This window comes from Solanum verrucosum, unplaced genomic scaffold (assembly GCF_900185275.1).
Source record: "Solanum verrucosum unplaced genomic scaffold, falcon-dt-bn FXZP01000128.1, whole genome shotgun sequence".
Classification (NCBI taxonomy): Eukaryota; Viridiplantae; Streptophyta; class Magnoliopsida; order Solanales; family Solanaceae; genus Solanum; species Solanum verrucosum.
In genome coordinates this window covers 435,696-507,784 of record NW_026020327.1, presented here as the reverse complement: position 1 = coordinate 507,784, position 72,089 = coordinate 435,696, and the positions used below count along the sequence as shown (strand labels likewise).

General features: G+C 32.6%; 7 protein-coding genes across 7 annotated transcripts in view; 4 read left to right on the top strand and 3 right to left on the bottom strand.

Moving 5' to 3' along the window:
* Positions 1 to 128, top strand: part of LOC125835677 (F-box protein SKIP23-like) — a 1,293-nt gene extending 1,165 nt beyond the window's left edge. Inside the window, exon 1 of the mRNA XM_049514787.1 lies at positions 1 to 128. This exon is cut by the window's left edge and continues 1,165 nt beyond it. Within this exon, the coding sequence (XP_049370744.1) occupies positions 1 to 128 (128 nt within the window).
* Positions 129 to 17,169: 17,041 nt separating this feature from the next.
* On the top strand, positions 17,170 to 18,507 carry LOC125835675 (F-box protein SKIP23-like). The gene is made up of 2 exons (XM_049514786.1): positions 17,170 to 17,559; positions 17,719 to 18,507. The coding sequence occupies exons 1-2, from the start codon at positions 17,170 to 17,172 to the stop codon at positions 18,505 to 18,507; spliced, it is 1,179 nt and encodes a 392-aa protein (XP_049370743.1).
* Positions 18,508 to 22,589: 4,082 nt separating this feature from the next.
* On the top strand, positions 22,590 to 25,577 carry LOC125835632 (pentatricopeptide repeat-containing protein At1g71490-like). Its single transcript, XM_049514741.1, has 2 exons — positions 22,590 to 22,647; positions 23,124 to 25,577. Exon 2 carries the CDS (start codon positions 23,258 to 23,260, stop codon positions 25,469 to 25,471), a length of 2,214 nt encoding a protein of 737 aa, XP_049370698.1. The 5' UTR covers positions 22,590 to 22,647; positions 23,124 to 23,257; the 3' UTR covers positions 25,472 to 25,577.
* A 10,202-nt stretch (positions 25,578 to 35,779) lies between these two features.
* LOC125835660 (uncharacterized) lies at positions 35,780 to 36,343 on the top strand. The gene has a single exon (XM_049514773.1). The coding sequence runs from the start codon at positions 35,780 to 35,782 to the stop codon at positions 36,341 to 36,343; it is 564 nt and encodes a 187-aa protein (XP_049370730.1).
* A 1,143-nt stretch (positions 36,344 to 37,486) lies between these two features.
* LOC125835638 (uncharacterized) lies at positions 37,487 to 40,874 on the bottom strand. The gene is made up of 10 exons (XM_049514749.1): positions 40,788 to 40,874; positions 40,535 to 40,696; positions 40,237 to 40,450; positions 39,995 to 40,147; positions 39,846 to 39,908; positions 39,722 to 39,766; positions 39,296 to 39,641; positions 38,941 to 39,067; positions 37,757 to 38,292; positions 37,487 to 37,680 (listed from the first exon to the last, which is right to left on the bottom strand). Exons 1-10 carry the CDS (start codon positions 40,803 to 40,805, stop codon positions 37,503 to 37,505), a joined length of 1,842 nt encoding a protein of 613 aa, XP_049370706.1. The 5' UTR covers positions 40,806 to 40,874; the 3' UTR covers positions 37,487 to 37,502.
* Positions 40,875 to 45,958: 5,084 nt separating this feature from the next.
* LOC125835633 (leucine-rich repeat extensin-like protein 6) lies at positions 45,959 to 48,402 on the bottom strand. Its single transcript, XM_049514742.1, has 2 exons — positions 46,717 to 48,402; positions 45,959 to 46,615 (listed from the first exon to the last, which is right to left on the bottom strand). The coding sequence occupies exons 1-2, from the start codon at positions 48,359 to 48,361 to the stop codon at positions 46,149 to 46,151; spliced, it is 2,112 nt and encodes a 703-aa protein (XP_049370699.1). The 5' UTR covers positions 48,362 to 48,402; the 3' UTR covers positions 45,959 to 46,148.
* A 23,578-nt stretch (positions 48,403 to 71,980) lies between these two features.
* LOC125835674 (ATP synthase subunit alpha, mitochondrial-like) overlaps positions 71,981 to 72,089 on the bottom strand; it is a gene marked incomplete at its 3' end in the record, with an annotated part of 623 nt that continues 514 nt past the window's right edge. The window contains 1 exon segment of the mRNA XM_049514785.1: positions 71,981 to 72,089. This exon segment is cut by the window's right edge and continues 46 nt beyond it. Coding sequence (XP_049370742.1) covers positions 71,981 to 72,089 — 109 coding nt within the window.

Genomic DNA, 72,089 nt, shown 5'->3' with positions numbered 1-72,089 from the left:
CTGACGATGGTCAGGCAGCTTCTAAAAAGTTTTCTCCTCGAATGTTGCTTTATCTATTTGATACTAGACATGTGAGCTCATGTCAGGATGAGAAGAAGCTTGATCCTAGACATGTAAGGTCGTTTTAAACTTGATACTTACTTGAAAAGTGAATGTGTTTGAATTTAAGTATTCCTATCTATTATAGTTCTTTTCTAATGACCTAAAGATTTAGATTCTTTGTTTATGAAACTCAATGCCTTTCTTTTATTTTATTCACATGCACTTCAATACTCCATTTAACTAATGCATTCGTTCCTTGGTTGACTTGTTTATATTATTAAATGTTGACATCGACAGTTAACGTGCATGCTGCAGAACATTTTTAATATCCTTGATGGTGTTTGTCATGTGCCAATGAGGTTTCCAGATCAATATTGATAACCAAAAGTGTTGGATAATAGTAACGCGAACAAGAATCAGTGTATCATGTTTATGTATTATGCATAAAAAGAATCAATTGTAGCTTTTAGGAGTTGTAGGACAGCAACACTAACATGAAATATTAGCATCTCCTCCAGATGTCATTGTTCTTTTCTCTATTATTTTCAACATCTCCTTTTCAAACCTGTTTTGTATTGCTTGACTTGAGCCGAGGATCTTTCGGTAACAATCTCTTTACCTTCACAAGGTATGTATAAGGTTTGCGTACACACCACCCTCCCCAGACCCCACTTGTAAAAATTAAGTACCTAAACATACTTCCAAAAATTAAAAATAAAGTTTAATTTATATATCTTGAACTACACGTGTCCAAGAACTAGTTTATAAAATATGTGTTTTTGCCTTTGAGAAGAAGAAATTTTACTTGCTTTGTTACATTTTTGTGCATAAGGGTACTCTTGTGCAAGTGCAGCATCACATCTACTCTTTTGTGAGACAAGTGACATGCCTTGTAAAAGATGCCTCACCTCGTTGTGCTGAGATCAAAAGTGCCACATAAACTAGATGTATAGTAATCTCTGTGTATGGTCATGTCTTTTGAGTCGTTGAAAGGAAAGTGAGTTTGATAGAGCGACTTAATCTTAATCTAACTCTGTTATCTGAGAATTTGCAACTCATCTTCACCATTTGAAGTTTTTGGATGTATAATGTATTACATCCAGAAACTCTTGTGCAGGCTTGTTCTCCTCTGTTTCCCCTTGGCTCGTTTAGTATTCCTACTTCATTTGAAGTTACAATTGTGTTTGTTAAGACTCGCTCTTCAATACTTCATTTAGCTAATGTATCTGCTGCTTGATTGGCTTCTTGATAGTAATGTTGAATTCGACAGTTAACATGCTGCAGAACGTTTTTAATATCCTTGATGGTGTCTGATATGTGCTAATAAGGTTTCCTTTGACAACTTTTCAATTTTCTTCCTTTGTCAGCCTTGACTGCAGTTTTATGCAAATCGAAATCTGTGCCTCGATTCAGAAAATTTTAAATCAGTAATCTGTATAAGATGAACTTTTATGCGGTCGAGACCAAAAACAATTTAGAGTGCAAGCCATAAAAGAAAAATAGAATAGTGTGCAAATCACATAAATGAAATTTTAGGGTTGCCAAACGCAAGGACTCCAAACAGGCTCATTGTTTTTTGCTTAAAGAAGTTGTTGAAAGAATCAGCAAATGCTTCGACAGTCATATTGACAATCTCTGAATTCGTGCACTCTGCAATTCATGGCGTTCAACATTTCCTCCAAATTTAAAAATCCCCAAATTTCTGTCTCCTGTCAAACTACCAATTCCCAACAACATGACCTGCAGTTATTATGAAAAATCTCAGTTTTACTTAATACAGACTGGTTGGTGAAGATTGTAAAAACAACAGACGGAAAATTTAAGATTTTGAATCCTCTAACCAAAAGACAAATCCGGGATTTGTCTGAGTGATAATATGCCTACAAAAATGAATTTACTAGACTTTCGTGTTTCTCAAAAATCCTTTGCTTGTCTAGCAAAACATGAAATTAAATATTCCAGGTAAATTTTTGAAATTCGGAGGAAGTGTTGAACACCATGAACTGCAGACTGCACGAATGTGAAGGATGTCACTATGGCTGTTGAGGAATTTACTGATTTCTTTCGACAAGTTCTTTCGAAAGATCAGACCTTGGAACCATCTTAGTTTTCCTGCCCATTGCTTCCATGGAAAAACCCTAGCAAATGTTAAATATTCTTTCTTTTACTTGTATTGGAAATTTCAATTTTAACTCTTTCTAGCATGCCATTAGAAGGTGTTCTTATTGTGGAGCTTTGGACTCAACTCTTGTCCAGAGTTGTTGAGTTATATTTTGTGATTAGACTGTTATATCCTAGAGGGGACAAGTCAAGAGGACTACTGCTGGACCGGTGAAAAACATTTGCTGCTGTGGGCTTGAATCTCTTTAAAGAGAGCGAGATATCTGCGTCTCAGCCTGAAGAGATTTTATTTCTTCATTGTATTTTCAATTGTAATCTTGTAATTTTGTTATTTTGTAATTTTCACTAACAATTTTAAGGAGAACCAAGAATAGCTACAATTGAAAAAACCGCGGATGTCAAGATGGGAGACCTTAACAAGCCATTTCGGCTCAATGGTAACCATTTCAAGAGATGGAAGGGTGAAGTACTTTTCTACTTAAATCTTCTCAATGTTTCTTATGTGTTAACTGAGAAGAATCCTAATAAAGTTGATGATACCTCTATGGATGATGATGAACTTATTTCTCATCATGAGAAAGTGGAAAAGTACGATGGTGATTCCTATAAGTGTCAGTATTATCTTCTTTATTGTCTATCTGATAATTCTTATGATTATTATGATAGAACTTACTCTAGTGCAAAGAAAATTTGGAAAACATTGCAGAGTAAGTATGATACCAAAGATATGTGACTAGTAGTTTTTTCGTTTCCAAATGATGGACAGTAAATCAATGGTAAACCAAGATCAAGACTTTATAATGATTGTTGGAGAGCTTAGGTCCGAGGAGGTTAAAATTGGAGATAACCTTATTGGTTGTGGCATAGTAGATAAACTTCCACCTTCTTGGAAGGAATTTCAAAAAACTATGCGCCACAAACAAAAGGAAACCTCTCTTGAAACCTTGATAATGAAAATTCGCATGGAAGAAGAGGCAAGGGGTGAAGATGCACTTTCACAAACAAAAGAGAGCAACATCGCAACGAAGGTAAATTTAATTAGTTCAAATAATGCTACTCTTGAATCTCACAAAAATACTTCTTTGAAGCCTAAGAAGAAAAAATTCAAGAAAAATAATGGTAGACCTCCCAAGAAAAATAATGTTGAAAACAACCAAGCACAAAATCAACAAGTTCAAGATAAGGGACCATGCTTTGTTTGTGGCAAGAGTGGGCATATTGCTCGATTTTGCACATTTCGGAAACGTGGTCCTAACCCTCAGGCAAACGTTATCGAAAAGCCTTTTGTGGCGGTGATTACTGACATAAACATGGTTGAGAGTGTTGATGGATGGTGGGCTGATTCTGGTGCAAACCGTCATGTATGTTATGACAAAGATTGGTTTAAAAAATATACTCATTTTGAGGAGCCCAAAACCATTATGCTTGGTGATTCACATACTACTCAAGTGCTTGGAACGAGAGATGTCGAATTGTGTTTTACCTCTGGAAGGGTGTTAACTTTTAAAGATGTACTTTATACTTCTTCCATGAGAAAAAATTTGATGTCTAGTTTTCTTCTTAATAAAGCAGACTTTAAACAAATTATTGAATATGATCAATATGTAATAGTGAAGAATGGTATTTTTGTAGGGAAGGGGTATGCTTGTGATGGAATGTTTAAACTGAATGTTGAAATGAATAAAGTTTCTACTTCTGTTTATATGCTTTCTTCTACCAATTTTTGGCATGCTCGTTTGTGTCATATAAATGATCGTTATGTTGAAATCATGAGTAGTTTAGGATTAATCCCAATGGTTAAAAAGAATTTTGAAAAGTGTGAGACTTGTAGTAAAGCCAAAATCACTAAAATGCCTCATTTTCAAGTTGAAAGGAAAACTAATTTGTTAGAATTGGTTCATACTGATATTTGTGAACTTGGTGGAATTTTAACTCGTGGATTAGTAGATATTTTATCACTTTCATTGATGATTTTTCTAAGTTTACATATGTTTACTTGATGAAGAATAAAAGTGATGCTTTTGAAAATTTCAAAACTTATCTCCATGAGGTTGAAAATCAGTTTGGAAGAAAAATAAAAAGAATTAGAAGTGATAGAGGCCGTGAATATGAGTCAAATGAGTTTAATTCTTTTGTTAGATCATTGGGAATAATTCATGAAACTCCTCATCCTTATTCTCATTCATCTAATGGTGTAGCAGAAATGAAAAATAGAACTTTGGTTGAATTGACTAATACCATGCTTATTGAGTCACATGCATCTTAAAATTTTTGGGCTGAAGCTATTTTAACTGCTTGTTATGTGTTGAATTGTGTACCTTATAAAAAGTATAAACTGACACCTTTTGAATTGTGGAAAGGTCACAAGCCAAGTTTGGGATATCTAAGAGTTTGGGGTTGTCTAGCCTTTGTGAGGCTAATGGATCCCAAGATTACAAAGTTGGGTAAGAAAGTTACTACTTGTGCTTTTCTTGGTTATGCTTCAAATAGTACAGCCTATAGATTTTTTAATCTTGAAAATAATGTTATAATTGAATCAGGTGATGCTATTTTTCATGAAAATAAATTTCCTTTTGATTCTAAAAATAGTGGGGGTCAAAGGATTGAACAAAATATTTTGTCACTACCTAGTTCTTCTACTTCTACTTTGAAAAATAAAGAAATTGATGATTTTGAGTTAAGAAAAAGTAAAAGAGCTAGAGTAGAAAAATATTTTGGTCCTGATTTTTATGTGTTTAATATTGGAGATGACCCTCTTACTTTAAAAGAAGCTTTATCTTCACATGACTCCATTTTTTAGAAAGAGGCTGTAAATGATGAAATGAAATCACTAATTTCTAATAAAACTTGGAAGTTGGTTGCAAATGGTCTTAAGAAAAAAGTTGAAACATGATGGATCTATTGATAAATATAAGGCTAGACTAGTTGCAAAAGGTTTTAAACAACTAGAAGGCCTAGAATTTTTTGATACTTTTTCACCGGTAACAAGAATTACATCCATAAGAGTTTTAATTGCTATGGCTGCAATTTTTTATTTGCAAGTTCATCAAATGGATGTAAAAACTGTTTTTTTCAATAGAGACCTAAATGAAGAAATTTATATGGATCAACCCGAGTATTTTGTTGAAGCAGGCCAAGAAAGCAAAGTATGTAAACTTACTAAATCCCTATATGACTTGAAACAGGCACCAAAGCAATGGCATGAAAAGTTTGATCCTGCATGATTGAGAATGGTTTTAAAACAAATGAGTGTGATAAGTGCATATATCAGAAGTCTTGGAATAATCCACATGTGATTATTTGCCTATATGTTGATGATTTATTGATCTTTGACTCTAAAATGAATGTTATTGATGAAACTAAAAATATTCTTAGAAGCCATTTTGATATGAAAGATCTTGGTGAGGCAAATTTTATTCTTGGAGTAAAAATAACAAGAACATGTGAGGGAATTTTCCTTGACCAATCACATTATGTTGAGAAAATTTTGAAAAAATACAACTTTTTTGATTGTAAGCATATTGCTACTCCTTTTGATTCAAGTGTTCACTTATTTCTTGTTGAAGTGAAAATAGTGTAATAAATCAAAAGGAATATGCTAGCATAATCGGAAGTTTGAGATACGTGACTGATTGCACTAGGTCTGATATTGCATATATAGTAGGAGTACTTGGCAGATTTACAAGCAAGCCAGGTAATGAGCATTGGCATGCTATAACAAGATTTATGAGATATTTAATTGGAACAAAAAATTGTGGTTTGTTCTATAAAAAATATCTTGATGTATTTGAAGGCTTTTGTGATGCAGATTAGAACACATTATCAAGTGTTTCCTGTTCTGCCACTGGTTATGTCTTTAATTTAGGTGGTGGTGCTGTTTGTTGGAGATCAAAAAAGCAAACTATAATCGCTAACTCTACCATGGAGGCTGAACTAATTGCTTTAGCTTCAACTAGTGAGGAAGCTAAATTGTTAAGAGATTTATTGTTTCAAATACCTTATTTTGAAAAATCAATTCCTCATATTTTAATTCATTGTGATAGCACCGCTGCGATTGGTAGAGTTCAAAACTGTTATTACAAAGGTAAATTCAGACCTATAAGGAGGAAACACAGTAATGTAAGATCATATTTGACAAATGGTACCATTAATGTTGATTATGTCAAATCTTGTGATAATCTTACAGATCCTCTTACTAAGGCCTTAACAAGAGAAAAGGTTTGGAGCACATCGAGGGGGATGGAATTGAAGTCTATAAATCATTGACATATATGAGGAAATCCAACCTGGGGACTAGAGATCCTATAACCAGATTGAAGGGAAAAACTAATTATATGATGACTTGTTGTGAAAAAATGCACTATTTTTTTTATTCCCTCCCTATGATGTGAGTGCATTGTTTCCTGTAGTAATTTGTGAAGGTTGAGTTTACAAAACTCTTAATGAATATTTGTAGTCCGTATGGGTGGAGCACTCTCGACATATTTCACCTTGTGATGTGTAGAAGTAGGTCGCTTCCAATGAGAATTGACTTATTCTCAAAAGCACTCATGAAATTGGGATAGCACAAGGCTGTAACGTGCGTGCTTTTAAAGCTCATGTCAACACCTTGACTATTATGTGTAGGCAGTGACTTTTTATATCCCTTAAGCAGTCATAGTTCAAGTCTGAGACTACTACGACTCTGGAGTAAAAGTTACTGTTTTACTAAGTGGAGGTTCAATACAGAGCACACATGATAGTCTTCCTTCAATTGATAGACTCTCTTGATTAATATCAAAATGAGTAGGGGATTGTTGGTAATTTAGAATTTTAAATTAATAAAATTTGTCATTTGGAAAGCCTCTGTGTCAGTTAGTGGCAGTTTTCTTACATATTGTTTTAAGTAACATTCTATCCACTCATTATGTGCATTTCATTTTGGGCTTAATTGCTCATTATTTTGGAGGAAATAAAACGTTGCTGAGAACGTTGGTGGACTGATCATGGGCAGCACATTTGTTGTCCGTTGTTAACATTTGTTATCAAGCATCAATTCTTGTAATAACCCGATAGGTCATTTTTGAGAATTTTAGACTATTCGTTTAACTTGAGTTAATTAATTGATGGATAATTATAGATAAATGATTTAATTGATTGTTAATGGGCAAAAGTGATAATTTATTTATAACCCTATACCATTTAGCCTATATTTAATAAAATAAGTGAGTTAAATTTATCATTTTTAGTACATAATTAATTGAGAAAAGAAGTAAAAACGGGAAGAAGGAGCGGACAAGGGTTTTGGCATCGCAAGTTGCGAACTGCATCCAGGTGAGATTTCAAATTGGAACTCTTTAAATACGTAATGAATTGTAAATTCATGAAGCAATTAATATGTTTTCAAGGGGAGGATAAGGAGTAGCATATTGATTTTAGAAGCTATTGTTGCTTTCAATTAATGTTGCTACACGTGGGTTCTTTGAATTTGGGGGACAGGTTTTAGTGGGTAATTGTTTTAGGTAATTATTGGAATGATTATAAGGTAGTCATAAGGTGATAGTGGGGTGATTGGCTCATATTGAAAGTATTGCAAATCTTTCATATAAGTTTGAATGATGTTACTGTTATTTAATTGATATACATGTTAGTCCACAGGTTGATTTTAGTCTTTCTCCAGATTCTTTATTATTATTATTATTATTATTATTATTATTATCACTATATTTTGACAATAATTAAGTTGTAAAAGAAACAAAGTTGGATTGGTATATGCAGTGGGTTAGAGTAACAATTTGGAAAGTTGGAATTGTTTCAGATTAATTGTCAATATTTCTTTTTTTATTTTTATATAAAGATGTTAGTGGAGAACTATGACACGTGATTGGCCACTAATAGCCTTACGATAGGTTAGTTATGAGGTTTACGTGATAATGATGAGTGGAATGACAAATTTGGCTCTACAAATTGTTTTCGGTCACTACTTTGGTTCGTTTTTTTTTTTATAAATGTTTTTGTTATCACATTATGAGTTAAGTTTTGGCATATTGAGATAGGGAATTAAATATTAGATCTATTGTATCATATAAATACCATTCAAATTATGATATTGGCAAAGAATTTGAACTTAACCCTAAGCTTTGAAACTTAGGAACTTGATTATAGATCTGGGTGATCTTTTGGATCTAGGCTAAACCTATACTAATATGGGCATTGTTAGTTTCGAAATCTTATTGTGAATATGTACTTGAATAGATTGCATTGATTTGGAAGCTCAACCAAAAGGGAAGGCTCAAGTCTCGGAGTGATTGTTCGGTTATTTAAGGCAAGTGGATTTTTAAACCCTTGTTAAGTGTATGAAATTCGTGTATTTCCTTGTGATATGTGTTTGGAGGTAATGAGGTGATGGGTTGACTTGTACATATTGATTATTTTCTAATGATGAAAAAGGGGTAATAAAAGGCAACGTTTAATTGTTGATGTGTGATGTTTGAGACTGAGTTGAAAGGCTTGTTGAATCATTGTTGATGTTGTATCATGGTTGTATTGTTGTGAATTGTGTGTTGTTATGAAAGTGGTCATCTCCTCATTATTTATGTGAACATGTCATTCGCATTGGTTTTGAGACATGATTGTGATAAGTATTATGTGATAAGAGAATGTACCATTTCGAGAAACGTATTGCGCACCGCGATGGATACTATATTTCGAGGGACGTATCGCGCTCCGCAATGAATATTATATATCGAGGGACGTATCGTGCACCGCGATGGATGCATGGACAAATATGTCCCCTATGGATCCCAAACTGAGAGACAGCAAGTGTGTATCACTAGGTCAGACATACATCACTATACTTGACATTGCATTGCACATATTTATCATTAGTGAACTTGATATTGTGTTTTGCTGATCTTGTGAGTGCCTATCTGTGGAACTTTGATTGATGAATATTGAGCTTGTTGTTGCGGATATGTAATTGTTAGAGTGTTGTTGTTGCGTTGTGTACTATGTGAATTATGAACTGTTAGGTTGAGCTGATTTTAAGCAGGTTGTAGTTGTGGAGGTTGTAATTGATAAATATTGAGCTTGTTATCGAGAATATGTGATTGTTAGAATGTTGTTATTGAGATATGCGCTTGTAAATTATGAACTGTTAGGTTAGGCTGATTCTATGCAAGTTGTATTTATGGAGGTTCGGTTGGGGTGTAAGGAGTACCCGTATTCTAGCCCCTTAGCTTGTGTTTAGAGGTTTACTTGCTGAGTACCGTGTGGTTTGGTACTCACCCCTTGCTACTACATTTTTTTGTAGGTTACTAGCCCGGACCTTTGTGATATTTTCTCTTCTTCTTGTCTGAGGCTTCTTGTGGAGGTTTGTGAGGTAGCTGCTTGTCATTTCAACAGACCTTTTTAATCCTATTTATGATCTTATTCTATTCTAGAAACAAGGTCATTTGAGACTTGTGTTTTTCTTTTGAATCAATTGTAATACTTTAGAGGTTTGTACACGTGACAATCAATTTTGGGGGTATTTTTGAGTTTATTATAAAAATTTCCGCATTTTATTGTAATGGTTGAGTTTTAGGCTGACTTGTCTTGGTGGGTTAAGATGAGTGCCATCACGTCCATTTTTGGGTTGTGACAATTTCATTCTTTATTTCTCCATTATACCTTGTAACATATATAACTCCTAAGGCCATCATTTTCACTATTTAGTACCTCATTATCTTCCTATTTATTCCTAGGAAGACTTCTTCTACTATAAATAGTGGTGGTCTTCATTTGTTTGACATACAAGAAAAATATAGAGTGCATAAAGTTTGTCAAAAAGAAAGTTCTTATTAATTTGAAGGAAGGTGTTCTTATTGTGTAGCTTTGGACTCAACTGTTGTCCAGAGTTGTTGAGTTATATTTTGTGATTAGGTTGTTGTATCCTAGAGGGGACAAGTCAAGAGGACAACTGCTGGACCGGTGAAAAACATTTGCTGCAGTGGGCTTGAATCCCCTTAAAGAGAGCGAAATATTTGCGCCTCAACCTGAAAAGATTTTATTTCTTCATTGTATTTTCAATTGTAATCTTGTAATTTTGTTATTTTGTAATTTTCACTAACAATTTTAAGAACCAAGAATGGCTACAATTGAAAAAACCCAGATGTCAAGAAGGGAGACCTTAACGAGTCATTTCGGTTCAATGGTAACCATTTCAGGACATGGAAGGGTAAAATACTTTTCTACTTGAGTTTTCTCAATGTTTCTTATGTGTTAACTGAGAAGAATCCTAATAAAGTTGATGATACCTCCATGGATGATGATGAACTTATTTCTCATCATGAGAAAGTGGAAAAGTACGATGGTGATTCATATAAGTGTCGGTATTATCTTCTTCATTGTCTATTTGATAATTTTTATGATTATTATGATAGAACTTACTCTAGTGCAAAGAAAATTTGGAAAGCATTGCAGAGTAAGTATGATACCGAAGAGGCGGAAGCGAAAAAATATGCGACTAGTAGATTTTTTTATTTCCAAATGATGGACAATAAATCAGTGGTAGACCAAGCTCAAGACTTTATAATGATTGTTGAAGAACTTAGGTCCGAGGAGGTTAAAATTGGAGATAATTTTATTGTTTGTGGTATAGTCGATATACTTCCACCTTCTTGGAAGGAATTTCAAAAAACTATGCGCCACAAACAAAAGTAAACCTCTCTTAAAACCTTGATAATGAAAATCCACATGGAAGAAGAGGCAAGGGGTCAAGATGCACTTTTACAAACAGAAGAGAGCAACATCACAATGAAGGTAAATTTAATTACTTCAAATAATGCTACTCCTGAATCTCACAAAAATACTTCTTTGAAGACTAAGAAGAAAAAATTCGAGAAAAATAATAGTAGACCTCCCAAGAAAAATAATGGTGAAATAACCAAGCACAAAATCAACAAGTTCAAGATAAGGGACCATGCTTTGTTTGTCCCTTATGTATGCCACAAACATGCAAGAAAAATATAAAGTGCATAAAGTTTGTCAAAAAGAGAGTTCTTATTAATTTGAAGGAAGGTGTTCTTATTGTGTAGCTTTGGACTCAACTCTTGTCCAGAGTTGTTGAGTTATATTTTGTGATTAGGTTGTTGTATCCTGGAGGGGACAAGTCAAGAGGACTAATGCTGAACCGTTGAAAAACATTTGTTGCAGTGAGCCTGAATCTCCTTAAAGAAAGCGAGATATCCGCGTCTCAGCCTGAAGAGATTTTATTTCTTCATTGTATTTTCAATTGTAATCTTGTAATTTTGTTATTTTGTAATTTTCACTAACAAGAAGTAATATTGAAATTGGCCTAACCTATCGGTGGCCCCCTAAAGTTGGCAACAATTTTCACTTAGACACTTTAACTAGACTTTGTTTAATTTAGACACCTCATGTCAGACCTTATTTTGTCATTTTGACACTTTTTTCACTAGTACATGTTGACTCCAAGTGCGTCCATATGGATTAGATGCCTAATTATATCATGCCAACTCATTAAAAGTCTATCATATTAAAGAGAAAAAATAAGAATCAAAACATATGACAAAGTAACCAATAAATAAATGACATGTGGTCTTTTTATCAAAAAAATTAAATAAAATAGTTTGACAAATTTGAAGAAAAATGCAACACTCCCACAACTTCCCAAAAGCCATCTTCTTCATTGTATTACTCTAATTTTATTATTTTTTAGCCTTATTTTTTCTGTCATAAACCCACACCCACATAATCTACTTTATCATATTCCTCTATTTTCATTGTCTTTTCCGTCAAACCCACATCCACACAGTCATCTTCTCTGTTTTATTCCTCTTTTTTCATGATTTTTTTGCCATACTCACCCGAATTTTGACTGTTTTCTTCACTGCACCTTCCCTCACATTTCTTCATTTGATTTTGGGTTAAGAGGTGCACATGTATAACAACAATTAATGGTTCGTATTTTTAAGATTGAGTATCATTTTCTTTAATTTTGAGATATTTGTAATTTAATTAGGGCTTAAGGTTAGTGAGATTAACAATTACATAATGAATATTGGGATCTTTTTTACTCCTATTTTTGTTAACTGGAAATTTGAGTTGTTGGCAATATGTGGGCAATTGAGACTATGGATACGTTTTATTTGAAGAATTGTTTTCACCTTTTTCTTTAGGATTTTTGTGGGTGTACTTTACTTGGTTTGGGTGTTGTTGATATGGGTTCGATTTCTTGTTTCTTTTTGGATCTACCTTGCAGTGGGAAATTTAAATTGAAATTATTATAACAAAAGATTTAACCTCCATTGAAGTACTTTAAGCTTTGAGAAATAATGGGAGAGATAGTGGTTGTAAAATGGGAAAGAAGAAGAGAAAAAATAAAATAAAATAAAATAGGCTAAATAAGCCCCTTACACGTCAATAGCGAGTGTATAACACTCACTTTGCCATGTCAACGGAAAGTGTCAAAATGACACAACAGAGCCTGGCATGAGGTGTTTAAAATGAACAAAGCCTAGTTAAAGTGTCTAAGTGAAAATTGCTGCCAACTTTAGGGGGCCACCGATGAGTTAGGCCCATTGAAATTAGCCCACCTCATTAGAGCTAGCTCACACGGGTTTTGAAATTTGACAGATCAAGCCGAGCTCATCCATAATTTTGACAGGCCCTAAAATAGCTAGTCTAATCATCACTATGTGGGTTGCGTCGGCCAATCCACTTTTTTTTTTAAAAATAATTGGAGAGACTATATAATTAGACATACTCCACTACCATATATATATATACATATATATATATATTATTGTTACCTATACTTTTAAATTATTACATATTTTATCAGTAATTAAGAGTTTTCTACTATATTAAGGAAGATACATGTATTTTTGCTATCAGATACTAGGAGTGTTCAAAATCAAATCGTAACTGTTAATCCAACCGCAAAATTGGCTTATTGATATTGGGTTATCAAATAAACGGTTGGTGAACTGATAAGTATTGTATAATTAACAGCTTATTGGTGTGTGTGTGGGGGAGGGGGGTATTCAATTTCCTTATCGAATAAACCGTTAACCCGTTAAGAGTTCTCATACTTACACTTTTAACTTATGTATATTAGCATAATTTAATATTTTTCCATTGTATATTGTTAATCCTAAGACCGTGAAGCCAAAAACTTGAAAACATATTTACTCTTCTGTTATTAACTATATATATATATATATATATATATATATATATAATATAGAAGAATTTTACATTTTAATTGCATTTAAAATACGGGAAAGAAGTCATTTTTTAAAGGTGCGTTCATATAGAAAAAAAGGTAGAGTTTAGCGGATACACCGTCCAATAACCGCCCGATAAATGCTAATTTATTATCGAACCAACCAATATCTTATATGTTGGCTAGCAGATTAGTAAATTTAAAAATCGATATCCATTAGGCCAAACTGTTAAGCGAGATTATCCACCCAATCTGTCTAAGCCCTACCAGATACACTAAAAAAGGTAGGGAGACGAGCGAGATGGGGAAGGAGGCGAACGAGATTATCATGTATCTCAGTCCCCATATACATATGAGAGTGGTGAGCGAGATGAGAAGAGGCGAGGGAGGCGAGCGAGATTTTTTATGTATCTTAAATAAATGTGAATCCACTTGGATATAGTATATTAGAACAAATTCCACCTAAATTTGACCCAATGTATCCTGAGATACATGTATCTGGATGCACCAAAATCTGATAATATTCGTACTATTACAAATTAGAGTGTGTCTAAGTAATTAACTCCTAAACTATTAAAATTTCTACAAGTTTCCCAAAAAAAATTGTAATTTTTAAAATTTGAATCTAGTTTTAAAATGTTAACATAAATATCTATATGGTGTTGCTATATATATATATTTTTTAAAATTACCTAACTACACAATCTTTCTTTCCATATTCTCTAAAATTTCCTACCATTTTAAAATATTACAAAAATCCCTATTTTTCTCTCCTTCTCTAGATACATAACTCACAGTTCTCTAACCCAACAATTTTTGTTCCTAGACTAAAATCACTCCAACAGATCAGTAGTTACCTTCATCATTCTATTTTTGAATTTCAAATCTATTATTTCTCCAGTTCATCGATTTCAAGTTCCTAAAGAGGTAGAACTATTTCTTCATCATTTGTTTTCTTTCCAGTTCTTGAATTATTGTTTTTTTTTAAAAAAATAATTCTTTTTAGCTTTTTCATCCACAATTTTCTGATACATAAAGATTTTGATGATGAAAACTTTCATGAAAAATAGATATAAACAACGAAACGATGGATCTACAATGTTTATCCTGCTAAATATAAGTGTTGTTGATACATACTACTTAATGTATCATTTATATGTTTCAAGTTCTACAATATATCTTTAATCTTATTCAAATTATAGACAGTAGTAAATCAGTTGTGTGTTATGTATCTACGATCTTTAATGTTTGTTCAGTCTTATCCAACTTAGAAGGCTATGTATATGTTTATATTATCCAAAAATAATATTGATACATTAATCATAATGTTCTATAATTAGAGCAGTATGTATCAGTTTCAATAATAGGTATACGATACAGAACAATGACAATATTGACTACTTTATTATGTATCAAATTATGGTAATTATGTAACAACAAACTAACACATAGCGGCACAATTTTGTAACCATCTTATAAAATATAGCGGCACAATTTTGTATACTAGACACATTGGAAATATTCGTTCATGTTTCTTCACCTCCAAGTACAGACTAACGAAGATATTCATGATATATCTTCTCAAAATTTTTGACAAAGGATCATCGATAAACTGGGAGAAGAATTTTGAATCTCAATTTTTTTCCGATAATTTTGAATCAAAACTGAAAGGATCTTTGATGAACTGAGAGAAGAATTTCAAATCTCAATTTTTTTTGACAATTCTGAATAAAAATCGAGAGAATCTTCAAACAATTGTATAGGGATAAAGCAACACTCGTCTCTGTAATGTCTCAAATCTCTAGATTTTTCTCAACTCATTGATCTCCAAGCTACAATGGTTGATTCAACGCACCTCACTTTCTCACATTCTTGAAAGTCTCAACAAAATAGAGATATTCATGATGTATCAACTCAACTTTTCAATGATTTTGAATTGAAATTGAAAAGATTTTTGAAAATTTTGGAGAAGAAATTTGAAATTTGATTTTTTTGATGTTGTTATGCTTTGGGAGAGATTGATTAGCAGTGAAAACAACATAATTGCATGATTTATGGATTTGATATTTAATTTATGTTTTTGTTCCTTTTTAAGCGCAACAGAAAAGATTTTATTCCTTTTTTTAGCGCAACAAAAGAATTCTTCTTGTATCGAATTAATGTATCCGGATGGTGAATTAATGTATATGGATGGTACAAATTTTAAGGAATTATTGTAATTAGAAAAAGAGTAGGGATAGAATCTGGTGTTACTATTCGCTAGGTTCTAATCAAGTCTCAAATCCATAAACACAATAATCTTAGTTATACTAATTGATTATGACTTCAAGTAAAGATTTGATTGTATAGTTTCAATCTGAATTGTTGTCATTCTATGCAAATATCTTCAGTACAACTAATCAGAAAGCAATCTTGTTGGACATAAAACTTATATAAATCTAAATAACTTTTGACTTGATACCACTTGAACCAAATAAAAATGCTAATAAGTAAATTAAATTGATAATGAATAAAATACAATTAATTGTTAAATATAAATATTAACTTATTTTGTCCCAATAGATCACAACAAAACACACACGAGAAAAAATATGACAATATTTTATCTATGTCAAAATTTTAACAGGTGGTATACATGAGCCGAAAAATCAATGACATATTTAAACATTTTTCCTTAAATAACAAATACTTATATTGTTATAAGTATTTGTTAATACAAATTAAATAATACACGTTATGAGTATTCATGCAAGTTTTCTCAACTGAAATTATTGAAGGTATAGCAAAAAAAATTGTTAAAAATTTATACTACCATCTCTTGAAGACACAATTCAAATTTGGTATGCCATTGTAAGGATATAAAGACCTTAAAAACTTTATTGCACTTTGATTGCGAAGTGAGCCAGGAAAAAAAAGACAAAAATTAATAAACTTTTGGCATAGGTTCAAAGATGTATCGGATAACCTATAGAGGAATATGACTAGATTGGAGTCTCTTTTAATCCCAAAAATATATATAACTACACAATAAATTAATTGTTCATATTTAATATGAAGTATGGATAGATTCAATAAACTAATGGTCTAAAACTGAATTTTTGTTCCAAGGCACAAGCCATACATAAGGGAAAAAACGTACCCGCATCGGATGTATACACCAAACTAATGCAATTTCCACATTACCATTCATTTTCTTTTTCTCTCTTTTAGGAAGGTAATATACTAGCTAGTTTAAATTCTATCCATTTAGACGTCACAGTGCATGCAATGTGTTTTTTTTTTTGGAATTCGGAAAGAATATGCAACAACTCACAAACTACTCAAGAGATATACCGAGCAATGAGCTCAATTTAGAAGGTACATACCTAAAATTCTTTGACAATCATTATAAAATCTTGAGTTCCAACAAGATCAAAATTCAATACACACAACAACAACAACAAAAAATAAGAATAAAGCACATAAAATTCATTAATAAAAACAAAAATCAATAAAATTACTAAAAAAATCAAATTCTAAACAAAGTCCCAAATACACTAAATTACGAAACTAATTAAAAGAAGAGATAAAAGAAATGATCTAAATCATTAATTTCATAATTTATGCAAATCAACAAAAATGAAATAAGGAAAAGAAACTGATTTGGAGCATAACAAGGAACACGATATCCTATAACTAGTCCTTGATTAGTAAGAAGTATAGTTAATAATTAATTCGTTACTAATTAATTTTTTATTCGGATATTAAATATGTCATTCTTTACTGCGATTGGAAAAAAGCTTTGCTAGGGTTTTATGATGGCTCCTTGGTCTGATCTTCCTATTGAACTTGTTGAAAGAATTAGTAAATTCGTCAACAGCCATATTGATATCCTTCGCATTCGTGCAGTCTGCAGTTCATGGCGTTCAGCATTTTCTCCTAATTTCAAAATCCCCAAATCTCAGTTTCCCATCAAACTGCCTTTCCCCAACGACCTATTCTGGCCTTATAATGACATATCTCATTGTAATTTAATCGAAAGCACAGTTTATCTTTTACAACTTCCTCATCCTCCTCACACAGGCTGGTTAGTCAAGATTCTAAAAACATCACACGGAGAATTGAAGATTTTGAATCCTCTAACCAACAGAGTAATTGGTGATTTGCCTGATCAGAAATTGAATTTACTAGATATACGTGTTTCTCAAGTTTGTAAATTCTATCATGTCCATTGTGTCTTAAACTATAACTTACATTGTGTGCTCGGATTTGATTTATTTAATAAAATCTTACCTATTTGGAATGATCAAACCAATCATTTTTCTGTAATGGCAACTAGTATTTTTGATCACTTACTGTGTTTTAAGTCAGAGGATGAGAAATGGACTACCTTGAAAGATCCCACTAGTAAGATTGTCGATATTAGTGTGTATAAGGGGAATTTTTATGCTGTTGATACTTATGGAGAGACCATAATGTATGATCCCTTGTTTAACCAGACCATCGTATCTTCCACCGTCAACATATTTAACGAATGGGGCAGTAAGAAACGACTGGTGGAATCAGGTGGGGAGTTGTTTCTGGTTGATATGTTTTTAGATACTGATGTTAAGACAGAGTTGCATGGTTCTCAACCTTCATGGAAATGTCCCAAAGAAATTAAGGTTTGCCGGCTTGATGAAGAACAACATGAGTGGATTGCAGTGCATACATTGGGTGATCAAATTTTCTTTGCTGGTGACGACTGTTGTTTCTCTGTTTCTTCATCAGATTTTGGTGATCAGTGCAGAGGAAACTGCATTTACTATGTGAATGGAGGTATCATTGTGAATATGAGTAGGCGCCCGCCAAAGTACTATGACTATGACTTTGAAGATTATTTGGTATGTGGTCTTAGCGAGGAGGTGAAACTTAGATATAAAGGATTACATCGTCATCACACAGGTATCTTTAGCTTACAAGATGGTAAACTTGGTTCATTGTTATCCTTCCTTGAATATGCAGATATTTTCTGGCCACCCCCATCTTGGCTTTTTACTGACGATGATGAGGCAGCTTCTAAAGAGTTATGGCATTTTGTAATTGATGATAGACATGTAAGGTCGGTTAATGACAGGCCCTACATGAAGAAGGTTTGGTATAAAAGGTATCAATGACCTGAAGATTTAGATTCTTTGTTTATGAAACTCAATACCTTTCGTTCCTTGATTGACTTGTTTATATTAAATGTTGAATTCGCCATTTAACATGCTGCATAACGTTTTAAATATCCTTGATGGTGTTTGTCATGTGCCAATGAGTTTTCCAGATCAATATTGATGACAAAAAGTGTTGGATGATAGTAACGGGAACAAGAATCGTGTATCATGTTTATGTATTATGCATAAAAAGAAACAAATGTAGCTTTTAGGAGTTGCAACTTCCCGCAGATATATCTTTTCTATTACATTAATGTTACTCAATTTGAAGTGTTTGGAGGTATAGTGTATTACCGCTACGAATTCTTGAGCAGCTGAGAGTTGAACAAGCTTGTACCCCTCTGTCTCCCCTTAGACTCATGCATTTCAATTTTCATCAAACATTAGGATTTGTAGGACAGCAACACTAACATGAAAGATTAGCATCTCCTCCAGATGTCATTGTTCTTTTCTCTATAATTTTCAACATCTCCTTTTCAAACCTGTTTTGTATTGCTTGACTTGAGCCGAGGATCTTTCGATAACAATCTCTCTGCCTTCATAAGATATGGATAAGGTCTGCGTACACACCACCCTCTCCAGTCCCCATTTATGGGATTACACTGTGTATGTTGTTGTTGCCTCAATAAGGAAAAACAGACCATGGAACCATCTTAGTTTTCCTGCCTATTGCTTCCATGGATAAACCTTAGCAAAGCTCTACTAGACATTCTTATTTAGACTACTGATTGAGATGTAAATTTCAATGGTAACTCTTTCTGGCATGCCATTAGAATCTCTCAGCATCACTCTATTATCATCAACATTGTGACATAACAATAGAGAAAAAGTAACATTGAAATTAGCCAGCTCATTAGAACTAGCTCACATGGGTTTTGAAATTTGACGGATCAAGCCGACCTGATCCATATTATTGATGGGCCCTAAAATAGCTAGTCCAACCCATCACTATGTGGGTTGGGCCGATCCACTTTTTATAAAAAAGAAGTTTGAGAAATTATATAATTAGATATAGTCCCCTTAAATATATATGTGGGGTGATTTTTCCATATTTTTATCACTTATTAAGAGCCTTCTACCATATTGAGGAAGATACACTAGATATATGTATTTTTGCTACCAGATACACTGAAATAGGGAGAGAGACGAGCGAGATAGTTATGTATATATGAGAGTGGCGAGATGGGAGGGAGGGAAGCGAGATTTGTTATGTATCCTAGATACATGCAAATCCACTTGGATACAGTGTAATCTAGAACAAATAACACCTAATTTTAATTCCATATATCGCAAGATACATGTATCTCATAATATTGCAAACTAGAGTATCGGTAGCTTCGAAACTAGTGACAATTCTGCAAGTTTCCCATAATATTTTTAAATTTTAAATTTAATTTCTAATTTTGAAATGCTAACATAAATATCTGTTTGGTGATACTATTTGCTAGATGTTAATCAAGTCTCAAATCCATCAACACAACAATCTTAGTAATACTTATTATTGATTGTGACTTAAAGTAAATAATTAATTGTATTATTTCAATCTGAATCACTGTCATTGTATGCAAAATCTTGAATACAATCAACCAGAAAACAATTTTGTTGGACATAAAACTTTTATAAAACCGAATAATTATTGACATGACACTACTCGAATCAAATAAAAATACTAAATAAACAAATTTAGCAGTTAATAAATAATAATACAATTAGTTGTTAAATAGAAATATTAACTTAATGTTGTTCGAACAGATCACAACAAACCATCCACAAGAAAAAAGATGACAATATTTCATCTATTAAAATGAGCTTAAGTATTGTAAGTTTGAATTCCTCTTATTAAGGGCAACAGACTTGTTTCGATCGGACCAAAAAACTTATTCATTAAAAAAAAGAGAAGTATTGAAAACACTTCTAAATTTGGCGTAAATTATTAATTCCATCTCCAAATTATTGATAGACTTAAAAACACCTCTCTACTTGACTAATTTGACTTAAATACACCTCCAATTTGTCACATGATTTTGTAAATAGTCTCAAACTCTTGTATATGAGTGTGAGGATCTTAATTTAAAGTCGAGAGAAGTGTTGAAAACATCTTCTGAAACTAACAACCTCATGTTTATTTTATTTTTTAAAATATCATTTATTACTTGTTATTTTCTTATTGGATGAAATAAAAATTCCACCCAACATATTTTTTTTCCTATAATTTTTTCACCCGAAATAATACACCCGCATTATAATCCATTTTAAGAAATAAATAAATCACGTAATCATAATTCTTATAATAAATATTTATAATGAACAATAGAACTAGTTGAAGCATGTTTAAGAAATAATTTTGGATTAAATTAAAGAATGTAAAAAAAATATAAATTGAACTAATTCATGACTCATTGAGACTAATACTGTAATTGAACCAATCGCTTGTCTTCGTGTATTTACACCATAGTAAACAATTTAACAATAAATTATAGTATTCATTTAACAAGTCTTTTACGTCTTTTGATTTTTTAATTTGTTTTTTTTTTAAAAAAAAAATATGGGTCGTATTGCCGATATATTAATTTGGTTTGGCTAAATTATAAGGAAAAAATCTAACAGAAGTGAATTTTTTTAACTAGTCAATATTCCTAACATAATTATTAAAAACATCTCTAGTTTAAAATAATTGAACATTAGTTTATTTTAATTTTTAATTAGTAAATACACAATTTTTTTTGAAAATTAAAATTTAATTCATAACATTTTAAAACAAAAAAAAATTTGAACAATTTTTTTCATCTATAACAACCAAATTTAAACATCAAATGATGTTTAGAAATTGGGGGTGAAATTAATATTTTTTCACGTTTTTGAATAAAATCTCAAGACTCCAATTGGCCGACCCGACTCTTTCAGAGTATTTCAGTGTTTTCGTCCTCCATTAATGGCGGTGACCAGCAACTCTCTGGGATTACCAATCACCCATTGAGGTATGCATCAAAAAGTGTCCGTCTTTGTTTTCTTTTTGTGTTTTAGTTTATGCTGTTGAGGTATCTGTGCCATAACAATGTGTTTTCATGGTTCCTCAGAGGCAAATTGGGGTTAGTCTTTATATTTTCGATCTCAATTGACTCTATCTTCTATGTCCGCTGATTTTTTGTATCTCTGAGATATTCATTTTATGCATAGGTTGAACTTTAGAGGCATAACATTGTAGGTCTTACTACCGTTCTATAAGTCTTGCCTTTTTTCCATGAGGCATAACATTGTAGGTCTTACTACCGTTCTATTAGTCTTGCCTTTTTTCCATATTCAAACTTGTTCCATGGTTTATCAATTAACACAACTAGTCTATAAATAGCATAAACATTGGACCTTATCCTAACTTTTTAATAAATATCTTATGTAATTGTACTTGAAAGGGGAAATTTGTTTTGCTTTCGTAACTGGAAAAAGCATCAAACATTATGAAATTGTGGCTATAATGAGGAGGAAAATGTGCTCTAGGAATTTCTTTTAAAAAGATTTTTCAATATTATGGTTTCTCTGTTATACTTCAAATGATTTTGTTATTGAAATATGTCTCTTGTTGTTGTTTTTGCACTCCCATTGCTCATACTGATTACAAGTTTGATGCTGTTTCGAACTTTTGTGCCAACTGGTGTTGCGCCAGTTAACTCATGAGGGATTTTATCGGTCGTAAAGAACAAATGACTGATGTTTCTTTAGATAGAGGGGGGAGGGGGATAGATAGTGTTTGGACGTTAGGGAAGAAAATGATGTTATTTTAGAGGGGGGTGGGGGGTGTAGTTAGTGTTTGGATCTTAGTCAGGAAAATGAAGTTATTATAGAAATAGTGTTTGCTAGTATATATTAGAAGTGAGAATGTGGAGGAGCTTATAGTAAAGTAAAGTAATGTGTATAGATATTAAAATGTATCAAATTTATTTTATATTGCAAGTGTATATTCTTTTCTTTCCCTTTTTCCCTTCCTCTTCACTTCTATTGACCACTGAACCCTTTTTGCTTAACTTGTTCAAGCAACAAAGTCCAAGGCTGATATTAGGGTGGAGTGGGCACAAATTCTTACCGGAGATACGTACATTTTTGGTTCGTTCTCTTTTTAAACTATCTAAATCTTATCTGCAGTATCAAGAGTAATACTAACCGTATTCGCTTTCAAATTTGTTAGTTCAGTTGGAGAAATGTAGTTGCCACTTGCCAACGTAATGGTAAACCTTCAAATAGGATTTCAAAGCAGTGACTTTGAAATTTGTTAGCTTTTCAGTCAATTGGTGTTTTGCTGAATTTTATTATTTGCTTCAGTTCGTTTGATGACCATTCTGGTATCTGATTTCAATTTGTTTATCCTATTTCGACTTGCATGAAGTTTGAGAAAGTAAAAAATACTTTTGAATTTTGTGGTCTTAAAGTAAAAGATTAGTAGAATGTCCTTTAATCTTGTGTTAGAAAGGTTAATGATTATTTTCCTGTTTTGTTTACATTTTATTTTTAATTAAACGCACAGGGTATTAAGGATTTCTTTCCATTATTGTATCTCTTATACAGTATAATTCTTATTGCAGGGGTGGATCGGCTAAAAATCAATCTTTTTAAGCTGTTACAGACTGTTTGTTGGTGTTGCAAATGTGTGGGAAATGCAGACGATATCCATCCACAACTTTGTAATTACTAATTATAGTTTTACCATTTTTAGTTTATGCCCTCCCGCTTCAGTGCACAACCAAGAAACCTTCCTCTGTCCCAAATTGAGAAGTTCATACCTAAGAAGTGGAGGAGTGTTAGAGAATCAGACCCCCAAAACTGTTGCCAGACCTTGCTGTATAGTTCTCATGAACGTATTTCAGGGACTTGTAAAGCAGGTAATGAACCTATGGTGGATTGCCTCCTGACAACCTTGAAGGACTTTGCAGGCCAAGGTCACATACGCAAAGCCTTTAGAACTTTTTCTCTAATTCGGACTAATGTCTCCTCTCAAACCCCTTGTGATCTTGTCATACAGTCATTGTCGTCTCTTTTATTGTGTTGTACTAATTGTAAGTCACTCTCCGAAGGGAAACAAATTCATGCCCACATTATTAATTTGGGCGTTGCACATAGTTGGAATTTGGTGCCAAAGATAATTACATTCTATACGACCTTTGGTTTACTTGATGATGCTCATGTAATTGCCGAAACTTCAAATATTTTGCACCCTCTCCCATGGAATCTCCTTATTTCTTCTTATGTTAGAAGGGGGCAGAATGAAGAGGCATTCTCTGCCTATAGGCAGATGGTGAATGGAGGTGTAAGACCCGATGATTTCACTTATCCATCTGTTCTAAAGGCCTGTGGTGAACAGTTAAATCTTGTTTTTGGCAGGGATATTCACAAATCTATAGATGCTAGTTTCCTAGAGGGTAACTTGTTTGTCCAGAATGCTTTAGTTTCCATGTATGCGAAATGTGGAGAACTGGATGTTGCACATGATATATTTGAAAGGATGGCAATTAAGGATGCAGTTTCTTGGAATTCGATGATCTCTGGTTATGCTTCCAAAGGTACGTGGAGTAAAGCTTTTGAGCTTTTTGATAAAATGAGGGCGGCTGGTGCTGAAATGGATATTATTACTTGGAACACCATAGCTGGAGGTTGCTTGAAGACAGGTAACTTTATTGGGGCTCTTAAATTGTTCTCTCAAATGAGAACTTGTGGAATTCAGCTAGAACCTGTGGCAACACTTATTGGTTTGGGTGCATGTTCCCACTCTGGTTTGTTAAAAATTGGAAAAGAAATTCATGGTTTAGTGATTCGAAGTCACCTTGATGATTTTGATAATGTAAGAAACGCTTTAATCAACATGTATGCCAGATGCAAGGCACTTAAGCAGGCGCTTATTTTGTTTCAGTGTGTTGACTCTAAAACTGTAATTACCTGGAATACAGTCATATCTGGCTTTGCACATTGGGATAGGTCTGAGGAAACCTCCTTTCTTTTTCGAGAAATGCTGCTTTCTGGTGTTGAGCCAAATTATATCACTATAGCAAGCATTCTCCCCCTGTGTGCTAGGGTGGCAAATTTACAACATGGTAAAGAATTTCACTGCCATCTTACAAGGCGTGAAGGGTTTGAAGAACATTTGCTCTTGTGGAATTCACTTGTGGATATGTATGCAAGATCTGGAAAGGTAGTTGTAGCTAGAAATCTATTTAATTTGATGAGCAAGAAAGATGCAATTACCTACACATCGCTGATAGCTGGATATGGTATTCAAGGTGAAGGAAGAGAAGCAATTAAACTATTTAATGAGATGATAAGACTCCATATAAAACCAGACCATGTGACCATGGTTGCTGCTTTGTCAGCCTGTAGTCATTCAGGCCTTGTGATGCAGGGCCAGAAACTATTTGAAAAGATGCAAAGTATTCATGGTTTAAGTCCTCATCTAGAGCACTTCTCTTGCATGGTTGACCTCTTTGGTAGGGCTGGTCTACTTAGAAAGGCAGAGGAAATTATCATAAAGATGCCTTATGAACCAACACCTGAAATGTGGGCAACTCTCCTTGGAGCATGTAAGATTCATAGGAATACTGAAATAGGAGAATGGGCAGCTGAGAAGCTGCTGGAGCTGAGGCCTGTTAATCCTGGATACTACGTGTTGATTGCTAATATGTATGCGGATGCTGGGCGTTGGAACAAACTGGCAAAAGTGAGGACCGTGATGCGGGATTTCGGTGTAAGAAAATCTCCAGGATGTGCTTGGGTCGATACGGGTTCTGGCTTTTCTCCCTTTTTGGTTGCAGATACCTCCAGTGGCCAAACCAATGAAATTTATTGTCTACTGGGAGGGCTGAATAGGCAAATGAAAGACACTGGTCATTTGTCTACAGAGGATTCGTCTTCTGAAGAAGAACTTTGTGAAGGACTTCTTTAGGAAACGAAAGGTGAAACTTTGATCCTGTCCTTTGACTATTTCCAAAAGAACTTTGCTCATCTTTCCTGTTGCAAGGTATATCCTATTGCTCATGCAGAATACGTGCCAGTTTGATCAAACATTCTTCTTTTTCTGCCATGGTTGAGGTAAATGACTGTTTTATGCATAACGGCACTTTCTTTTAACCATCTGCAAAGAAAACTTAGCTAATACTTTGACTTGTGATTCTTTCAATGCCATAGTTGTCTTTTCACCCCCCCCCCCCCCCCCGGCCTGAAGCTCGCATGACTTTCTTGATCTTTTTGACCACTGATGATGTTTTCTCTTTAAAGGTTGCAGATTTTGGAGAGTAAGGGAACACTTGGAGAATTTATGTCAATCTTCAAGGTAGTGGACAGACTTTTTAAACAGAATATTGATGACATTAATTGTTCAAGTCTTAAGTGTATTTTCTCATTCGTTTTGTAGGCTTGTGATCTCAGTTAGAATGACGAGGGTTCTTTCCCTGCAGCATATGCTTTCATTCACAAGATAAATCCCTTGGTGCAGACTCATTCTGTTCCAAATAATACTACTATTCATTTTTATAGGTGTGTTCATCTTTTCTTGATGTATTCTCTTAAATCCCTTGGTGGAGACTTATTCTATTCCAATTATTTCCTTTTGATGTACTCCATGAAGTATTTTTATCAAGGACTGCCATTTATAGATCCTGAGAGGAGGACTTCTCACTTTTGTTTTAAGATGGACGTAGAATTTACAATTAATAAGATTCTACATAAAGTTATAAAAGTACTACCCCTTTTGTTGGGTCAAGCTTTAATTTTTATTGAAAATTTGGAACATCACATTTCGTAACTTTTCTGAGAAAACATACATGCTATAGATAGTATTTAAATTATATCATGGCATTTTATAAGAACAAATTAAATAGCAGAATTTTAGAAGTGGGCTTTAAAATGCTTGTCACACAATCTACTACTTGATCTACCCATTCTACAGTTCATGCTTCATCAACAGTTATTCAATCAGATTCTGATACAAGCGTGCTTTATATTCCTGGAGAAAAATTAGAAGGGGTAGAGGAAAACGTAGAGAAGGTGACATCAATTTCTGCTTTATAATTTTGAATGGAATAATTTCTGCAATTTTTTGCTGTTGTAACTTTCTTGATATTGTCGGGTTACTTTGTTGTGATCTGGATGTATCTTGTGATTGATGAAATGCTGACCTTTTTCTGCTGAAAACTTCTATATTTTCTGTTGTCTAAATGCTCTCCATCCATTGTTCCTTCAAGCGTGGATTATTTATCGTTTTAACTGCAAATGACAGTACAGTTACCCATTATAGGAAGAAAATTCAATAATAGGTAACAAGAAGAATTCAACAATTGCCAATGTAAGGGGGAGGAGATTAGATACACATTAAATGTTATCCTTGAAAAATGAACCAAAGAACTTGAGAGTTTTGAGACCTTAGACTTCTGCACTCTGTGAAATTTCATTAGCCAGCAGCATAGTACTGATGGCTTGCAATTTCGTATGGAGATCCACTTATACGGTATGGTAGAGTTCAGAAAAGAAACGAGTTCAAGTAAAGCTTCTGATTTTGGTCAATCAATTACCACAGGACAAAAGAGCAGAACGTTAAAGTCTAGAAATATAAGTTAGACTTCAGTCCGTCAGTCTTTTAGTCGATAACCTTTCAACCCCTTCTCCACTGAGGTTAGAAATGGTGAGGGTGGAGGTTCTACCCCCAAAATTTTACTCAAGGTGTAACTAAAATGCATGGGTGGCAACGATGTGATTAATCACTTACTCTGCTGCATAACAGTCTAGCAGATGCACTTCTTTTTTATGCTATGTGGATCATTCATTTGCCTTTGATGTTTTCATGTCAGTGGGTAGTAAGGGTGTCAGTACTTCATGCAGATTCTTAAAAGTACACTGAAAATTATCAAATCGGTGTTGTCCGTAATGGATACTTGTGCAGATCAGTACACGAGACGTTCCCATTAAACAAATCCATGTAACATAGCTAATCTTTTTCCCATTTGGTTTGAAGATGACCCTCATACTGTGTGAGTAATCGGTAGTTTGGAGATAAGATTTTGTTATGTGTATGCTTCATTTACCTGCTTCTACAACTAATGTCTTAGATCAAGTGCATGTTGCCAAAGGGTAGCGATTCTTAATTTTTTTCCTCTTCTCTTTCTTTCTATTGGACTCCAGTGAAAGAAAAATATAACTTTGGTAAAATAACCATATAAAAGATCAGAACATTATGACATTGTCAAAAAGAATATTAGAACATTATGTGACCAATCATGGAGAGTATGTTCAAAGAGAGGTGGAGCTGTGGAACATTGATTTGCAATACATAAAGACTCTTCTTCGGACTCTAACTTCTCGGTTATAACTTATAATGTTGTCCTCACTTTTATATTAACGCTTGTGTATAATAGGATGTACTGAAAACTAAGGGGTCGTTTGGTGTGAGGGATAAAAATAAATAGTCCTGGGATAAAAAAAATATTCCAGGGATAAAATTTGGTGTCTTGTTTGGTTTCCAAGTTTGGGATAAGTTATCCCACCATTTATACCATAGTGATGGGATAAGTTATCCCATATATATGGTGGGATAACTTATCCCAAGATAGCTAATCCCAGGATAATTAATCTTGGATAACTTGTTCCTAACCAAATGATCCCTAAGAGAACTAATGTGCAGCAGAGTCTTCACTAGCGCTTTTGAATTCAATCTGCATGGATCCTAGGTTTTAATAGTCAGTGCACATCTTAAATCCATATTCTACCCTGCTACCACACTACTGTTTCAGTCTTTCAAATCCCCCCCCCCCCGCCCCCCAGTTTCTACTGTTCAATGTTGTGTCAACTGCAAGCATATTCTAAGAAAAAGGAGAGAATAAGTGATTCTGAAGTACTTCCCCCGTTCACTTTTACTTGTCTCGTCTCGCTCTCTAAAGTATTTTTTCATCATATTAATATGTGAAGGAGTGCAACTTATAGTATGTTTCATATAGTTTCAATGACAACATACCTGTAATCCGACAAAGTGGGGATTGGGAGAGTACAGTGTATGCAGACCGTACCCCTACCTTGGTGGTAGAGTGGTTGTTTTGGATAGATCCTTGGCTCAAGGAAATATAGTTCTAAGCAGTACGTAGAAAATGTTTCCTATAGTTCTATATCAGAAAAAAGGAAATGTTTCCTATAGTTTTATATCAGAAAAAAGGTAATGTTTCCTATAGTTTTAGAATATCTAAATTTTAAATATTAAATTTATCTAATTCAGTTTAGCTCTAAAGATAAGTCAAATTGACTCTCGTGAAGCGAAACGTGACTAGTAAAAGTAACGGAGGGAGTACATTATTTTTCTGAAAGTTTTCCTGCTCCTTTAAGCTTTGATATTTGTCTTGATAAAATATAAGCTTCTAAAGGTATTAATACCCTGAAATAGTAGTACTTTACCATTCTCAAAAAATAAAATACCCTGAAATAGTAGTAAATGATTAAATTGACTTGTTTCTCCATAAACAGGGTTCTCATGTGTGATGATTTCATTCCAGGGGTACTTTGCAAGCTGAGCTGAGGTTATTGTGCATCTTGTCAAAGCTATAGGTGCGTCATTAGTTACTATTTGTGTTCCTTCTCGTCAATGTAGTCTATTTATCTTCCTTTCTCTATCATGTTAGTGCTAATCAGGATGAGATAAAGCAGCCAATAAATGAGATTCTCACTACTCTTGTATAAAATTTCGAGGCTTTCTCTAATGTAATTAGAAATGAGATTCTCAATTTACTGTAACAAGCGGAGAACAGTTCATTTTCTTGCCTGAGTAGAGCATAATTGTTGCAAATTCATGAAAGGTGATATAGGCACATGACTTGCACCTCATGCTCCTAGTTATTTTATATTTTAAGTGTATATTCTTTTCCTTTTCCCCTTTTGTATTTATGGTGATGTCGTTCCTTTTAAGCACCGTAGCCTAAATGATGAATTCCATGTATAGGGGAAACATGAGCAAATGAACTTAAATAACAAAGTGGAGGCAAGTGGTTAGGGTGTGTGTACAAACTCTTACTGGTGATAAGGTACATTTGGGTTTGTGCATTTTAAGTTGCCTAAATCTTCTCTGCAGTAGCAAGAGACAAGAGTAACCTGGTTATTGTTTTGCTTTCAGATTCGTCAGGTACGTTGGAAAACGCCATTGTGAAGTGTGAATGCAATGACTGGAGAACACAAGTGCTTTCATAGTGGTATAATTTGTTACTTTATCTGTCAATTGGCGTTTTGCTTAGTTTTCTTATTTGTTTCAGTTTGTTTGATGTTAATACTTAATAATATCTTATAGATGATTCCAAAACAAAAATGACTGTTCTTTTTTCTATCTATAATCTCTGAAAGGAAAAAAATGTACTTTGTGTGCCATGAGAGCACATTTCCTTTCTAAATGATACTTATTTAATAACATTAACGGCTTCTGACTGTTTGCTTATTGTAATTTGCAAATCATTCTTGGTATGCTGGAGATGTTGCTTTTACTTCCTTACGAGGATTGGTTTTTCTCTCGATACAAGACAATACAAGCTGTCTTAGTAATTGTCAAAAATTTCTAGTACAATATGCTGGTTTGGTACACGAATCCAAAACTGTGATCAGCTTATTTAGCCATCATGGACGACTGAGGGAATAAAAGAAAGGTTGAGAACAATATTTGTTCCTAGCCTATCAATCTTTTGGGCACTGTACGAAATATTTGAAATACAGGAAAGAAATATCATTCAGGTAAGATTTCCAAAGGGATTGCACATGGATGGTGAGTCACTTTGTCTTTCACGATTGATGGTAAATCCTCCCTTTGGTCAGATCTGGAGGAGACCAAATAATCAATTAATAATATGCCTTCTATTTCCAAAAGATCTTATCATCTCCTCGTGGTGGTCTATTTGACACTGTTGTCTTTCCTCTCATGCCAGAGAAACAAGTCCTCCATGTCATGAACTTTGTTCAAAGCTACACTTAAGGGCATCCGATCCCTTGGTGATGAGTTTAGAACATAAAAGACCAACTTTCAAGATTGAGACTAGGCATTCCTCTATTGTATTGCTTTCGTTTAGCTGGGATATATTAGCCTCATTTGGTAGTATTTCCTTTTCTTCTGGTTCTTTTTCCTTATGTAATTCATGTGCCATGACATGTTTAGGCAAAGGGCATTGCACTATAATTGTGAATATTTAGACCGTCTTTGAAGATCACATCAATTGGTCTTGTGTCTGTCAACACTTCAAGCAACATGATACCGTAGCTATAAACATCTCCAAGCTTTTCCAACCTCCCGATCCGTACTCTACAAGATAAGAACAAACTGTTAGGTCACACAGGTCATGTCAATAAGATTTTAAGGTGAATATGGCAGCTCTTATGCTGTTTAGTATGTAAAGTTATATGGTTCAGGGGTCAGAAAGATGAATATATGGGGAAAAGATGATATTTGGATTATATGAATATATATTATAAGTACCTGCTGGAATACTGGGATATATCCTATGGAACCTTTTAGCGCGTCAAAACTTTGATTACTCCAGGTAGTATTTGTTGATTTAGTGAGAGTCTTTGCCAATCCAAAGTCACCAAGATGGACCGTCATAACTTCATCAAGGAGAATGTTGCTTGGTTTTAAAATCTCCGTGAATAACCTCTCTGTTGTAGGCTTAGTACTTTGACTGCTATAGAGATATTCCCCTTGGTATACCGAACCAAAGTTCCTCTACCAACCAGGTTATCCTCAGCAAATTACCATAATAGAAAAACTAGAAGGGGAACTGTTATTGCTACTATTGCTCCTGAATCGATCTTTTCGTTTGGTGAGGGATTTCTATGTTTACTGCATGCAGGTAAATCAAAGATGGACTGACCTCTACATAGTTTATGATTCCTTGAAACCGAAACTGCACTTGCATTTGAAAAGAGTTGTGGAATTCTTCCCCCAAACTAGTTATTGCTGATACCCAAGTGCTCTAATCTGATAATTTGTTATGTGAGGTTTGTCAACCTTCCAACTTCTAATGGGAAAGAACCACTCAACAAGTTACACGTCAATTGTAAAGAAATTGAAAGAGAAGATGTACCTGCAACTACTTTTGGTATGTTGCCAACAAGATTGTTTCCAGTAAGGTTTAGCACAACTACTAGACCGGTACACATTCAAGATCTGCAGGTATGTTTCCTTCTAGTCTATTGTTCTGCATGTATACAGTTGTCAGCATTGTCAAGTTACTAAAACAGGACGTACGTGATCTTCCCTGAAAACTTATTTCCATCTAACTGCAGTCCTTGTAGGCGTTGTAGCTTGCTTATAGACTCGTTAACGTTACCCCTGAAGTTGTTATTATCGAGTGATAATCTTGTAAAATTTTCAAGGTTCCCCAGTCCAGCAAGAACAGTGCCATGTATCATATTAAAACCTAGTTCAAGTACATTAAGTTCCTCTGAAAAATTTGTAGTTGCTCAACAGAGACAAAAAAACACTAGGTCATTCTTCCCATCTATCAAAGCCTTGGTGGACAGAGTTACCTGACACCTGTTGCTGGTGGGAGGTGACGGGTATCCTGTGGAATTATTAGCACCAAAGTTGGCACAAACACCATGGTTATCAAAAAAGAAAAAAGTTTGCAGTTGAAATCGGAAGTTCTACTCCAAAGGAATTGTCTAGCAAACTCAAAAATTCAATTAGGAAATCAAGAATCATTATCTCCAAGTGTATTGAACTCGAAGTTGAGCCTATACAATGTTGCAAATTTCCTAGACCTGTTGGAATAGTTCTAGTGAATCTATTTCCAGAAAAATCAAGAAGAGTATTCATGTATTATTACCTCCGGTTATGTAGATTTCTAAATTGCAAACTAAACACCGTATTAATTTTATACATGAAAAATTTACCTCCTAACCGGCTACGAGTGTGGTATTATTAATTAATGGGTAAATCACTTACCTGTATACTTTTTAAAAAATATTTACTATATTTGTCAACATTATTTTTTTAACCATATATGACAATTTGGCTGAATTAAATCAAATTCACTTCATCCTTTCCATCTTTCGCTCCCAATTTTCTCTCGCCGCTACGATTTTCTCTCGTTGGTGCGATTTTCTCTCGCCACTTCTTACTCACAATTTTCTTCACAAATACGGCTATACTACCTTCAGAGATGTGAATTCAGTGCAGTTTTGAGACGAATCAAGTCGAGCAGAGAGTTGAATTTGAAGTTTTTTGAAGTTTGAAAGGTTAATTAGAAGCTTTAAATTTGATTGCATGTCTTAGTTACTTGTTTAATTCATCCTTAATTCTGTATCTCGGCTATACTAACCTTCACCGATGAGTATTCAGTGATCAATTTCGAGATGAATCAAGTTCGGGCAGAGAGTTGAGTTTGAAATTTTTTGAAGTTTGAAAGGTTAGAAGGTTTAAATTCGATTGCATGTCATTAGTTACTTGCTTAATTCAAGATTAATTCTCTTTCTCGGCTATACTAACCTTCAACGATGTGTATTCAGTGATCAATTTCGAGATGAATCAAGTTCGGGCAGAGAGTTGAGTTTGAAATTTTTTGAAGTTTGAAAGGTTAGAAGGTTTAAATTCAACTTTAATACATTGTAATACACTTTTAATACAAGTTTAATTCATTTTTGCAGTTTGTTGGTTGATTTGTTATGATTTGATGACTTGTTTAAATTTTTTCTTCATTCACTCTTCTGATTGATTTTCTTGGTTAATTCATAATAGATTCAAGTTTAATTCAATCTATAGAACACTCTCTCGTCGTTTCCTTAGTTATTTGTTTCAATTTTTTTCTTCATTCACTCTTCTAATTCAAGTTTAATACATTGTAATACACTTTTAATACAAGTTTAATTCATTTTTGCAGTTTGTTGGTTGATTTGTTATGATTTGACGACTTGTTTAAATTCTTTCTTAATTCACTCTTCTGATTGCTTTTCTTGGTTAATTCATAATAGATTCAAGTTTAATTCAATCTATAGAACACTCTCTCGTCGTTTTCTTAGTTATTTGTTTCAATTTTTTTCTTCATTCACTCTTCTAATTCAACTTTAATACATTGTAATACACTTTTAATACAAGTTTAATTCATTTTTGCAGTTTGTTGGTTGATTTGTTATGATTTGACGACTTGTTTAAATTCTTTCTTAATTCACTCTTCTGATTGCTTTTCTTGGTTAATTCATAATAGATTCAAGTTTAATTCAATCTATAGAACACTCTCTCGTCGTTTCCTTAGTTATTTGTTTAAATTCTTTCTTAAATCACTCTTCTAATTCAACTTTAATACAGTGTAATACACTTTTAATACAAGAACACTCCCCTGTCCTTCCCTTGTGCACACTATTCCTTTGCCATTTTGGTGTTTGTGCTTGCACTACAATTTGGATATCAACAGGCACTGGCAGGGGAGTTGTTGAGTCTGGCATCTCTAGTCATCTGTTCTATGTGGTATGAGTTTGGCTTCTGGCACTTTAACTGTTAACTTATCTTTTGTTTTCTTGCTGCTCATCTTTGTGGCTTCCATTTTCTTTTTGCTTATCACACCAGTTTGAGTTTTGTGTGTTGGAAGGATGTATATACTCCCTCATAGACTTTTATATAATAGTATTAATATCTCCCAGAAACATTGACATTGTACATTTGCTGAACTGAACAATAATTGAATTAGATACAGTTGTAAAGGCTAACCTGAGAATTCATTACATAAGCAATGAAAAATAGACTAATCTGCACACTTTTTAATAATGTGCAGAAAAAAAAGTATGACTAATCTGGCTGTGCTGCTTTACTTCAATGGACGATGGGATCCTAGCAACAAATATACTAATTACGTGGCAGATGGTGTGTTGATAAATACGAAATCAAACTTTGCCACCCTCGTTTCTATAATTGCTACTCAATTGTCAATAGACACATCAACAAGTAAAGTTGAAATCAGATATAAAATTGATGAAAGGTCTCCTCCAATTCAAATTCATAATGATATGGGGGTAAAAGTATATGTTGAAACCAAAAAGGAACATCGAGATATGGCAAAATACCCTTTGTGTGTCACAACAACTGAACCAGTCAACTTGGAGACTAATTCTACACTCATTCCACTATTATGTTCAGACACTTCAGAAGATATGAGGGTTATACACAATTCATACTTCTCTAATACATTTAATGGTATTGGTGAGGCAATAGGGTTAATTGGCTTTGGATCATGTGAGGAAGTTGATGAGCTAGAAGAATTAGCACCAGGCATCATTGTTAATCCCAATCACTCTTTATTTGAGAAAGATCAAGTGTATAAGAATAAATATGTCCTCACCAGTGCACTAAAAAGACATTCCATTCTTAAGCATTTTCAATTCAAGACAACAAGATCAAGCTCAATCAGGTAAGACCTAAATTCAAGTCACTTTAAATTATTGATTGTATATTAATTTTTTTTCAACAGCTATTCGATACAGTGCTTAGGTGAAAACTGTAGTTGGAGTTTACGAGCTTCAAGCTTGAACAAATCTCAAATGTTCAAGATTAGAGAATTTGAAAGTGAACACACATGTTTGTTGCTACATAATTCATTATCGGAAAGGCAAGCAACTAAGAGTGTTGTTGGGAGTATTATTGTCAGTAAATGTGCTGAACCAGATGTTATTTACACACCAAAAGATATACAACGTGACATGTTAGCTGAATATGGTGTGCGACTCACATATATGCAAGCATGGAGAGCTAAAGAAGCAGCTCTTGAATTAGTCCGGGGTGATCCAATTCAATCATATGCAAAGTTGCCAAGCTACTTTCACATACTAGAGGCAACTTACCCTGGTTCCCATATAAGATTGCACAAATCAGAGGATGACCGTTTTCTATATGCGTTTGTAGCTTTGTTCACCTCGATAAAAGGATGGGAATATTGTAGACCAATTGTAGTTGTTGATGGAACTTTCTTAAAAGGAGCATACAAAGGGACACTACTAACCGCTAATACCTTAGATGCAGCAGGTGAGACTTTCGAATATGATACTAGTATTTTCTATATTGAATTTCTGAACTATGAATTAAAAATGAATTATAATTGCAGTAAAAATGTATTAAAATTGTATTAAACAAATTGTACATGGTGCAGGGAGTATACTGCCACTTGCTTATGCCATTGTTGATTTAGAGAATGATGCATCTTGGAGGTGGTTTTTTGAGCAATTCAGAGACGCATTCGGTCAAAGATTAGAGATGTGTATCGTTTCCGATAGGCATGCAAGCATTATTAAGGCAGCTTCGAGAGTCTATGATGAAGTACCTCATTTTGCGTGTATGTGGCACTTACTGCAAAACATAATGAAAAACTTCAGAAAAAGTCAGCAAAGGGTAACTGAGTTGTTCTACTCTATGGCAAAAACATACACCATGACAGAATTTAATCAATGTATGACAATAGTTGAGAAAATAGATAAGAGGATCAAAGATTACTTGCTGAACATTGGATACAACAAATGGTCGCGTGTGCATGCTGAAGTAAACAGAACTTGGATGATGACGTCAAATATAGCAGAATCAGTCAATTCAAGAACAAGACATGCCAAAGTTCTTACAGTCTTACACCTCTTGGAATTCATGAGACAGCTTGTCCAGAAATGGAATAACAATAACAGATCAAAGGCGACATTTTCAGGTTTTCACCTTAGGAAAAAGTATGAAAATATATTGCGGCGCAATAAAACTGCATCAGAGAAATTAAGAGTATGCTTGATCTGTAAATTATTTTTGCTAATATTTTTTCTTCTGATTCATATCTAACATCTCTCTTGATTATATTTTTTTCTTTTCATAGGTTATAGAGACAAATAAATATGTGTATACGGTACTTGATGGTATTACACAATTCACAGTTTGTCTTCACCAACGTACGTGCACATGTGGGAGATTTCAATTGGATGAGTTGCCATGTCCACATGCTTTGGCTGTTTTAACAATAAAGCACACTGGTTATGAGAAATATTGCTCTGATTACTATACAAGAAAAAATTTATTGCTGACATATCAGTTTCAAATGGATCCCCTGCCAGATGAAAGCACATGGAACACACCAACACATGTTCTTGAAGAGGTTGTACTTCCACCTCATGGAAAGAGACCTCCGGGAAGACCAAAAAATAAAAGACATACACAACTCAGAGAAGATGGATTCAAGAAGGCGAAAATTACATGCAGCAACTGTGGACAACAAGATCACAACAGGAAGACTTGCAAAAATGTTAGGCCTTATGATCAAGAATAAGAATAAGAAATAAAATTTGTTTTACCATGATTTTCTTGGTTAATTCATAATAGATTCAAGTTTAATTCAATCTATAGAACACTCTCTCGTCGTTTCCTTAGTTATTTGTTTCAATTTTTTTCTTCAGTCACTCTTCTAATTCAAGTTTAATACATTGTAATACACTTTTAATACAAGTTTAATTCATTTTTGCAGTTTGTTGGTTGATTTGTTATGATTTGACGACTTGTTTAAATTCTTTCTTAATTCACTTTCTTGGTTAATTCATAATAGATTCAAGTTTAATTCAATCTATAAAACACTCTCTCGTCGTTTCCTTAGTTATTTGTTTCAATTTTTTTCTTAATTCAACTTTAATACATTGTAATACACCTTAACTATTGTTTACCTCAATGCTTAGTTTCCTTATTGCTGTTGAATCTCTGTTGAAACACCCAAATACGAATTGGTACAATCTACACCTAATTACGAGATCCGCAAATACCCAAATACGAAAAAAAGAAACATCTTTCGTGCAAGCAAGTACCATTGCATGCCAACACATATTTGTTCAATAAAAGCTAAGCAATCAGAAAGTGAAGAATAGACCAATATAGTTTTTCATAGCCATACTAACTACAAACTGTTTTTACACCATATAGTTTTCACAGTCATACTAACTAATATAACTATATTTCTTTATCTTTCCGGTCTTTCGTCTTCACTTTGAAGGTCACTCGCTTGCTTCCTTCTTGCATATTCCCATAATATAGCTCCAAATCTCTTTCGGAGAATGTCTGCCTTTACTTGTTGATTTAGAATATGTTGGCCATTACTTACAAACTCCGCAAATGCAGCAACGAAAACTCCACAGTCCCTAAAAAATTCAATATAAAATTATTATCAAAATATCTACTTAATACAAAAAAGAATACCTATTTGATAATACTTACAGCGAGTCATCTTGTTGTCTGGGAACACCTTTAGTTATGAAGTGAAACTCAATTTTCTCGAACTCATCTATCCCACTGTATTTCGGTGTTGCCTTCAATTCAGGACGCTTATCATAGAACTTGACCACACTCAGGTAATATGGTAAAACAATTGAAAGCATCTCAACAATATTTTTAACCTCAAATTTCACCCCACCCCTTGCCGGAAATGAATCATATACCTCCAAAGACCTTTGCACAATATCAAACACGACAAGAATCCAATGACAACCCTCTTTAATGTTTAGTGGAAAAAGAATATAATCCACTTTATCCCACGAAGTGCTTGCCAACAAACGATGTCCACATATATACCGGGCAATATCATCAGAATCTTTTACTTTATAGTTCTTCTTATTCTCATGAGCATCACAAAGTTGAAAGAAAGAAGTAGTAATTTTCGTCTTGAATACACAATCAGTAGTCGTAAATCGAACATTACTGTTGACTTCATATTTTCCTTTCTTTCTTAGATAATAGAAAATGACATCAATATGCTGCAAAAAATTAGAATTGAACTGTAAAAAAGAAATAGTCTCAAGAAACAAACATTCAATTAACCTCAAGAAACTCAGTAAGTGATATTGCAACACACAAGATTCACAAAATTCTCACAAGATTCAATTAGTCTCCAAGAAGTTGTCAGTTAGTAAGTGTCAACCACTTATATATAAAATGTTGGGAAAGATAAACACGTGGATAGTAAGACGTTATCTTACACAAGGAGACTACAATTGGTGTAATGTGTTCTAACCTCTATCCAAGCATTCTGGTCACAAATATAATACAGAATCTGAAACACATCAGCACCTATTCAGTCTAATGTGATTTGGCATAAATTATTGCACTAGCTATCCATTAATAGGAACAGCTAGCACAGGATACACTGAATAGCTGGAGTGGGCTACAATGCATGCGACAAGTAAAGCAATAGAAACTTAAGTGTATAAAATGACACAAGCAGTAGCAATAATCTACTTCATATGGCAGGAGAGAAATTACAGAATTTTTCAACCCAAAGAACACAAAGGTGCTCACTAGACAAATCATTCAGGAAATTCAATAGCAGAGGTAGTATGACTCCTAGAATGGCAAGCGTTATGAATAACAAATATTGACGTCCAATTAAACTTTATACAACTAACCTCATCACACCATTCTTGTCCAGAATGTGCCAATTTGAAAAACCAGTGTCTTTCTGCTACATTACAAATACCTAATTCAAATGCTGGACTGATAACATTAAGAGCATCTGTATAAGGTTTCTTTCCCCTATCAAAACATAAAAAAATTACAACATAAATACTCAGAAACGGGACAGCAACAAATAAAAAAGAGGTAACTAAGAAAACTAAAGAAGAGTGAATTAAGAAACTTGTATCTATTGTGAATTAGAGGTAACGAGAAAGTTCTATAGATTGAATTAAACTTGTATCTATTATGAATTATGTAAGTTATTCAACAGTAACAAATTAACCAGCAAACTTCAAAATGAATTACCTCTTCTTTGTACCCATATAAAGCCACTTAATGAATGAATCGATCAAATCTGATTCATTATCTCCTCCAGTTGCATATGAAAAAAGATGTTTTGTCTCAAAAAACTGACGTGTTACACATAAAGTTCCTCCAGATTCGAAATGTTGTGTGTAGGGAGATGTTATTAACTTTCCTGGATTTTTCTTTCTGCCACGTTTCTTCGGTGTCACTTTCTTTTTGTTTTGATCAACAGGGGCTCTTTTCTTTAGATAAGATTCTTCGGTCTTATTGATCTGAGAAAGATCTTCATCAAGAAAAATAAAATCATCAAGAGTATGCAAAGGTTTTTGACAATCCTCTGTTGCATCTGCATACAATAGACATATTGATTAATTTACAGTCAACAGATGCAACACTTATTTATGTTGGCTTTGTTGACTACATTACCATAAGGTTGCGCCCCAACTGTATTCACATCAGCAACCTCTTGGACTGTAAGCAAAGTAAATATTTTAATAACGTTATTAAAATAAAATGAAAGAAGTTTATTTGAAGTGAAGAAAATTAATACCATTTATATCAGCAACAACCTCTGACAAAACTTTTTCAATAGCAATTCCTACAATATCTTCCTTTGTACATAACAAAAACATTTAAAATAAGATATTTGAATTAACATATATGAAATATGTAATATATTTGTATAAAACCCTTCATTACCTATTTTACTTGATACTCTTTCAAAATTTTCAACGTCAGCAAATCTAACTGAAGCTTTAAGCACTTGAGATTCTTCATTCTGATTTGATCTCATAACATGAGCATCGTGACCTCTTGATTCATTTACAGATGCATTAACATAGGGAGAGAATGCTGTATATGTAATTAACACATATTATAAGAAAAACATATTAAAAGTATATTATGACTATAACAGAAATGTATTGAAAATATAAAGAAACCTCCATTGAAATCTAATCCACCCGAAAACGTCTCGCCAGCCTGCTTCTTAGATGGTTCCCTGGCTTCTCTGATAACAGAGCTGCTGCCACCATTCTTAGCAAACAACAAAGAAATATCCTCCAATAATTGTTTGTTAGAATTCACCACAAATTCTTTGATTTCATTAAATCCTAAATCAATCTTCTCTTCAAGTGCTTTGTTATTTTCATTCACCTAGTAGATATTAAACCATAACACAAAAATTAAAAATATAAAAGTTCTGGAAAAAAAAAAGCCTAAAGTCAAGTTTGTATATACCTTTACAAGTTCTTTTCTCAATTCAATAACTTCATTGGTCAACATGTCTAGACCATGACTTGATCCTTTAGGCTCCAATTTCAAAATTTCAGCATTGTAATCACGAGGTTCTGGAAGCCTGCATTTAGATACTTCATCTTCACTAGCCACTATGTTCTCAAACTGAAAAACCAAATAAACAAAATAAAAATAGATATAGTAACTTGAGTAGAATTAAACAATGTCATAAAATGTATTAACTTTGTACAAATACCTTATTTTTTGTAGGCATGAAGAGACATTTCTCAATATATTTTTGCCATGGACTTTCGGCAATTGTCTTCCAATTCAAGATTCTTGGAATTGAGTTAGCAACCCGAATGGCTATATCTTCATCAACTTTTGAACACTCAAAAATCCAAATTTGAAGAGCAAGAGGCAAGCCACCCAATCTATAGTATTTATGGGTTGACTTAAGCTCATGTCTCACAGAATCAGACAACTTTTTGTAGACATCTAAACCCCATGGATATGAATTGAATTGTCCACTTTCCACAAGGTAAAAATCTCTATTAGTAATTTGGTATTCGTTGTCCTCATATGAAAATAAAAAATCATTAATGAAGAAGAGAACAGCCAATGAAACAGCTGAGTCATCATCTAGGAATTTTTTAGCTAGAAACAACGGACGTAGATGACTCTTTGCAACAGTGATTTTTTCCGGAAAATAACTACTCAACAAACTACATTTAGAATCAGGAACAGTGATATGAGAGCCATCACTAACACAATTTAAGCCGGTAACTATTCCAAATTCTCTAAGACCAAAAAACAACTTTTTGTTATTTATTTCAATAGCAAACACATCATCCGGTGTGTGTTTTAACTCTCTATTTATAAGGCAATGAATAACTTGTAGTTGTGTGCTCGCTTTTGGAAGGTCAAGAAAGTAACCAAAACATGTATTCCTGAACAACTCAAGTTGTTTATCAGATAAAGATAGTTTGATTTGGTCGATGACACTATGATTAGTGTAAGATGACCACCTACTCGAAATATACACAACATCCGGATGTTTCCAGAATTTACGATCCTGCATATGTATTAAACATGAATTAAAAATGTGTTACTACATACTAAAGTTGAATTAAAGATGAATTTCACATACTATGTATCAAAGCAAGGTAGTAATCAGTTGAATTAAAGATGAATTAAAGATGAATTACACCGATGACCACTTCTGGTTCCAAAATCCAAACCCAGAACTTATCAACTTCAACACAAGCAGCCTAAACAATGATCTAGTTGTCATACACTTAAAGCTCTATTTTATATCGAAAAACCAACTTCCAAAGCAATTTAAACCTACATTTCCACTTTATCCATTGGAACAAAACATTCGAGTGCGGGAGAAAAGATCAGATAGAACATGAAACAATGTTACTCCAAAATATATGATGTGTCCTCTCATTTACACATCTTTTCACACGAACAAGTGTTACCAGCTATTTGACAAACTCCCACTAATTCTAGACAAAACAATGGACAAAGAGGAGATATTTTGCAATTAAGTAAAACATAAATGTCAAATTCAAAGTGACTGCTAGCTTCCTGCTATAGCACTGCTCTTCATTGGAAGAGTATTCAAGACACTAGGACACTAAATCCCAAACTAGTTAGGGTCAGCATTGAGAATCCTATTTATCCCTCCCCTTTATTTAGGTGACCCTTTTAATCAAACAAATGCAAAACCTGCTCTATTCACTTCCTGCCATTTCTTCAGATGACAATCCCATAAACCTGAGATATAAAGCTACTAATAGCTAGCACTGCAACACTATGCATCCTAACTTGATATCTCACATTCATATTTGAGTGTTTAAAACAAATTGTATTACTACATACTAAAGTTGAATTAAAGGTGAATTCCACATACTAGATCTCAAAATCAAGGCAGTAATCAGTATAAAATCATTCCTAAAACAACAACTAACTAGGAAAAATGCTATCACATACCGGATATCTACTCTCTGGTAGAATGACATTTTGAGGCAATCGATTTCGAGTTTTTGCATCCTTCACTGGCTTCTTCTTCTCCAACCCATCTTTATTTTTCAATTTTTTTGACTGAACTTGAGGAGGTAAATCATCAAAATCGTCATCACAGTCCACGATTTTCTTCGACGTAGATGCTAAATCAACGCATCTTTTTTTCGATTTCTTCACATTGTTCACCTCTTTAACTCGTTTTTTACCTTTGTTCTGCTTCTTGTTCTGCTCCTCCTTGTTCTGCTCACCCTTGTTTTGCTCACCCGATTCTTGTGAGATTCCCAAACTAAAATTGGGACAGTCATTAACTTCATCAGTAGGAGATGAAACTTGACCCCTCATTCGACTCCTTCTATAAACTTTCTGATTCGAAGTACCAACATCACTAAGTATCCGCGGACTTCTTCTAGGTGATTTTCGTGCTCCTCCTTCTTCTTCCATTAGAATTTTGTGCTGAAAGATGGGGAAGAAAGAACAACAAAACCCTAAAATTTTCGGACAGAAGAGTAGAAAGAAAAGAGAAAGAGGATATGAGCGAATGGGCAACACTTTTCTTGCTTTAGTTTAAAATTTTGTTTTAAAATTGTTTTAAGTAACTATTGCTAAAAGTTGACAAAAATGGTAATAAATTAAAAGTATACTTAAAAATGGTAATTATTAAATAAAAGGCCTTCACTTATGTAATTTTTCCTTAATTAAAAGCCACTTATTCATCTCTAAGCTAGCTACCAAACATTATTTATAAAAGATTTAGTATCTGCATAACTCATCTTCAAACTTACTATTAAACCACCCTTAAGTTTTTAAGACATTTAGTTCAAATAAATATTATGATAGTTAGGATAATTACTTAAATTCAATATATATGATTTAATTAACATACCAATTCCATTCGGCTAGTCTATCAACATAAGAACTTTTTACTTAATTAGTTCAAGAGTAGAAAAAGGTTGTCTGGTGCACTAAAGTTTCTGCTATACCTAGGGTCGGGAAGGGCTCTTATTCAAGAGATCCAAATTTGTGATAAGCACCTCAAGTCAAATAAAAAGAGCTAGTAATACAATTATGTCACATGCTAATAATGCAACATGACAAATTAAATCGAAAAACTAATAAGATTTATCAAGTATGCATGTGATATGTTTTAACTAATTAAGGGTAGTTTTATTCCTTTTTGAATTTGATTGAACAATAATTCAAGTCATGAACCATTCAAATTAAATAAAAAGAATATAGATCTCATCCCAACTTCTCACTTCAACTATAAATATGGATCCTTCATAGGCCAAATGAAGATTAATAATCTCACACACGAGAGAGAGTTCTGAGTAGCAAGAACTTAGTGGGTTTGGCATGAAGGGAGATATTTTCATGAAAAATGAATTTCAAGAAAGGTGAATTTTTAATTTATTTTTCCGTGTTTGATGTATAAGCAAGAAAATTATTTCAAAAGTATATTTATATAATCTAGACAAATATTATAGGAGGTGAGTGTATAGAGTAAGAGCGTGGGATTGGTGGGGTGGGGGGTTGTGAAGTTAGGATAAGCTGTGTTAAAGAGTAGGGAGAACATGTGTTATATCATGTTTTTCATATTTGAAATATAATTTTAAATTGAATTTGAAATCTTCATACCTAACCAATAATTTTTAAATAAAGCAAAAAAATATTTTGCGCAAAAATGAATATTTTTTGTAGCTAAATGGTCTTAAAATACTCTTAATTAGATAGTATCTATTAATAATATCTTGATTAAAATCAACTTATTTGAATAAGAATAAATTTGAAGAAGATTAATTAACTTAAAACTAAAAACACCCTATAATATACATCGGAGAGAATATCCCTTCATACTACTAGCCTTCTATCCAAATCTTCGACCTTCGCACCCTCTTAGGGTCATGTTTTATGTAAGGTGCAAACTTGTCATTTCCTGCATGTATCACATCTTCTTCATACTTTTTCGGCCTACTACCTATCTACCTCTGGTTTTCCTTAGGCTCTGTAGTGTCAACTATCTGTATCTCCTCATTGGAGCGTCTATACATATTTTCTTGACATGTCCAAATCAACTCAGTTTCATCTCTCGCATTTCTTTAGGCCCTCTAGCAAGTGCCAACTGTCCATACAACGTCTATACATCTCCTCTTGACATATCCAAATCATCTCAGTCTCACCTGAAAGTCACGTTCTCTCTCCATTTTTCCTAAAATAACTCCACCAATAAGTCCTTATTTTATTGGATTTTTCAAAAATTATATTTTGTGCTCATTTATTTTCCTTCTGTAGACTGTAGAAAATGACCAGGTGGTTTGTGGGGATGGTGTGGTGTAGATTTGTTGATGAGGAGACAGCTTTCTGCCACTGAACAGCTGGCTTCAATAATTGGAATTGTAAAATAATTTGAAATTATTTTGTAGTGAATTATTGCTATTGATTGATTACTGCCATTTCTTAAAGAGATATTGGCAATGCAATAATGTCTTGCCAATGTACAGTAGTTGTGAAAACTCAATTTTTTTTTAGCATATTGACCTAATTCACACTTCATAGTAATTTATTTTGTAGTGGACCACTCGAGATTGACAGAGTCAGTACAATACTCTTGAATCTCTATATTTTTCTAATATCCGAGTGTTTGTGAATTTTGAATTGAACTTGTGACTCTGTCGACGTATATTGTGTAAATATTACGTTATTTCTTGTAAGTTGTAAGATATAATTTGTGGATTGTGAATACTATTTTAAAAGTAAACTTATGTTTGTATTCGCCTCAATTTTGTAGGAACTAAATTATGTCTTGTAAGACATATCTTATAGGTAATAAACTTAACTTATATCTCTAATAACACAATTTTTTTAGGAATTAAGCGGCATAACTTTGTGTTAAGTATTGAAAGATAAAAAATTAAAAATCACCATAAAATAGGAGCATTCGTGCGAATAACCCAGAACATTTTTCCTCCATTATTGAGCTTAATTGACACAAAATAAAATTAATTGAGTCAATGAATTTTAAACACCGATTGATTAACCTTTACATGCTAGAAAAGCTAGGGTGCCATAAGAAGTTCATCCGAATATAAGATACTCTTTATTTATGATATACGTAAAATTTGGAGATAGAGAAGTTAATTTCGATATGTCATTGATTTGAAGAAAAACATTTCAAAAGGAAATTGTAAAAAGAAATAAGAAAATGTACATAAGCACAACACATTTAATTTGTAAAAAGAATTATGGATGCTATAGAAAAAATGAAATAACTCATTTATAATATGTTAATTCACAGCTTGATTCACAAAGATGTTTATTAATAATTAAATAAATGAGTTTTACTAAAAGAAACAGTAAAATTATAGTTATACACAACCACCCTTACTGAATAATATAACAATATTAAAATATTGATAGTTAAACCCCTCACTAACTCCCGCCCATAATCCCAATTTTCATAAATATAATCAAACTCAAAATAAAAATATTACAAAAAATAAATAACAAAGTATACATAATTCATAAAAAAAAAATGAATTCTTTTTTTTTTTTGATAATGGAAAATCAAAGGCTAATTGATAACCCTTGTTCAGTAATATGGAATGACTGGTGGTGGTGGAGATGCGTAGGAGACTCCGATTACTGGTGGGAGAGGGATATTTTCGTAAAATGGTGGTGGTGGCGGCGGTGATGAGTAGTAGTAAGTGGGTGGGGGAGGTGATGGTGATGGTGGCGGTGGTGATGAGTAGTAGTAAGTGGGAGGAGGAGGAGATAGTGATGGAGGCGGTGGTGATGAGTAGGTGTATGGTGGGGATGGTTTTGGTTCCCAATGTGAATTAGGTGGTGGAGGTGGTGGTTCGTTACAAGGTGGGGTAGGTGGGGTTGGGTGTGATGGGGTTTTTGGGTGTTCGTATGATGGTGTTGGTGGTGGTGGTGATGGGGTTTTTGGGTGTTCGTATGATGGTGTTGGTGGTGGTGGTGATTGGGGTTTTGGATGCTCGTATGACGGTGTTGGTGGTGGTGGTGATTGGGGTTTTGGATGCTCGTATGATGGTGGTGGTGATGGTGTTTTGGATGTTCGTATGATGGTGTTGGTGGTGGTGGTGATGGTGTTTTTGGATGTTCGTATGATGGTGTTGGTGGTGGTGTTTTAGGATGCTCGTATGATGGTGTTGGTGGTGGTGGTGATGGGGTTTTTGGATGTTCGTATGATGGTGTTGGTGGTGTTGGTGATGGGGTTTTTGGATGTTCGTATGATGGTGTTGGTGGTGGTGGTGATGGGGTTTTTGGGTGTTCATATGACGGTGTTGGTGGTGGTGGTGATTTAGGCTTGTAAGTAGGTGGCTCATAATACACCGGGGGTGGTGGAGAATAATAAACTGGTGGTGGTGGGGACGATGGAGATGGGTGGTAATATACGGGTGAAGGTGGAGGAGGTGAATGATAAGTTACAGGTGAAATTTTGTGAGTAGGTGGTGGTGGACTTCTATGTCGATACGCTGGGGACTTTTTGTAAGGTGCTGGTGGAGGAAGAGGAGTTGATTTAGGTGGTGGCGGAGATCGCTTGTTATGCGAACCCGAAGACTTCCAAGTAGGTGGTGGTGGTCCTCTTGGTTTTGGTGTTGGTGTTGGCTTTGGCTTTGGTTTCGTCGGTGGAGACGTAGCATATGGGCTATAACACTTCGATTTCTTACAATCATACGGTTTTGCATCATCCGAAGAGCATTCTTTAGCAGATCTTTGATTCTTCTTTCCAACGAGACAGTTCTCCTGACCATCACCAGATCTAGTCGCAGCACAAACCGGAGCCTCCCCAGTGAAGTAATTGAACGAATACGTAAAGTTCTGCAACCTTGGAAGCTGGCAAATGCTAGCTGGTATAACCCCAGTAAGCTTGTTGTGAGCCACATTGAGTTCCTCCACACTCCTCATTTTGCTCACAGTTAATGGCAATGAGCCTTGAATCTTGTTGAAGCTAACATCAAACACTGTCAACTTCTTCAACAATCCAATCTCCATGGGTAAACATCCAGTGAGGTTATCATTCATCAATATCAACTCATTCAACGTTTTCCCCATTTTCCCAATACTCGCGGGAATACACCCTCCAAGATCGTTATTAGCAAACACAAGAACAGAAACAGGGGAGTTACCCAAGTTCTCCGGGATGCCAAAACGGAATCTATTGTCATTCAGAAACAACGCATCCAAATCTTTATCGAACAATTCGGAAGGAACTGGTCCTTCAAAATCATTAAACCTTAGATCCAGAAACTTCAAAGAAGGTAGTGAAAGAACTACCTTAGGGAACCCACCAACAAACCTATTGTTACTCAAATCAAGCTCCCTAAGAAGCTTCAAATGGCTAAAAGTTTTCGGTACAACTCCACAAAAACGATTCGAGTTGAGATGGAAAAGAACCAGATCTGTAAGAAGACCAAGTTCTGCAACTAATGAACCAGCAATGTCAGCATGATTAAGATCAATGCCAGCTACAACTCTAATCGAATCATCCGTTAACGAAGGAGCACAAAACACTCCACCATACGAACAAACATCAGGTCCTGTCCAATTAGCTGTAAAGTTAAAAGGATCAGAAAACATTGCTGTTTTCCAATATTGCAACGCGATATAAGCATCGCGAATCTTTGGGTTTTCGAAACTCAACTTACTAGCATTAGCCTTAATATCATCTAAATCGATATCGTTATCACCTTCTTGTCCTACCACATTCGAGATCTGGTACGACAAGAGGGAGATAACAAGAAAAGAGATAAATACGTTGCGGCTAGGAGGCCGCATTGCTGAATTTGATAGAGATTTTCAAGCTAAGAAGAAGAAAATGAAGTTTTTTTTCACACAATGTAAAAATGTGTTGTTGAATGAATGAATGAATGAATTGATTTGAATTAAATAGCAAGTAGATACCTCTATTTATTCCTTCACAGCTCTTTGCCTATTTGTGTTTGTATATTTTTTCATTTTTTTCTTACTTGGAGACACATTATAATGACATGCCAGCACGTCTTTAATAAAATCTTGGTTTATATTTGAATAATTGACATCATATTAAGATTCTCTGTTTTTAATTTTTATTTTTAAATTATACAAAAAAAAAGTAAATAATGACAATCAATTTGCCAACTATATTACTCGTTTTTGAAAAGAAAAAAAAAGGAACATTGACGGTGCCAGATTGGTGTGGAAGTACTCACAAGGATTTTAGTAGTATTTAATTTAAATTTATAATTTATTGTCTTTTAGTAAGTATTTTAATTATAATTTCTTAACAAGGGCACCGTTTTCAATGATAACGGCAGTTTAGTACTACTTTGAATTATACAATAATTTAAAAAACAGAATAAAATAAGCAAAACGAAATAAATATAAATAAATAAATAAAAGTGTCTAGTGGGTTAGATTTTTCAGGCCCCCACGTCTATCGGCTACGAGTAAATGACATGCCAGCACGTTAAGACAAAAGTAAGAGACTACCACTATTTTATTTTTCGGAATTACAAAGGACACATTAAGACAGAAAATTAATAGGTAGTGAAATATTATTTTCAATAATCTATCCTGATAGCTTATTAATTATTATATTTTGATTAGTGCATTATTCTTGTGTTGCTCCCTTCTGATAGTTTTACACTATTTTCTTGTGATGTGCTAGATTTTCTTCTTTATATATTAAAATAAATGTAATTGAGCTGAGGGTTATTCAGAAAAAGACTCTCTATCTCCACGAGATAGTAGTAAAGTTCGCGTACATTCTACCTTCTCCAAACTTCACTTGTGGAATTTCACTGAGTGGGTATGTTATTGTTGTTGTTTGATATTTGAATTCGTATCGTATAAGACCTTATTCGAAAAAAGCGCTCGCCACTCTCTATCAAAATTTTTTTCTCAGAACTCAAGTTCGAAACGTCTGATTAAAAGAGGAACAATCTCTATTAACTACACCACATCATTTGATGATTGATACTATTTCTTTGGTGTTATTTTGCGAAATAGAAAGTTCTTCAAATATTAACCCGATTTTTACTAGTGAACTAAATGGCCACATCAAAATTATGACTGCGGTAAATACAAATAAGATATTTACTTAGGTTGAGATAGATTGTATCATTTAACGTGGTTTTATAATAACATATTAGTAATCTAAACAATAAATTTATAATAATATTACAAAATAAAATAAACACAAATTGCGTTATTATAAAAAAATATAATGCAAACGATAAATAGAATTAGTAAATAAACAAAAGTAAAATAATACAAGAAAAGTAATAACATGATCAAATCAAACTAGTCATAATGAAGATAATAATCCTAATAAAATTTCAGTAACAGTCAAAATAAATATTACGATACAACACAAATTACAAATCTAGTGAAGTAGAAAGTTCTTCAAATAAGCACCCAAAAATTTGCTTTGTTAGACTTCAAACCACGTGTGAAAAAAAGGACTTTGAACCCAAATTTTGGCTGCGTTAAAAATAAAATAAAATAAAATAATATATATATATATATATATATATATATATATATATATATATATATTTCTCCACTTGATCAGGCGACAAATAATGCTTCAAGCTTGCATTGCAAATTAGCAATTCTCACAAAAAAAAAAACATCTTTCTAGAAAAAAATAGATATAACTTTAAAATTACAAATTAATTAAAAATTTAGAGAATTTTAGAAATAGTAAAGATAATAGGCATAATAAGACTCTATGACTATAGTTTTGATAATTGTGTTTCGTAGTTATAATTTCATTTACTACGGAGGCTAGAGTTTGTATATTTCGTTTGCCCGTTTGTATATGCAAATATACAAAAAGGTAAGTATATATAAATGGAGGATGCGGTTTGTATATTTCGTTTGCCCGTTTGCATATTTTACTTGCGAATAAACAAACAGGGCCAATATATATAAATTATGTATTTATACATTTAATTTTTTTTTCAGAACTCTGCTTGTATATTTCGCTTGCCAATATACAAATAGGATAATTTATTATGATTTTTTCAGAAATTATATACAAATAGGATAATTTATTATGATTTTTTCAGAAATTATATACAAATAGCTAGGGTAAGCATATACAAATTCTCGTTTTATACAGTCAGAAACTGAATTATACAAATTCTGAATTTATACAATCAAGGACCGAATTATACAAATTTTGAATTTATATTTTAGGAAATCAAATAGCAAAAATTGGGGAAATTATAGTCTCAAATAACATTTTTCTTAAACTATATAGTTATGGTACATAATATAGGCCAAAGGTTTGCTATTCTACATCATTTTTCCTTAAAAATATGTGTAACTAACTCCAAAGAAAACTTGGATGCTAGAGTAAAATGTTGTTATGCTAGAGTAAAATGTTGTTATGTTATAGAGAAATGTAACTATACTTTCAATATTTCATTTCATATAATACTATATTATTTTAATTTATTTAAAAAAGAATGATCTTATTTTATATTTGAAAATAATCTAATTTTAAATTTTTTATTCTACTCTCATCTTCAAATATCCAAATTGTTATAACTACACAAATGACATGATTTGAATTAGATTTAAGATTATTATGAATTCAAAAGGTTAAATTTTCTTCTTCTGAATTTGGATATATTCAATTAGACAAGGTCACATAAAGTGAAATTAAAGGGAGTAATAAATAGATGATAAACAATTATTATAGACAAGTTCACATAAAGTTTTTATTTTATGAATTACGCGTTTGTGTGTCTTCTTTCTAGCAATTATTGGTAGCATTTTTTTTTTACTCAAAAAATAAATAAATCATTATTGGTAGCATTACCTCTTTTTTACACTTTTTTTTGTTTTGTTTTTTTGAATGAGACTTTTCTTCTCTTTTTGCGGCATCGTAGGCCAACCGAAGACGAAATAAAGTTATATAATTATGTGAGCATTGGATAATGTTTTATTAGGAAATTTAAATAGAAAAAAATGTGTTTTTAAAGTAAAAAATTGCTTATTTTTAGAATTGTGTTTGATCATGAATATACATTAGAGATGTTCTTGATGTTTATTGGAGCTAAAAAGGTGAAAATACATTTTTTTTAAGTTCTTGAACATTATGAAATTCAACTTCTAAGTTATATTCAAAAATTTAATGGTCGAATATGTTTTTCAGAGTTGTGTAAAAAGTAAAAAACTTTCATGGTCAAATGCCTTCGTATATGTTTTGTCTTTTAAATGGATTAGTTTTTATTTTTAACCCTTTGGTAATTGAATTTATGTCTAATCGAGCACAAGTTCTTTTGAAATTGAAGTTATATTCAGACATATATATCATGTAAAATATTGTGATATAAAATATAACCCAAGTAAAGTAGTCTAGGTAAGAGTGTCAAGGGGCTGGGTTGGACCGATCCGATTGAGGAAATATTAAACCAGAGCGGTTCGGGGTTTGGGTTGGTTACCATGTTGTGTGGTAGGGTTGCTAAGGCGAATCTAGAGGTTCTATTTTATAGATTTTGAATCTTATTGTGATGATTTCAAGTGATAATAACTGAATTCTAAATTTAATATTTGTATAAATATAATAAACTTACTAACACAAATAAAATTATTTAAACAAAATCTACTAAATTCGACTGAACCTACATACGAACTTTATTTAAACAAAATCTACTAAATTCAACTGAACCTATAGACGAACTACTAACTCCGCCGGTAGGTAGCTTGATGGAAAAATAAACTTATTTTATTAGATTTAAAATGTGAGACTATTTGGATTGAACTTCTTTTTGGCAAATATGACATGGCATTTTTTGCTTACGTGGCAGCTGAGCTGTTACATATGCCACTAATTATTGTTATTTACGTTTTGTTTTTTAGATATTTTTTTCTTAAACAAAAGTTATTCTTATGACTTTTGTGCAACAAAAGCTTAGTTCCATAAATCATAATTGTTTGTCCGTGAAATTTGTAACATATTTAAGTCTGAAAATACTTTTTTTTTTTGTAAGAACAATAGATCATATATGTATAGTTAAATCAAAGAGGGTTGTTACAAATAATAATTGAGTTCACAGTATGGATCACCGTATGATCACTTAAGTAGCTATTACAAATAGTAATTTTTTCGAAAAACATAGTTTCAACCGATGTCTAAACAAACATACTTCGAAGCAAACATTGACGAAACTATCAAAATTGTAGGAGCTCCAAAAGCATTGCATTTTGCTCCCTCCTCGTCTGAAAATGTTTATGAACGTACTCTCAAAATTAAAAAAAAATGTTTTTTTAAAATTTTGACTGTTTAAAATAACTGTTTTGAAAATGAACTTTTTTATTTCTCTCCTGACTTATAAACCTTCTAAGTCATCGTTCAAATGATATTTTTTCTTGAGCTAATTGAAACCTTAAGAAAATTATTGAATCACACTTTAAAACTATGTAAGTAATTTAGCTGATAATTTTATTTGTTTGTAAATTTGAACAATATATAAACAAATATTACACCAAAATCTACTATTGGATGGAAGGGTAATCATTTCAAAAGAATTATATTTGCATAAACTTTTTAAAAATAAGAACAAAATTTAAAAGTAATATAAAATAGAAACACTTGGGTAAATTTAAAACAGCTATATATAATTAAACAAGACAGCCACGTCGTACGCTGTGGGTTGGCCCTATATTTTCAATCTTGCACATGCCTTGCCGTGCCAGCTCCATTAACTTTCACTTCTGACTCGTTATTTCTTCGTCTTAATTTATGTGATATAATTTAATTTAATGTGATAGAACGAAAGAAAGATATTTAGACTATTTGTGTGATTATAGATTATTTTAACACATAATACATAAATATATCCTTTAATTTGGTCTCAACTGATATTTATGCTCTTTAATTTTTGACACACGCAAATAAATATGTAAGCTTATATAAAATTGAACAAATTGACATATGTATCCTAGTTACGTGACCGAAATTTACCTTATTCATATGTGATCAAAACAAGCAAAGTCAAATTGAAGGACAAATGTCCTTTCCTTTTTTCCTTTGTTAAGTATTTGAGAAACCTTTAGTATAACGTATTCTTTTGAGAATTGCTTCGTAACTTTCATCATTAAATCTAAAGTTTTGATACTCGCAACATGAAACGTGAAACTTTAATTTACATAGTGTTTGTGATTAGAAAGTTAGATTAAAAAAAAAGAGATCTTTTTTAACCTTCCTTTTGTTATAGTAAGAAGATTCATAAGTAGTGATGGAACCAGAATTTTCACTAAGGGGTTTAAAAATCAAATAGAAATAGACCACATGAATTAGTAGTCAAAGGAGGTTCAACATCTACTATATATATAAAAAATATATATTTTAACTATATATAAATAATATAATTTTTCGTTGAAGGAGATTCAAATGAACCCCAGGTGACTCCTCCCCTGTCCATAAGTTCAAAGGCTAGGTACATCTCAATTGAAATGTCCTCTAAAAAGTGCATGTGGCATTTGCACACATTTTTTGGGTAGGCATTTGGCCATAGAAATGAAATATTTTTCATTTTATTTGAAAATTTTGAAATTAAAGTTGAAAATAAAAGAGAGAAGAAAATATTTTATTTGGAAGATGGAGTTGGAGAACAAGTCATTTTTAAATTTGGAATCCAACTTCAAGTGAATTTGAGATTTTCACTGTCAAAAAGAGAAAGAGACATTTTTAAAAATGGATTTAAAAAAGTATAAGACAAAAAAATTAAACCAGTGAATATAATTTTCAACAAAATGATTGAACTTAACATCCTTTCCCTAGCTAGCCTTTGCCCATAGATTTTTTAGTAAATTTAAAAATTTATTTTCATATATTTGCTTGACATGAAATTTGATTCGATTATGAAAATTTAATCTTCAAATACTTTCAACTTTCCAAAACCTGACTCTTCAATCCCACTCACAGAACTTCAACTTTTTTTCCCAACTAAAATGTACTCTATTCATCCATTTTTATTTGTCATGTTGTATTTTTCGAAAGTCAATTTGACTACTTTTCAAAGTTAAATTAGATTACATTAATTTGATATTTTAAACAAAAAATTTAGATATTCAAAAACTATACGAAAAGTACTATAAATTGCATTTTTTGTATATCAATATGATGAAACAATACACCGTAAAATGTTAGTCAAAGTTCTTATCGTTTGACACTAAAAAAGAAAACCATGACAATTAAAAGTGGACGGAAGAAGTATGTCTGAATACATATTTAAATTCTAAAAATCACAACTTCAAAACTAAATTTTTTAAATTTTTACTTCCTAATTTATGATCAAACGGAAGCTAATACATACACACCTAAATATACTCACATTTATCTTTAAATTATATTACTCCAATTAAAATGATATTTCAACCCTCAACTCAAGGACTAGGTCAAAATATTCCTACTTTAGCTACTATACCTTATATGTGATGCATTATCTGTGTACGGCTTAAAGTAAGCAATTTTACTTGATTTTTTCATATCCATATTATGTAATTGACCTTGTCAGACAATAGACAATATATTTCTTTTTTCATTTTTTATTGGAAGACAAATATTATTCGTTTTCTTATTAAACTACGTATCCTTGTGTTAACCACATAAATAAAAAGGAGTCAAATATCAACAATGATTAATTCGTTTGCTGAGCTCAAAAGCTAAAATGACCTAAGCTACGCAACAAGTGTTGGTAGGCCATTGGGTGTAGAAGTGTAGTAAGAGCCAGGGGCGGCGCTACGTGGTTGTCAAGGTATCCAAGACCCTTCATTCGAACAAAATATCGTATATATGTAAAATGATACATAAAGTGATTAAATAACATATTTTGGACACTTTTGACGACACAACAAGTTACGTTGTTGTAGCTTAGTGGTTTAGATGCCTTGAATGAACTAGTGCTTGCGTGTATAGTTCAAAATTAATATTGCTTAATAAATTTTTTTGTACTTGTGCAATTTCTTGACATTACATTTCGTAAAATTTCTAGCTCCGCCACTGGTTAGAGCTCAAAGCATTTGAATTCTATTTGACAAAAAATTATATTGTTTATATATAATTAAAACTATTTTTTATGTATATATTATACAAATAATGTTGAACCCCCTTAATTTCTCCGTATGTTTATTTCTTTCATAATTCAAACCCCCTTAGTAAAAATCTTTATTCCCCCGCACATATATTATAAATGTGCATTTATCTTGAGCATATTTCCGACCCTTATTGCTTCCTTGAGCATTTACGTACATTTTGCTATAAAAGCATGCCTCACCTGAAGGTTTGGAACCCTAACGAAGAGCCCTGCATCAACTATATACTACTAAAAACACTGCATTTAGCTACGAACTTCGTCACTGATCCATTGTCAATTTGCTCATAACTAACAAATATTTGTCACTAATTCGTCACTAAGTAGAATTAGCGATGGATTTTTCTGTTTAGCTGTAAAATCTGTCCGTTGCTAAATTAAATCTAGTTTTTTAGTGGTATATATGTTCTCATTGTTGGGGTTCTCATTTGCCATAAGTGATTTATATAAATCAAACAATATTCAAATTTCAATCTAATAAGAAGGTAATAGACTAAAGTGTCTATTTCCTACTAGCAATAAAGTGAAAAGGGAAAGATACAACATATATATATGACATGATCTTGAACTTGAATAATTGTATTGACCCACAAAAAGTAGACATGATAACCTTTGAGATATTTATAGAAAAGCTAATTAACACGTTAAATCAAAGGACATGAAGGATAATATATTGGACAAACAAGAATGATATTACTTTCTTCAAAGGGAGGAAAAGGGAAGAGATATTTGTCAAGGAGATAAATGATTGGGAAAATTGGCAAATGGAAAAAAGGTCCCCTCCTAGGCCCTTAGGTCTTTGGCTGGACGCTGTCTTGCATGTTGCTAGATAGGCATGACAACCTATTAATTAAGGGTGTGTTCTGTATAAAAATCTTTTTTTTTGAAAAGATCGAGAAATAGAACCATCTGATTTCATTCATTCTCAATAGCCACGAGATGATCATCGATCCTTTTGTCGACAGATGCTTTTATTACACTCATAGTCTTTGAAGGATAAGAACCAACTATGCAACATCTACATGAGAATCCAAGTATTGTATACGTCATTAGTCCAATCCTTTATAGAAACTTCCTTTAATAACAAACTTGCAAAATGGATCTACTTATCATAAAGAAATATGAATGAGTTATTTATTTTTGGTACGTTAGTATGTAAACAATATTTTCATTAAAAAAAATAAATATTTTTGTACATGACTTAAATAAATATCATGGAAAATGGGGATAGGGGTGAGAGTGAAGGTGGTTGCGATGAGTAATACATGATCGGGTGAAAATGGAGTTAGTGTGTTGGAGGGGGACGGGGCAGGGGTCGGGGGATGACGCAATTAATATGAAACTTTATGATATTTGTTTTTAATTTATTTTTATCAGAGAAATCATTTTTTTTTATTTTTCAGAAAAGGGTCAAAATTGCCCCTGAACTATGCGAAATAGACCACTTATACCCTCCATTATATTTTGGGATAAAAAATACCCCCGCAGTTATCCCAGGAGACCACAAATACCCTCAAGAGTTAACACCCCAATTTTTTAGTGACGTGGCAAGCCACATGGGACTAATTCCTCCACCTAAGCATTGCCAACTAAGATTCACTACAAAAGAACTTGACTTTTAGTGGCGACAAAGTCGCCACAAAATCCCAAAATATTGCCACTAAAGGTTATGAGTGATTTTTAGTGGCGACTAAGGCTCCAACAACCATTCACTAGTAAAACCTATTTTTTCAACAAAAAAATATGATAATTAATTTTCAATTGCGACCTAATTTTCTAAAATAAATAACTTGCAATATCCACATTAAAAACATCCAATATTATTACGAAAAATAATCAAAATTACTTGTCGATTCAAATCTCCTACTATATATATATATATATATATATAATGCATCATTGTACATTTTATACATTTACATATGACATAAAAATAAAACATATAGTGTCTTCAAACTCCTACTTAATCGATATCATTTTTGGTTTTTTAAAAACAATGAAGAAAAAAACACAAAATTAGAATTTAATGTTAAAAACTTTTAGTGACGATTTTCTGGGCTTTTGTGGCGACTGTTGTTGCAGCTAAAGGTCTAGTTCTTTTGTAGTGAATCCTAGTTGGCAACGCTTAGGTGGATGGATTAGTCCCACGTGGCTTGCCACGTCAACAAAAATTTAGGGTGTTAACTCTTGAGGGTATTTGTGGTCTCTTAGGATAACAACAGGGGCATTTTTTATCCAAAATGTAATGAAGGGTATAAATGGTCTATTTCATATAATTCAGAGGCAATTTTGACCCTTTTCCGTTTATTTTTTAGGAATTTTTTTCCTTAATATATTGTTTAAATAGTTTTTGATCAATCGAATATGAAAAAAACTGTACCGACCGAATACACTCTAATTCCAAATCTTCTAGACGAAAGAGGGCATATTTAAACTAATGTTTTTTTTAAAGATATAAATTGATCCAACTCATAAGTATGAGAATATGAACAACTTTGCTTTGGGATAAAACTTTCGGATTAAATATCTCTTTATGAATAAGACGTAGCAAGATTTCTTTTTCTTGGAAAGTAAAACTAATATTTTGAAAATAAAATTAAATAATTGGAAAAATAGTAATCAACTTCCTCAACATTTATAATTTTCATATACTCCATCTACTTTAATTTAAGTTAACCTATTTTTTTTAGTCTGTTTTAAAAAAAAATTAAATGTCCTTATTTTTAAATTTACAAATAATTCAAGAAAAGTTTTCCATTTTATATTTAATGAGAAAATTTTATAATCATATAAATATTTTGATATGATTAAAATCATTATCAAATAAATTTACATAATTTAAGATGCATAAAAAATATTTAAAAAATGAGATGAATGAAATAATCAAATTGAAATAAGAAAAAAAAGATTAGGTAGTTTATTAACTACACAACAACTTAATACCTGAAAAACTATACCATAAAATGTGAGTATCCCATAATAATAAAGTAGAATAAAAAGAAAAAACTTTTAGTTGTCTTAGACGCGTATTGAGTTTTTTATTTTTTATTTTTCCCCTTTTATAGTTTAGGGTAAAATAAGATTCGAGAATGGAAGATCGTGTTGACAGAGGTAATGTGGGACCTTTGGTCGACAAACTTAATGTGGGACCTCCGTTTCAATTTACGTGACACTTTTTAAATTTGGAAATTCAAATAAGTCTTTTTTTTTACGGTAATTTTTCATATATCTTTATAATTATTTTGAATAGCCAATTATTGTGATTTATAGTATTTTTTATGTAGTTTATAAATATATAAATTTCATTTTAAAAAAATTGAAGATTTTAAGCGTAAATTTCTGGTCAAACTTTAAGGGTTTGACTCTTGAAAAACGAAAAGTGCCACATAAATTGGGACAGAGAAAACATTAATTTTTAAGTTTTATTTTTTATTTTTTAGGTGTTTGAAAAAAATAAATATTCTTTTCGTTTTATTTTCTGTTGCATTTTTTTAGTTCATTACAAAAAGAATGTTATTTCTTTATAATTAAAAACAAAATTAATCCAAACATTCTCTTAGGCGCCGTTTGGCAATTATTTTTTTTTTAAAAAAATAAATATTTTTTTAAAAAAATAAATATTTTTTTCACTTAATTTTAAAGTCACTACTTGAATATGAAAATTTTAAATATTTTCAAATTTTTAAAAAAGTATTCAAAATTTGTTTTCTAACTTCATTTTCATAATTTCAAATAAAGTGTTCTTTTTATTTAGCCATATCTTTTTATTTTTTTTTATTTTTAAAGAGGCATTCTTATAATTTTAGCTTCCAAAAATAACGCAAAAGGGAAGATTGCTCCTAGTACAATTAGGCTTCCAAAAAATAAAATCTAGGATATAATATCTAGTACCATTCAAGAAGAGCTCAATCAGAGTCGAAGATAATTCCTTAGTCTGATTCTGAAATTTGGACATCATTCTTCATTGTGTCTATAATCTTCCTTGGTAAGTGTATAGTTTTAGTGAGGAAGTCATTTTTCCTAGTTGCAACTTTGTTGATCATGTTAATCGCAGTCAAGGAATCAAATTCTGTAATAAGAACATGAGATAAGTATAAAAAACACACCTAAACTATCTTTCTTTTTTTAGTTTCATACTTCTGTGAGTTTCATATCTAAACTATCACTTTTTAGTTTGAGAAACACACCTCAGTAAAGTGTGTAATACACTCTCTCTATTATTTGCAAAAACCTTGACACATGGCATTCCACATAGATAAAATATTCTATCTTGACAAAACTTAAATAATAAACTATTAGTATTAATTAAAAATTAAATACTAAAGTATTAAAATCCCCAAAAAATATTGCGACAAATAAAATAAATACTTTCCTAAAAAGATATGTATATATCTAACATAAAATGAGAAAAAATATTGAAAACCGAGGAATAGGGGGGTGGGGTAGAATTTTTTTCTTTAAGAAAATAAAATAATATATAAATTATTATTTGAGGGGGGGATGAAGTAAAAAAATTAAATACTTTTATAAAAGAAATTTAAAAAAAAGTAGAAAATGGGGTGGGGGGTGTTACGGTGAAGAGGAAATGAGGAAATGGGTAATAAAAATATTTTACATTTTATCTTTTTTAGAAAATACTTTTTTGGGAAAATAATTCTTTAATCTTTAATTTTAACTAATGCTAAAAATTTATTTAATTTTTGTCAAGGTGGAATTTTTTGTTGGAGTGTGGTGTGACAATTTTTTTTAAATAAAAAAGAGTGTAGTACACATCATAAAGAGAGTGAAATAAAAGAGAGATGTGTGTTTCTCAAATGATAGTTTAGGTATGAAACTCACACTCTCAATAGTTTAGATACGAAACTAAAAAAAAGGAGATAATTTAAATGTGTTTTTGATACTTATCTCTAAAAACATTGAAACTGTGATCAATACACCATCTCAATCTAATCTTGATAGCTAGTGCCTCGGCCAAGTTATTAAAAGAGTGACCAAAATATGTTGTGAAAGCCATAATCATATGACCCATATGATTCCTCAGAATACCTCCACCACCGGCACTTCCGGAATTACCCTTAGAGCAACCGTCAACCTTAAGCTTGTATGTTCCATGATTACTTTATAAATTGAAAATATAATTAAAAAAAATATTTGAAATCTATCCCATACAGTCATACACCTACTAGTTAAGCAAACATCTAGCTTAGCCCAAACCTTAATTTCTTCTTTTTATGAATTCTTCGATCAAAATAGTTTTTTAGCGGTAATAAATATATACATTAATAAAGAGTAATAAAGCCTTTAGCGGTATTAGTTAATTATTATTAGATCTAGTGTCACCTTTATAGACATTTACAAAGAGTGTTAAATACTGTTAAAAAATGTTTTTAGCAACAATTAAGTTATTACCGTTAATTAACTGTTACTAAAAATCATTTTTGATGGAGTGTACCTGAATGATTGACTTGGTTAATCTATATAATTTTCTATCAAGAAATTCATTATTTACGGGATATAAATTTTCTTTGCTATTTTGAAGGAGGAGCAAAATCTATGCCAAAAATCCATCTTGATAAATAATAAAATAATAATAAAGCTTTGAAAAGAATAAATAGTTCATTGAGGAAATCAATACTTCAATTGTCAGGAATTAATTTGGCTAGTCCTCAACAAGAAATTGTTGGACAAGAGAATTCAATATACCAATTTATATTCGAAACTTGGAGAGGCCAAATTGAATGCAAAGATTGAGACATGCATTGTTCAATAATAAATGGTCAATGGTAATATTCTTAATCCATTGAAGAGAAGATACTAATTGATTTTGAAGAATCAATGGAGGATTATGAATTAATTGCTCTTAAAGTAGTGAAGGATAGAGGTGGACATGGTATGATGTCTACTGAATTACCATATTATATTGAAATTCTTGAAATCATGGTTTTGATATGGTATATGATATACATTTCAATTTTTTTTTAGTATTCGGTACGGTATTTGGTAGTTAAAAATGATATATCGAATACCGATCATACTGAAGTAAATAGTTACTCACAAATATACAACCTAGTATTAGTAGAAACTAAATGTTTAAAAATTGAAAAAATTTGACTACTTTTTTTTTATTGAAATGCATTCTGAATGTAATTGAGTAACAAAAGAAGTTGTTTGTACTTTTTTTTAAATATATATTTCTACATGTGTACGTAATGTATTAGTATGATATACAATATAATTGAGATATTTTTTGAATTGTCGAAGTTATAATACTCTATTATACGATTATATGTTAGTTGAAGTTGAACAAATTATGATTACCGATTTACTATACTGCAAAATACCAAAATCAAACTACAAAATATTGAACCATACTGAATTAAATTAGTATGATAATGATATAATAGTTTTAAAAACCGAATACCGAAAATACGATAACAAAATTTCAAATACCATATCATACTATACCATGTCGAATTTGAAGAAATGATACTAGACTTGCAAAAAATATTCATTAAATATTTTTGAGGATTCTAGTTTATTTGGAGGCAAGGATGTCAAAAATAGAGCAAATTTTAATATGGACCGTCCTAGATCACATTTCAACCATTTTTTTACATTGTGCTTGGTTAATGATAAGAAAGTTGAACTAACTGAGCCTATGTAATATTTCAATTAAGATGATCGAAGAACAAGACATTATTATTTTGATGTTTGACATGCTAAATCATTATAGATATTTAGATGTCAATTTATCGATTACTGATTATTATCGGTTTAAACATTAAACTTTTAAGTAAAAAATTCATTAACAATCACTTAAAAACAAGGTGAAAAATCAAATGAAGCATGCACATGAGTTGATAGATTGCATCTTGCTTAAAATTAAAGCAACACTGCTATCTTGTAGAACAATCGAGAGCTTGAGATAATTAAAACTGAAAGTATAAACTTACACTCCCAATTCAAAGACTTTATATATTGAATGATATGAATATAATTTATTAATGTATGAATGGATTATCAATTAACTCATTAAGAAAAAAGCTCAAACACTTATCCTCCAACAAGAAACACAACAACAATTAAGCTTAAACTTTGAGATATGAGTTGTTCATTTCGACTTGGAAAAAAGAGAATATGCGCTTGTCTCACTCGTCCTGATTTGGTATTTGCTGTGAACAAATTATGCCAATTTTTATCTGCACCAACAGCCACTCACTGGGCAGCCTGCAAATGCGTTCTTCGATGTGTCAAATCCACCTTGCATCAAGGAATGTTTATTACACACTCATACAGCTCCCAACTTCAGGCCATTTGTGATGTCGATTGGGCGGGCTTGTTGTGTATATGAGACGCAATTTGATATCTTGGAGAGCTAAGAAGCAACCCATAGTCGCTCGCTCCTCAATCGAGGTTGAATATCAATATGTTGCCAATACCACAACAAAAATAATTTGGCTTCGTTCTCTTGAAGCCCATGGATCTGGTGCCTAGGAGCACCTAAATTTTTTTATGAAGACCTCCGTAATGAGTTGGGGAAACATCACTACTACAGTCCCATTGTTTTCTTCAGGCATATTTTTACATTTACGAGCCTACTTTAAGGAATTGCATGACTTTCTTGATTTTTCGTGTGTATTAACCCATTGATCTGACGTCTCGGAACACCCAATTTTTTTTTTGGAAAACTTTATGAGAATCTCCGTTATGAGTTGGGAAAACATTATGTACCATCCCACCATTTTTTCAGGCATAGTTTCGTATTTATGAGCCAACTTTTAAGAATCAAATGACTTTCTTGTTTTTTCGTGTGTATTAGCCCATAGATCTGGCGTCCCCAAGCACTCAAAAAAAAAAAATTCGAAAAAACTTCATGAGCACCTCCGTAATGAGTTGGGGAAACATCACGTAAAGTCCCACCATTTTTTTCATGCATATTTTCGTATTTACGAGCCAATTGATTTTTCGTGTGTATTAGCCTATGGATTTGACGCCTCGAATCACCCAAATTTTTTTATGAAAAAACTTTATGAGAATCTCCGTAATAAGTTTGGGAAGCATCACGTACCGTCCCACCATTTTTTCATGCATATTTTCGCATTAACAAGCTAACTTTTGAAAAATTACGCGACTTTCTTGTTTTTTCGTTTATATTAGTCCATGAATCTACAGGTCGGAGCAGCCAAAAAAGTTTTCTTCACCTATTCGGGTATTCAATAGGTCTTGCAGACAGCCTAACTACAGTTATATTTGATGTGCCTCCCAACAAAAGTCCTCATAAATAAAACACTTTATATAATAATGCTTACAGCAGCTGTAATAAGCTATGATAAGCAATATTATCAAAAAGAGGGTCTTTGAAGAGCTATTGTCATTGTTTGTTGCTCACATTGTCCAAAATTGTTCCCACACACCTGTGTCCAATCTTCCAAAAATGCATTATTTAGAGATCCGACATGCACCGGTTGACATTGTTGAAGAGACAGAGCAGCTTAGGCTTTTAGATTAATTCTAAGTTTAGTCCCTAAATCATAGTCCAAACAGTTAATTAACACACACACACACTCTTTCCCTTTTCATACTAGTAGTCGTAGTACAGTGACTTTCTTGTCCCTCAATGTCATTTATTATCTGTTGTTTCTTGTACTTCGATTATATTATTTTGTTGTAGTTGCATTTCTTTTTTCAAAATGCTTTGACATGCTTTAACAATAATTCTCCATGACTTCTTCACTCCTGTTATTTCTTTTTTCTATTAGCTTTGAAAGTTTTTCCTCGAGTCAATGGTCTATCAGAAATAGTCTCTCTACCTCCAATTACACAGGCAGCAAATTCAACCCTATGAAAATGAAAAAGCAAAATAAACTACTTCACAAGCTTCATATCTTTAGCAAAACAAACTGCATAAACAGCATATGACAGAACAAATGTCTAATCAGTTGAAACAGAAGACATCAATACCTTCATAATTTCCCTCTTAAGATTTATACATGGGATCCCTAGGCGCATCAATGGGAGGCTCTGTCACATTGGTATATCAGATGTGCAATGAGTGTTTATGATTGTACATGCTGATTGCTGTATGACTTACTTTTGAGTAGTGTGATTATGTAACTTCTTGATCAACAGTATGTTTTTTCATTAGCTGGGTATGACAGTATGAATCCTTAGCTAGGCGACAACTCATCTTTCGTAACCTTTCATCCATAACTTTCCTTATGTTTCGGCCCTATCGTGTGTTTCCTTTGTGATTTCGGGATGTGTTGGTTATATTGGATCGGGTTTCGGCTTCGAGCTAGAGTAGGTTCCTAGTAACTCTGAAGGTGGTCTCGCTCTATGGTACATTCCCACATGAAGACGAGCGTGTGATTGGGAGACAATTGGAGTCTAATAGCCATTGTTTTGTCACGACCCGAACCTACACCCTGGACGTGGCCGACACTCGAGAACCATTGATGGTCCCCAAGCGAACCCTCATCCTGGATGACGAAGAACGAAAGATTTACTCAAGAATACACAAGCATCATACTGAAAGAAATGTTAAATCAACATTGTGTTAAATCTTAAAACTCCTTGAATATACAGAGTATTAAACATAAGTTTTAAACAAAAACTTTTGACATTGAACGACTTTCCAAAACTGTCTATCTATGAAGCCTCTATTGTTCAAAGATGAGTGTCGGGACAAGACCCACGTCTCCTCAAGGGAACTAGTACTAACAACTCATAAAACTAGAGTCCTCCAGAAGCAAAGAAGTCTTACTCAAAAGCTAACAAGCGGATGAAATGATCTCAACAGACTCTTGTTGGGAATCCTAAGAACATGTGTCTGCATCATTAAAAGATGCAGTTCGAATGACATCAGTAAATTAAATGTACGAGTATGTAATATATCTAAATAACAAATAACTGAATGAAAGGACTTTAATAGATATAGATATATACTCAACTGGATGTAAAGAAATAAAAGAGTGAAATCATTAAAACTCTACGAAAATACTTGCTCATCTCTAAACTCAACATATTAAGTGATATAATAAATATACACTTTCAACTCTATTTGGGAGATTCTCTAACCGACAACCATCACTATGAGCTACGTATGATACAACGTCTTGTCCACGCTGCCAAAACTGTCCTATATCGTGCCGGGATAAAGAAACTCTCAACTAAGTGGATCCACTAGGCAATAAGGATTCATCTAAAAAGTATGATCATGTACCCATGTTGGTAAGACATGGTTTATGGGGGCTGTGAGTTGTCTGAACTCTCCCCCATATCGGTGCTCATATCCTCTTATAAGAGGTAACTGCTCTGGCATATCTCTAAACTCATTGCTCATTTAGAAAACAATGTTTCTCTTTGCTCAATGTAAAATACTTTCTCTAGGTCGAGATAATTACTCAAAAATGCATATTTAAGAGATAAATGCTCTGTACTCAATATTTGTGAAACCTCTTTTACTTTTCTCAAAATAATACTCTCTTTCTTCATGTAAAAATGAAACAATTAAGAAATACTTAGTTCCCTTATACTCTTTCTCAAACTCCTCTTTACTTCCTCAAAATTTCAGTTTAAAACACAAATGTTGGCCTTAAAAGATTCTCAAAATTTATAACTCAAAATAAGGTTCATGCTGAAATATAGACATGAACGAATCAACTCATGAATCTCAATAACAATATAGAAAAACTCAATACTCAGAACTCAACATCAACTCATCTCAAGAATACTCAAATCTAAGGATAGAACCCTAGATTACTATTTTACTTAATTATTTGAAAGAACATGTAGGGTGTGAGGACGAACTACTACAATACTATGATAGCCTTACATCTGATTATGAAGCTATTAGACTGAAAACTTTTGTGGAGACTTGATTTTATCTTGAGCTTTAGGAAGAACATTAGCTTTTTGGAGGAAACCTTTGATCTTTTAATCTTGGTGATTTCTCTTGATAAAAGAAACTCTTTTATGAGGTTCCTAGAGTGGAAGAACATGAGAAAACCTTGGGTGGAGGGATTCTCTTAGTATTTTAAATTTTTGACTTGAAGGTTAATTACGTTTTAGGTTTTGATTAATGAAAACTAGTTAGTTGAATGATATACTCAGTTAAAAACGACATAGGGGAATGATAAGTTAAAAGTTAAGTCTTGAGTTCTTTCGAGTCTTCTGAGAAAGTCCTTTTGAGTCTTTGATGAGTCTTCTACAATTACTAATAACTTGTTTCAAGACTCGAGTAAGTGGGTATGAGAATGAGGAGAATGTATTCATGAGCCTACATTATTATTTAGATCCTTGAGTCGAGTCGTTCATGCCCATAAATTCCGCATGAACTCCATAATTTGAGTATATTTGAGAGGAGTAGTATCTTTAAGTTCTAAATCTTGAGTATTGAGTTCCTAATCCTTTTGAGATTATATTCCTAATCATGGGACTACTACATGTTACCCATGAAGGTCCTTGAGTTGAGTTTTTCAAGGCCATAATTTCCGCATGAACCCTCTGAGTTGAGCATTCTTGAGATGAGTAGTATCATTGACTCCTTGAGTTCTGGGTATTTATGGTTATTTAAAACCTTGAATTGAGTCGTTCACATCCATAATTCGGCATGAACCCTATTTTGAGAAGTCTTTTACAATTACTCAAAATTTGTTTAAAGGCTTGAGTAAATGACTATGAGGATGAGTAGAGTCAAGTTCCATTTTCTTTAAAATGATATATGGGAACTAAGTATTCGCAAGAGTACATGTTTTTACATTTAAGAAGAGAGGAAATACCGATTTTCAAAGAGTTCATGAGCAGTTTGAGTACTATCTCTTTTTAGAGAAATATTTTTATGAAAAGGAAATTTTTTCTTTAAAACATATGAGCTAAGTTAAATTTTGGGAGTAGTATTGAACACCGATATGGGGGAGAGTTCTAACAACTCACAACCCTCATAAACCATGTAGCCAACATGGGTAGAAAGGGTCATAATTTTTAGATGATTCCTTAATGATTTTAAGCATAGACTAGTAGATCCACTTAGTAGAGGAGTTCTATACCCCGCAAGGTATAGGACAATTCTGGCAGCGTGGGCGAGACGTTGTATCATCACATAGCTTATAGCGATGATTGTCAGTTAGAGAATCACCCAAATAAGAGTTATTATTGTATTTTTACATACAAATGAGTTGTTATTGTATTTTTACATACAATTGAGTTGCTATCTATTATTTTACAGTTTTCCATATATTGCATCTTTTATTGTTGTTTTATCCTTGAGTATCAAGAGTTGAGTATCTTATTATTGAGTTGAACCTTATTTCTCTGAGTTGAGTTGAACTATGTTTCACAGAGTTGAGTATCTTATTATTGAGTTGAGTCGTATTTAGCTAAGTTGAGTTGAACTTTGTTTCACAGAGTTGAGTTCCTTATTATTGATTTGAGCCCTATTTCTTTGAGTTTAGTTGAATTATGTTTTACTGAGTTGAGTATCTTATTATTGAGTTGAGCTATATTTTCTCTGAGTTGAGTTGAACTATGTTTCACTGAGTTGAGTATCTTGTTATTGAGTTGAGCTCTATTTTCTCCGAGTTGAGAAGAGGAAAGTATGTTTCTTTTCCATTAGTTCAAGCTTATCTTTATGCTTTAGAACTCTCTTTACATGCTCATACATTCCATGCACTGAGGCCATTTGGCCTGCATCTTTTATGATGCCGATACATATATTCAGGGTCATCAACAGAAGCTTTATTGATACCACTTGCAGTTCCAGTCAGTTTTGGTGAGCCTTCTTATATTCCAAAGGACTTCACCTTTATCTTACAGTTAGTAGTTTTGCGATGTCGTGGGTCTTGTCCCAATATCCTTTTGTAATAGTAGAGGCTTCATAAATAGATAAAGTTGAGTAGTTTTCAGTATTTATCTTCTTTGAGTTGTTTTTACAAACTCTGAGTCTATCTATTGAGTATAGTTCAAATTATTTTAAAGTTGAGTATTTGAGTTTATTGAATTTAATTCGGTTGAGTTAGTCTTCCACTTGTAGTCAGACAGGATGAGAGTTCGTTTGGGAACCAACAATGGTTCTCGAGTGTCGTCCACGTCCAAGGTGTAGACTCGGATCGTAACATTTAGGTACTTTAATGGATGTCCATTTGAAATTTTCTATAATTCGTCTTGTCATTATAGTAACAAGATGTCCCAGATGATCATGCCAAAGTACAAATGTATTGGAATCAATAAAATTCTTATTTACTATAGAATGTGCCTCAATTGAACTAATTTTTGTCCAATACAAGCCAGAAGATAAAGCAGGGAACTTTTCTATAACACATGTTTGCCCAGAGACGTTTTGGCGATACCAAGATATTCAAGATTTATTACATCCATCGATTGGATATGATAATCATTGTCACTGATATTATCTTTAAAACTCAACAAGTTTCTCCGAAATTTGGGAGAAAATATATCATTATTTATGATGGGTTTAGTTCCCTTAGGCAAAATTACAATGGCTCTTCCAATGCCCTCAATCATATTAGTACTATAAAACATTTATTTTGCCTATACTTAAATGAGAGAAATAGTTCTCATTTTTTAATATCGTATGTGTTGTACCAGAATCAATCAAGAAAATGTCTTCATAATTAGATAACATGCTTTGAGAATTGTCCATGTCTTATTAATTCTTCAAACTTAATTCACTCTTTGAGACGGTATAGTCTCGTGTTGATAATGTGTTATGAAGCTATAGAATAAGAAGAAGAAAGTAGAGAGAAGAATTATCATTTCTCTTGAGGGATTATTTTACAATGAAGAGGACCTCTTTATTTATAGGGGAAAATTAACTTGGTCCCAAAGTTAGGGTTCCTAAATATTCTCTAACATATAGACATTCACTATATTTATAACCAATATATAATTATTATTAAATTTTATTAAATAATGAGTACAAGGCTACAAACACACAAAGGGAGACGTGTATGAATGTAATGAAAGTTTGAAATTAAAATTTTCAAGCGCATTGAGGGGTTTCAAAGAAATAACTAAATAGTAGAGCCGTCAAAATGGGCTTAGCCCATGGGGCCGGTCCAACTCAACCCATTATTGGGGTAGGATTGGGATAGGATTTTTAAAGCTCATTCAAAACTAGGGCTTATAAGTCTTGCTCATATAAGCCCTTGGACCTTGAGGCTTGATCGGGGCTAGGCCTGGGTCGGCCCATGGGCCAAAACTTTTTATTTAAGGGTAACTCACAATAATCTCACTAGTATAATCTCATTACATAAATACACGTTATGTTGTAATATTATGAATCTTACAAGATTTTGGTACGTCAAGATACATGTATCTTGGAATAAATGGACTCAGAACTGGGTTAATTTTTTCTAGCTACACTCTATCCAAGTAGATTCACATGGATACATAGACAAATCTCGCGCCCTCGCCTCCCCCCATCTTGTTTGTCACTTTCTTATCTCGCTCATGTATATGATATGCGAGATACATGCTAATTACACTAGATTTTTTGCTAATGTTATTGAAACAACACCGTTATTTGTCATATTTGATTTGAAAATCTTCTGATATTATAGAACTATAAGTTTGAAAAGAAAAATGAAAAAGAAAAAAAAAGGGCTAGCCCGCCCCAACCGCCGGCCCTTCTAAGGTTGGGTTTGGTTGAGCATTTTTAGGGTCTTCCAAATGAAGGGTCAGTCCGTCTTAGCCCTTCAAATTCTTTGGCCCGCGAGGCTTGGGCTGGGTGGGGTTGGGCCGGCCTTTTTTGACAGCTCTACCAAATAGTGTAGTTTTGTTTTTCTTTTAATGAATTACACTAATTTATATGTTGTAAAAGTTTGAGTAAATTATTTTATGTATATTGAAAAGGCGGAAAATAATGTATTGTTACTGTACGTAGAAAATCTTTAAGTTCTACTTAGTTAAACATGTGGTTCTAATCAAAATTGAACCCTTTTTACCACTAGACCAAAGACAATTTTAGGTTCTAAGTGGGTTAAAATTTAATCTATTGTTATATTTGTATAGGGACAATTAAAATATGATTATATATACATTATAATTTTTGGCAAAATGAATTTGTATACTCTCTTGACACCATATAGGTTGTTTCAGACTTTATAGTACATTTTGAATTCAATTAAAATTGTGTCTATTTAAAATTTTAATAAATTAGTAAATGATGAAATGCGAAGGGCAGGTTTTTATTTTCAATTATTCCTTCCTATCATATTCATAATTGATTAAATTCATATTAGATCATTATGAACTAAATTATCTGTTTATCATGTTCTTCTGTCACTACTAGCATCGTACTTTAACGGATACTTCCTTCTTATCAGCGCCTCAACTTTGTTTACTCCCCTAAACGGCTTTCCTTGCCTACCGGTTTCAACATTAGGATGACATAGTATAGAAGTTTTCTCCTTGTTTTCAGTGTGCTAATAAACTAGAAATCATGATTCAAATAATTCTAATACATAATAACTAACATAAATTTATTCAATCATATATATGATATTCAGGAATATATGAAATTAGTTCTGCATATTTTTTGAACAATATACCTTTGCCTCTTGCTTATCCATGATATCCGAGGGTTGCTCCATTATCTTAAGTATTTTAAATATTTGAGAGAGTGTTTTTTTTTATATGAAAGTGCTTCGTTTATTCAAAGTCTGCCTTTACAATGTTTACATTTATGCCTATATATAGAAAAATAAATGACTCCTACTATTTACTATTATTCATAATCAATTATGAATAATAGTAATTTTATTTTATTGGTGTTAGCATTATATATGTGATGAATTTTATGTGACAAGATTTATTCCTCTGTATATCTAAATATGATCAACTTGATCATTTTCAAGAACATATACACCTTTTGTTTAATTCAAATATATATATAATTAATTACCTATCATCGATATATGTAATTATGTCCGTACATACTGTAGCTCATTTTTCTTTTACCTTATTATTTAGAGTGTGTTTTCATCTATTAATATGAACATAATTTTAACATTTACTATCAATAATAAAAGTTTGTTCACTATATTTAATTTTGCTATTTAATTGTTAGTATGATAGTGAGTTATCATGTTTATAAAGATATTTTATCTTTGAAAAATTATGTTATTTAAAAAAAAAATTGTACATAACAATATAGCGTACACATAATAATTTGTCCTTTTTATACAAATTTATTAGTAATTAACGTCATAAACACTTAACTAGTTTTTATAAAAATAAAAAAGTAAGGGTAAAAATTAATATATATATATATATATATGTATGTTTGTCGGTCCCCGATTATAAGTTCTCGTTGACCACGACCTATAGGAACCAGACTATCTACCGCTTCTAAACTTGTTTGCATAGGCTCGTGCACTGATTTACGTTCAATAATC

Coding starts and splice junctions, on each gene's coding strand:
- LOC125835675 (XM_049514786.1), top strand. CDS start 17,170: ATGGCTCCTTGGTCTGATCTTCCTATTGAACTTGTTGAAAGAATTAGT. Junction 17,560..17,718: donor TAGATATACGTGTTTCTCAA/GTTTGTAAATTC, acceptor CTGTGTTTTAAG/TCAGAGGATGAGAAATGGAC.
- LOC125835632 (XM_049514741.1), top strand. CDS start 23,258: ATGCCCTCCCGCTTCAGTGCACAACCAAGAAACCTTCCTCTGTCCCAA.
- LOC125835638 (XM_049514749.1), bottom strand. Junction 40,148..40,236: donor TGGATTAGATTTCAATGGAG/GTTTCTTTATAT, acceptor TTACATATACAG/CATTCTCTCCCTATGTTAAT. Junction 38,293..38,940: donor GACAAGAATGGTGTGATGAG/GTTAGTTGTATA, acceptor AATTTTTTGCAG/CATATTGATGTCATTTTCTA.
- LOC125835660 (XM_049514773.1), top strand. CDS start 35,780: ATGTGTATCGTTTCCGATAGGCATGCAAGCATTATTAAGGCAGCTTCG.
- LOC125835633 (XM_049514742.1), bottom strand. CDS start 48,361: ATGCGGCCTCCTAGCCGCAACGTATTTATCTCTTTTCTTGTTATCTCC. Junction 46,616..46,716: donor ACCAACACCATCATACGAGC/ATCCTAAAACAC, acceptor CACCATCACCAC/CACCATCATACGAGCATCCA.